At 52.4% G+C, this 54,221-nt stretch overlaps 1 long non-coding RNA gene across 1 annotated transcript; it reads right to left on the bottom strand.

Moving 5' to 3' along the window:
• Positions 1 to 33,636: 33,636 nt before the first annotated feature.
• Positions 33,637 to 42,566, bottom strand: LOC131276058 (uncharacterized). The gene is made up of 4 exons (XR_009183539.2): positions 42,351 to 42,566; positions 39,959 to 40,053; positions 38,833 to 39,035; positions 33,637 to 35,606 (listed from the first exon to the last, which is right to left on the bottom strand). It is a non-coding gene; the product is annotated as an uncharacterized lncRNA (long non-coding RNA).
• Positions 42,567 to 54,221: the final 11,655 nt, after the last annotated feature.

Raw genomic sequence — 54,221 nt, 5'->3', positions numbered from 1 at the left:
AGTTTGGTGAGGAAGTAACTCTGAGTTGGACTCTTTAGGATTTATAACTGTAAGCTTCCACCCCAAATAAATACCCTTTATAAAAGCAAATAGATTTCTGGTCCTTTGAACAGCACCCCTTTGGCTGACTAATACATCAAACTCTTCTCAGCGACTGCACCGTTTTACATTCCTACTGGCAATGCACAAAGGTTCCATTTTCTCTGTCTTCTCACCAATACTTCTTATTTTCCTTCTTAAAAATTACCACCATCCTAGTAGTCGTGAAGTGGTATCTCATTGAAGGTGTTGGTTTGTATTTCCTTAATGCCTAATAATGGTGAGCATTTTTTTCATACGCTTTTTGGGAATTTACAGATCTTCTTTGGAGAAATGTCTGTTCAAGTTCTTTGCCCATTTTAAAAATAGGCTGTTTGTCTTTTTATTGTTGAGTTGTAGGGGGTCTTTCTATATTCCGATAATAAATCCTTATCAGGTATATGATTTGCAAATATTTTCTCCCATTCTGTGGGTTATCTTTTCAACCCCTTGTTAGTGTTATGTGATGCATAAGGTTTAAATTTTAGTGAAGCCCTGTTTATCTACATTTTCTTTGGTTGCCTATTAAGCCATGAAGTTCTGAGGCTCTTGTTGCACATAGCCTAACTTAATCCTGATATAGTCCCTCACAGCTCTGTTTCCCCCCTGAATTCAACGTTTGCTTTCTCTAGAATGACTGGAGAGAAGCACAGGAGTCCTTGCTGACCTCCCTTGCTGGGGTGAGGACCTGCGGGCCCCTTCCCTTGTGTGGTCAGGTTTTTGAGCTGTCACGCTCTGCCCGCCTGCCTTCGTGGACACCTGCATTCTCTGAGCTCCTCCTGGGGCTGTGGCGTCACCTGCCAGCTTCACTGCCTGCAGTGATCATTAGCTTTGTGCCCCACCTGCTCTCGAGACCACCTTGCTCTCAGGGAGCTAAGTGTTCCTCACCTTGGCCCAGCTCTGGGTTGACTTGCTGCACTGGAGGGTCCCACATGCTGACCGTTGCCCCCTCCAGTGTGGCTCCATCACATCAGGACACTCTTAGAGAGGTGACATGAGTTGCTCAAGGTCCTAAGGCTTCTTTTTTTTCTCCCTGAGATGGCTGCCTCATCTGTTTGCTCGTTGTTTTTGCTTGTTGTTTTAGTTCACTGTCTGCTCGCTGTCTGTCTTTAGTTTAGGAGGCACAAAGAACCCAGCCCAAGACCTCCCGTGTGGGAGGTGGGTGCTCAACTGCTTGAGCCACATCCTCTCCCTGCTTGTATGTTTTTGCTTATTGTCTGCTTCTCTTTTTTTTTTTGACTTTATTTATTTTTTTAATGTTACATTAAAAAAATATGAGGTCCCCATATACCCCCCACCCCCCTCACACCATTCCTTCCCCCATAACAACAACCTCCTCCATCATCATGAGACATTCATTGCATTTGGTGAATACATCCCTGAGCACCGCTGCACCTCATGGTCAATGGTCCACACCACAGCCCACACTCTCCCCCAGACCACCCAGTGGGCCATGGGAGGACATACAGTGTCCGGTAACTGTCCCTCCAGCACCACCCAGGACAACTCCAAGTCCTGAAAACGCCCCCACATCTCATCTTTTCTTCCCATTCCCTACCCCAAGCAGCCACCATGGGCACTTTCTCCACACCAATGCCACATTTTCTTCGTTTACTAATCACAACAGTTCATGAATAGAATATCAGTAAGTCCACTCGAATCCATACTCTATTCCTCCATCCTGTGGACCTTGGAATGGTTGTGTCCCCTCCACATCTATATCAAGAGGGGCCTTAGATTCCACATGGATGCTGGATGCAATTCTCCTGCTTTCAGTTGTAGGCACTCTTGGCTCCCTGGTGTGGTGGTCGACCCTCCTCACCTGCATGTTAGCTGAGGGGGGTAAGTCCAATAAACCAGAGTGTAGGAGTTGCAAGTCTGTTGAGGCTCAGGGCCTGGCTATCACATGGTCAGGCCAGAGATTCAGGTCCCCTGGGTATATACTAAACCCCAGCACCAACTACAGTTCCGGTGAAAGTAACAGGAGAGGCTTGTGAACAAAGATCACATCTGAGTCCAGCTCCATCACACAGAAACACAAAGTAGAGCCAAGTGACATGGCACTGAACTCCATCTGCCATGACCATAGAACCTATGGGTCTCTGTAGCCCTCAGAAGAATCAATACCCAGGGTTGTATCTACTTTATCTGTCTCTGGGACTCTGCTGAGGTGTGCATAAGGGCAACCCCTCTGATAACCTCCCAGCTCTTTTTGGAGACTCAAATCCATGTAAACTCATCTGTCCTTTCCATTTCCCCCTTTTATTCAGGTCAAAACGCATTTTTAACTCCTGGTATTATATGTAGATTGAGATATTCTGCTGGTCCGAGTTGACCTTTTTATTCAAGGTCATTTTCTAGTTACATCATCAGCTGATACTTGGTAGTAATCCCTCGGCGCCGGGGAGGCTCATCCCCAGGAGTCATGTCCCATGCTGGGGAGAAGGCAACGCATTTACATGCTCAGTTTGGCTTCGAGACTGGCCACATTTGAGCAACACGGAGGCTCTCAGGAGGTAACTCTTAGGCACCCTGCAGTTCTAGGCCTTGTTCTTATTTCAGGTGCACAGGCTCACAAGCATAGTCATTAGTATCAAGAGGTCATTATTGGACCTTCATTCTTTTTTGGTCTTTGCCGTTGCACTTGAGTATTGTTTGCTTCTTGTTTGCTCATTGTCTTGCTTGCTGTTTTTGCTCTTTGCTTGTTGTTTTTGCTCATTGTTTTTGCTTGTTGTTTTGCTCATTGCTTGTTGTTTTTTCTTGTCTGCTCATTGTTTTTGCTGATGTCTGCTTGTTGTCTGCTCGTTGTTTGTTTGTCTTCTTTAGTAGGCACTGGGAACCTAACCTGGGACCTCCTATGTGGGAGGCGGCTATTCAACTGCTTGAGCCACATCTGTGTCCCCTAAGGCTTCTTAAGTGGACATAGCCGGTATATTGGGGCTGACCCACACTGAAAGCTGCTTATGGCACCCCCTGTATTTTCTACCTAAGGGCTTTTTACTTCCCTGGCTCCACAGGGCAAGGAGACGTGCCAGTGAGCCAATGCCTTCAATGGATAGGGGGGCCTCTGATGGGCACAGCCTAGCTCCTTTAACTCTGGCAGCGAGCACCTGGCAGCCTCGTTTCCCATAGCGGGGACTGCTGACCACTCACTTCTAGCAGCTGCCTCTCCTCCTTCCCCACCCCTGACTGGTATCATCTCCCATGTCAGCTACCTGCCCCATATACCTGTCCTTGTTTCACAGACTGTATCAGGGGACCTCAAAACAAGATAGTAGCAGAGCTGGGATTTGAACCCCTGTCTGCCTGGCTCCCAAATGATGCTCTCTCCACTATTCCATGTGTGGTCCTGTCGGGGGAGCGGGGGTGCCCATCAAGCAACTCTGCCCGTTGCCTGGTTGCCTCCACCTTCGGACACTCATGCTGCCATCCAGGCCCTGAGCCGCTGTTCCCCTTCTCCCAGGGCTCCCACCTTCTCCCCGCCTCTGGCCTCACTTGGGACCACGCTGAGCTGGAGGTTCTAGTCCCGAGACCGTGGGAAGGCCGTGTGGTCAAAACCCACCCACCCTGAGACACAGAGCCTAATGGCTCGTGGCTGTGCTGTGCCCGTGCCTGGAGTTTCTCGACCTGCCCGACTCTCGTGTGATGTGGTCGCAGGAAGTTGCCTGCTCGAGCCCCCTCCTCAATTCCTTTACAGTGGGCCACCCTGGCCTTGTTGACTTCCTTGTCTGCCTGTCGTTTCCCCGCTCCTCTCCCCAAGAGAAAAGCAAATCAATACTAGAACTCAGCAGTCATGGCGTTGGCAGGCCTGGGAGGAGTGTGAACCAGGCACTCGGACTCATGGGTGGAGACTCCATTGGGCTGTGCAGGGACCCTCCTGGGGCCTGTCTGCCGCAGGTACGACCTACCCCAGCTCTGTTCCTGAGTGGAGGCCTGAGGAGGTGAAGGTTGAGGGAGTGAAGGTCTGAGAAGGCTGAGGCCTGAGGGGGTGGAGGCTGAGGAGGTGGAGGCCTGAGGAGGCGGAGGCCTGAGGAGGTGGAGGCTGAGGAGGTGGAGGCTGAGGAGGTGAAGGCTGAGGAGGTGGAGGCCTGAGGAGGTGAAGGCTGAGGAGGTGAAGGCTGAGGAGGCGGAGGCCTGAGGAGGTGAAGGCTGAGGAGGTGGAGGCTGAGGAGGTGAAGGCCTGAGGAGGTGGAGGCCTGAGGAGGTGGAGGCTGAGGAGGTGAAGGCCTGAGGAGGTGAAGGCTGAGGAGGTGAAGGCTGAGGAGGTGAAGGCTGAGGAGGTGGAGGCCTGAGGAGGTGGAGGCTGAGGAGGTGGAGGCCTGAGGAGGTGAAGGCCTGAGGAGGTGGAGGCCTGAGGAGGTGAAGGCTGAGGAGGTGAAGGCTGAGGAGGTGGAGGCCTGAGGAGGTGGAGGCCTGAGGAGGTGAAGGCCTGAGGAGGTGAAGGCTGAGGAGGTGAAGGCTGAGGAGGTGGAGGCTGAAGAGGTGAAGGCTGAGGAGGTGAAGGCTGAGGAGGTGAAGGCCTGAGGAGGTGGAGGCTGAGGAGGTGAAGGCTGAGGGGTGAAGGCTGAGGGGGTACCAGGAGACAATGGAGAGAAGCAGAGGATTCTCTTTCCCTAGAGATGGGGCTTTGTTCTGGAAACCTGGGTGAAGCTCTACCACGAAGCTCCTCACACCCCTTCCACTTGTCACCGGTCCCACGGCCATGGGTCCCCGTCAAAGACATGGACCCTGTGGGCCGGGCCCGGGTCTCCTGGAGGACAAGGGTCAGTTGGCCCTTTCATGGGGCGCTAGGGGAGACCCAGGCTACTGTCTGTGTGAGGCAGGAGAAGCTTCCTGACTGGACACAAAAACTCCTCAGGTGCCCTGGCTGCACAACCAGGGGACGTTAACTGGGGCACGAGGACTAGATACACGACCCTGACAGTACCACAGTCTGGGGAAAATGGCCCTGCGTCCGGCAGGGAAGGGCTGCCTGGCCAGAGGCTACAGAGGAAGAGGGCTCTGGGCACCCGTGCAGTCATGATGCTGAGCATCTAATGGGTGCCTTATTTTCTCTATTCCTTTCTGAAGCATCAAAACCTATTTTCACTTCTAGGATTACCTCTTTACTGGAGGATGTGGCTGCCGTGGCCCCTTCTCCTGACCCCTGCGTTCTTGTTGGGTGGGTGACACTGGCCTTAATAAGCTCGGCCGCTAAGAACACCATTCAGTGAGAGTTTGTGCCGTCTATTTTCAGCACGTGTACAAAGTCCTCGTATACACGCGCGTCGGTTTCTCAGCACACGTTAACGCGGCGCATCGACAGTCCTCTGGTGTGTCCAGCAGGGCCGCTTTACAACAGGGCATTCACATGCCATGTGGTCTGAAGCGTTGCACTGATACGCAGCTTTCCTTGGGCAGCGGTGGGGGTCGAGGAAGCTGTGGGGTCCCAGTGCCTGTTCCTTTATTTGGCCAATGATTCTCCTTCTTGGGAGAAAAATAGGTGGAAAGATGCTGACGACGACTATCAAAATTGGGGGGGGGGGAAGGGGGACAGGATGTACTTCGATGAGTAAGGTGTACGTGAGTCAAAAGCACGAGAAAGAAATACACCCGGGATCTAGGCAGGTTTAAACATTTAAAATGTGCTTGGCAAAATTATTTGTGGTTTTTCAAACTCAGATCAAGGATGATAGAAAAATTGTTCCAGATGTTCAGGGAAAATTGGGACGGAGCCAGAGCCATGCAGCCGAGCACTGTTTGCGAGAGGGTGAGGGGAGGGGAAAGAAAAGAGAGAGAGAACAGGACATAAAAGAGGGTGGGGGGGAGGTTGCTTCTGGTGTGTATATTTAACTACAAAACTAAATACAAATGTTGAAATATGCCAAGGTCCCTGAGGCTGGTAAATGAAGAATGCCAGGACAACCTGAGTTTTTGAATTTAAAATTGCAGGATGGAGGTTTAAATTAGCTCCAATGTTGAATGCTTGGGAATCTTTCCTGCCAGGGGAATTCAGGGTAAAGCAGATTCCTGTAGGGCATATTGGATTCTTCCACTTTAATTGCGCTTGGGTTTCTCTATGCGGTCCTTTATATTTAGGCATTGTTTTCTGAATTGAAAATCTTGTCATGTTAATTTATTTATAAACTAACAGAGGCTGAAAATGCACAGATTTTTACTGACAATCCCTGGTAATTAATTTGTGGCTGAGTGCCGGAGTTCACATGAGAATGCTGTGCTGAGTTTCTGGTAGTGTTTTGGTAGCCAGCATGAGATGGGGTTAAAGCGGCGCCTGCTATCCTGTGGAACATAGCCGCATCTACAAGTAACATGGCTGTTATCTGTAAGCCATCCAGATAAGTGTAAATGGAGAAAAGAGAAGCTACCCCGCAAGATGTTTTAGTTTCCTTGGCTGCTAAAGCAATTACCAGGCAATGGGTCAGCGTAAACAAAGGGAATTATTTTTTTTAAGATTTACTTATTTCTATTTCTCTCCCCCTCCCCCCCGTCATCTGCTCTCTGTGTCCATTTGCTGTATGTTCTTCTGTGTCTGCTTGCATTCTTGTCAGGGGGCACCAGAAAACTGTGTCGCTTTTTTGGTTATGTCAACTTGCCGCATCAGCTCTCCTTGTGTGCGGCGCCACTCCTGGGTGGGCTGCACTTTTTTTGCATGGGGCGGCTCTCCTTGTGGGGTGCACTCCTTGCGCGTGGGGCCCCCCTACGTGGGGACACGCCTGCGTGGCACGGCACTCCTTGTGCACATCAGCACTGCACGTGGGCCAGCTCTACATGGGTCAAGGAGACCCTGGGTTTGAACCCTGGACCTCCCATGTGGTAGGCGGACGCTCTATCAGTTGAGCCACAACCTCTTCCCACAATGGGAATTTATTAGCTCACAGATTTTAGTCCAGGAAAAAGTCTAAATCAAGCAACGATTTCTCCCTGGAGACTGGTGTTCCGGGGCTGGCTGCCTGGGGCCCTGGGCCCTGGGCTCCTCTGTCACAGGGCGGGTGGCGGCCTCTCCTAGGCTCGCGCTTCTCTCCTGTTGACCTTCAGCTTCTGCTTCCTGTGGTGCGCTCTCTGTCTGAATTTCATTCTGCTTAGAAAGGACTCCTGTAGAGGACTAAGACCCCTCCTGATTGAGGTGGGCCACGCCTGAACTGCAGGCCTCCTCACAATGGGTTCACACCATGGGGTGGATTCAGTTTTATGTTTTTTTCTGGTGGACACAGCTCCAAACCACAGCACAAGGAGTACTAAAAACTCCATCACCCTCTGACACTAAGGTTGCCCATCAATGCCAAATCATCTGGGCAGTTCATTTAGCATCTGTGGTTCTCCCACTATGTGCCAGTCTTGTGCTAAGTTCTAGCCTTTGAGGAACTCATAATGCAGTGGGGCAGTGGGGACTGAAAGACCATAAAGAAGCAAACACAGGAAGCAGACGTGGCTGAACTGATAGAGCTCCTGTCTACCATATGGAGGGTCCAGGGTTTGATCCCCAGGGCCTCCTGACCTGTGTGGTGAGCTGGCCCATGTGCAGTGCTGCCGTGCGCAAGGAGTGCCGTGCCACGCAGTGGCACCGCCATGTAGGGGAGCCCCATGTGCAAGGAGTGCACCCCGCAAGGAGAGCTGCCCCACGTGAAAAAAGCACAGCCCACCCAGGAGTGGTGCCACACACAGGGAGAGCTGACACAACAAGATGACGCAACAAAAAAGAGACTCAGTTTCCTGGTGCAGCCTGATAATGCAAGCAGACGGAGAAGAACACACAGGGAAGGGACACGGAGAGCAGACCATGGGCGGGGAAAGGGGAGAGAAATAAATAAAATAAATCTTAAAAAAAAACAACCAAAACATAATATAATTTCATATGTGTTGTAACAAATGCTTATACAAAGTGCTGTTGGAGACCAGGAGAACTAGTAAACAGCTTTCTGTGTGTGTGCATGAGTCTGTGTGCATGTGTGTCTGTGGGTGAGAAAGAGAGAGATCAGAGATGACTCCATGGACACAGAAACCCTTGGCCTCTATATTGAGGCCTGAGTAGGATTTCAAAAGGCAAGGTCAGAGTCAAATCCAAACAGAGTGAGTACATTAATAAAATATGATTCAAATGAAAAATAGTTCTTGTGAAGGAAACAGGATTGATTAAAAAAAACAGCAAAGAGCTCATCCTCATTTACTTCTCCGTTCACTTCCCTTTCTTCTTCCTTTCCTGAACAATTTAGTCTTAAAAATCACTGGGTAGGCAGAATAATGTGGGCCACCCACTCCAGGGGAAGCCTGCACAGAGCAGTGTCACGGCCCAGGCTGGGTGAGGGAGATGTCTACTTAGGATCAGCCAGATCATGTGGCGTGGGGGACGCGAGCAGGGGCCAGCAGGCTGGGGGGGTCAGAGCTAGTGCAGAATGAAGAGGCTGTTTCCCACGGAGGGGCAGCCTGGAATGAGGTGTGAGACCCTAAGCGAGGGGAGAAGGGTGTCCACTGGAGGCAGAGGCTGCCCAGAGAACAAGCAGGATGAAGGAAACAAGGACTGATTAAATTGATCGATTAAATAAATAGCAAACTAATTCAGGATTGAATATATTGATCAAGTTCATTCATTCAACAAAAATGTATAGAGCACATAGGAAGTTCCAGATCCTGGGATGCAGGCTGCAGAGGTATGGTGACCCTCATGGAGCGTAGGGTCACTCCCATCCCACCCACCCCACCTCCACAAACTGAAGAAGAAACTGACATCTTTCGCAAAAAAAAATTAGGTCTCATGACATAGATGGGCCACAAATGAAACCAGTGAAAACATACCCAGACTTCTTACAGGTGTAAATGAAGTAGAGCCGTTTGTCACCCCAAAGGAAGCACAGGCAGGTGATTTAGAAACACTTGCCTAAATTAACAAACGTGTGAATGAATTTTCCTTTGCTCCTCAATAGTTCTTCGATTTTAGATTCAATTTTTTTTCTTGCTTTCATTGTTCTTTCAGCATGCATTTATAATTTTATTGGCACTCTTGAATGATAGTTTAGCTAGGTATAGAAATCTGGTTGGAGAGTTATTTTCCTTCAGCATTTTGAATGTATTCCTTTGTCTTTAAGCCTCTGTGGTAGCTCATAAGAAGTCTGCTTCCAAAAGAACAATCATAGCATTGATTGCAATCTTCCCTTTAACTCTAGTAAATTTTAAGGTATTTTATTTATATTTTACATACACTACTATTTTATCACATTGTATCAAGATGTGAATTTGTTTTAATTTAACCATTTGAGAGACAGTGTTCTCCTTCTTTCTGAGAACACATGCCCATTAATTTTTTTTTATCTCTTTGAATATGATTCTTCCCCATTCTTTCTATGTTCTCTTTCTGGAAGATATGTTGGCCTACTCATTGTTTTGTTCCTTTTTCTTAACGTTTCTTTTATATTTTCCATCTTTTCATCTTTCTGTGTTTCATTCTGGGTGATTTCCTCAGCTCTACCTATTAATTCTCTCCTCTCTTATATCAAATTGTCCACTGAGTTTTTTACACAAAGGTTTTTTTGACAAAATTCACATGCTATTTTAAAGTGTACAATTCAGTGGTTCTTATTGTATTTACAAAGTTATGCAACTATCACCACTATCTATTTTTTAAAAATTTTCATTTCCCCAGAAAGAAACCTCATTCCTGTTAGTGGTCCATCCACATTCCCCCACTCCCCCATCCCCTAGCAAGTGCATGCTATGGATTTGCCTATTCTGCATATTCCTATAAATGCAGCCTTACAATAGGTGACCTCTTGTGCCCAGCTTATTTCACTTAGCATAGTGTTTACAAGGTTCATCCATACTGTAGCATGGGTCAATACTTTATTCATTTTATGATTGAATAATATTCCATTTAGTGGATATACCACATTTTATTTATCCATTCTTCATTAATGGTTGATGGACATTTGGATTGTTTCCACTTTTTAGCTAGTTTGAGTAGTGCTGCTATAAACACATGTACCAGTTTTGGAGTGAAGATATGTTTTCAATTCTCTTGGGGATATACCTAGAAGTAGAATTCATGGGTCATATAGTAACTCTATGTTTACTTTTTTTAGTAACTGCCAAACTGTCTCCCACAATGGTGGCACCATTTTACACTCCCACCAGCAGTGCACAAGGGTCCGATTCTCCTCACCCTAACAACACCTGTAATTACCTGCCTGTTTTATTAAAGGTCACCTAGTGGGTGCGAAGTGGTGTTTCATTGCGGCTTTTGATTGGAGCTTTCCTAGTCAATGATGTTGAGCATTTTTTCATGTGCTTTTTGGCTATTTGTATATCAGTTTTGGAGATATATCTATTTAGATTTTTGCTCATTTTTAAAATATGGGTTATTTGTCTTTTTATTGTTGAGTTGCAAAATTTCTTTTTATATTCTGGATGCACATCCTTATTAGATATGTAATTTTCAACAATTTTCTCCCATTGTGTAGGTTGTCTTTTCACTTTTTTGATGATGTCCTTTGAAGCATGAAGATTTTTAAGTTTGATGACTGTATTAGTCAGCCAAAGGGGTGTTGATGCAAAATACCAGAAATTGTTTTTTGGTTTTTTTTTGTTTCTGTTTTTTTCTTTTTTTTTAAGATTTATTTTTATTTATTTCTCTCCCCTTCCCCCCACCTCAGTTGTCTGCTCTTTGTGTCCATTTGCTGTGTGTTATTCTGTGTCTGCTTCTATTCTTGTCAGCAGCACCTGGAATCTGTGTCTCTTTTTTGTTGCGTCATCTTGCTGCATCAGCTCTCCGTGGGTACAGCACCACTCCTGGGCAGGCTGCACTTTCTTTTGCGCTGGGCGGCTCTCCTTATGGGACATACTCCTTGCACTTGGGGCTCCCCTATGTGGGGGACACCCCTGCATGGCATGGCACTCCTTGTGCTCATCAGCACTGCACAGGGACCAGCTCCACATGGGTCAAGGGGGTCCTGGGATTGAACCCTGGACCTCCCATGTGGTAGTCAGATGCTCTAGCCATTGAGCCAAGACTGCTTCCCTGGTTGGTTTTTATAAAGGTTATTTATTTGGGGTAGGAGCTCACAGATACCAGGCCATAAAGCATAAGTTACTTCCCTCACCAAAGTCTGTTTTCATGTGTTAGAGCAAGATGGCTGCTGACATCTGCAAGGGTTCAGGCTTCCTGGGTTCCTCCCTTCCAGGGTCTTGCTTCTCCTTGGGTTCAAGGTTCCTTTCTTCCCAGGGCTTGCTTCTTTCTGGGTTCAGGGTTCCTCTCTTCCTGGGGCTGACTTCTCTTTCCTGTGTGAGCTTACTTCCCAGGGTTCCAGCTTAAGACTTTGGCACCAAACTCTAACACTAAGAACCCTTAACTCTGTCCTTTGCTGTGCCTTTCATCTGTGAGTACCCACTCACCAAGAGGTGGGTACTCAACACCCTACCAGCACAAGAGGTGTACTTGATTAAGTAACCTCTGAATCAATAAAATTTCAGAGGAAAAGACCAGTTTACAAACATAATCCAATATTTCTTTTTGGAATTCATTGATAATATCAAACTGCTACAATGACATTCAATTCATCTACTTTATTCTTTGGTTGCCTGTGCTTTGGTATCACATCTAAGAAACTAGTGCCTAATTAAAGGTCATGAAAATCTACACTTGTGTTTTCTTTTAAGAATTTTACAGTTTTAGGTCTTACATTTAGGTCTTTGATCCATTGGTGTTAATTTTTGTATATGATATGAAGTAGAGGTCTAAATACATTATTTTCCTTGTGGATATCCAGTCCTTGTTGAAAGGACTGTTCTTTCCCCACTAAATTGTTTTCGCATCTTTGTTGAAATTCAACTAACTAAAAATGTGAGGGTTTACTTCTAGACTCTCAAACCTATTGCATTGATTTATATGTCTATACTTTTGGAAGTACACACAGTCTTGATCACTGTAGCTTTTTAATAAGTTTTGAAATCAAGAAGTATTCTTGAATTTCCACATGAATTTTTTTAGGATCACCTTGTCAATTTCTATAAATAAGGCATCTGGAATTTTGAAAAGGATTGTATTTAATCTGTAGATCCATTTGGGCAGTATTTTCATCTGACCAATCCATGAACATCGGGTGTCTTTCCACTTATTCAGTTCATCTTTAATGTCTTTTGACAATGTTTTGTAGTTTTCAGTGTATAAGTCGTTCAGTGTACAAGTCCACATCTTTTGTTAAGTTTATTCCTAAGAATTTTGTTCTTTTTTATTCTATCATAAATGGAAATGTTTCATTTTATTAATTTCATTTTCATATTGTTCATTGCTAGTGTACGGAAATATATGTTATTTTTTTATATTGACCTTGAATCCTGCAACCTTGCTGAACTCATTTATTAGGTCTAATAGGTTTTTTTTTTTTTTTTGCAGGGGGAGAGGTGTTATAGTCTTAGAATTTTCCATATACAACATCATGCTATCTGCAAATAGAAATAGTTTTACTTCTTTCCCCATCTGGATACCTTTCTCTTTCCTCCCTCCCTGCCTTCCTTCCTTCCTTGCCTAATTACCCCGGGTAGCACCTCCAGTGCCATGTTCAAGAGGAGGAGAGATGTGGACAGCCTTGTCTTGTTCTGATGTTAGGGGAGAAGTCCTCAGCTGGTCACTTCTTAAGCGTGATGTCAGATGTGGGAACTTTGCAGATGCCCTTTATCGGGTTGGCCAAGTTCCTTTCTATTCCTAGTTTGTTGAGGGCGTTTTACATGAAAGTACGTTGGATTTTGCCAAATGTTTTTTCTGCATCCATTTCATGTTCACGTGGGTTTTGTCTTTATATTGTCCACATGGAGGATCACCTTGGTTGATTTTGTATGCCAAAGTCCAGTGACCACACACTAATCGTCTTGTGGCCTGGTGTGTTTGTCTAGAGACAGCTGGACCCTGCACGCAGGGCAGACAGCCCTCTGAGGTCAGCACCCGCTGGAGGCCTTACCTTGGAACACATGTTAACCTATTTCCCCGTTACGCCGCAATTATTCATTCATAGTTTCTCCACACATGGTTCTTCTACTCCTTTTATTTGAATCTATAATTAGCACTATACTCATTAAATATATGTCCCAGAGACTTACATCTTAGGTCTGTTCCTGTGCTGGTTGAGGCCTGAATCTCAGCAGAGTTGCAACACAGTCTCCAGTTCATCCGACTCACGGAGGACAACTAACAAAAGGCTGTTGGTGGACAATGCTCATCCTAAAAATCAGAGAGTCCCTACAACAGCAAGCCAGACAGTCCCATCTGCCCCATGGGATCTAAGCCCTCTCTCAATCTGAAGCAGAGTGGGCATCACCATCCCAAGGTCATCAAGACTGAAGAATGGGGAAGCAGGTTTGGCTCACCTGATAGAGCGTCCGCCTACCACACCGGAGGTCCAGGGTTCAAACCCAGGGCCTCCTGACCTGTGTGGTGAGCTGGCCCACACGCAGTGCTGATGTCCGCAAGGAGTGCCATGCCATACAGGGGTGTCGCCTGTATAGGGGAGCCCCACATGCAAGGAGTGCACCCCGCGAGGAGAGCTGCCTCACGCAGAAAAAGTGTAGCCTGCCCAGGAGTGGGGCCACACACCGAGAACTGATGCAGCAAGATGATGCAACAAAAAGAGACACAGATCCCCAGTGCCACTGACAAGAATGCAAGCGGACACAGAAGAACACACAATGAATGGATACAGAGAGCAGACAACGGGGGGAGGGGGAGAAAAATAAATAAAATAAATTTTTAAAAATTAAAAAAATTTAAAAATTAAAGAAAAGTGGAGGCATGAACAAACATAAGGAGGGAATGCAACAGTGGACCAAAGTAGACTTCTTAGTATTGTAATAACGGGAGACCTTGTAGCACTGATGTAAAGATAGTGGTTACCAGAAGTCCTGAGGCGAGAAGGAAAGAAGAACAGGTGAAGCACGGGGCATTTCAGGGCACTGGAATTGTCGGCATGGCATTGCAATGAGAGAGAGACCATTTTACATTTTGTCAAGACCTATAAAATTGTACAGTGCAAAGTATAAACCATTATATAAACTACAGACCATGGTGAGAGCAGTGCTGCAGTCGTTCATCAATGGTCACAAATGTACCGCACTAATGACAGACGTTGTTGGTAGGGGGACGTGTGAGGGGGGCGGGGATGGGGGTACAGGGGTACCCTGTAGGTCTTATGCAACTTTTCTGTAGTCTAAAAACTTCCTTAACAATAAAGTTAATAAATAAATAAATGCCATAAAAAGGGCAACCAACCACCTGCCCACTTGCTGTCTCCATTTAGAGGGGGGGCGGCACGGCCAGATGGGAGTGAGGCCCCGGCCTGGGGCGCAGGCGGGGAGCCCCTTGCGAGGGGGCTCGGCGGGCTGGGAAGGTGCCCTCTGCGGGAAGGCACGCGGGAAGGCGCCGCTGGCAGCGCCCGTTCCCAGAAGCGCGGGCCCCGGGGTCCCCGCCCCGCCGGGGAACAGCACGCCCGGGGGAGGGTGCGCCGCCTCGACCCCCGGGGAGCGTCCACGTCGCAGGCCAGGGGCTGCCGGCAGGTGAACCCGTTAGCGAGGCTTCCCAGACCTGCAGGCTCTGAGAACGTCACGTGCGTTCTTGAAATTATCTGGGCAGGGTCCGAGGATCTGCTCTACTGGAGGGGCCTGGAAGGGCTCGCTGCCCTTCACCCTCTCCTCTGTATGCCAGCGCGCCTGCGACGCCCAAGCGACACGTTCACTCCACCCTAGAACCTGTTCAAAACAAACCATTTTATTTTAGAAAACCTCAGACCTACTGAAAAGTTGTAAGAATAGTTCAACATGTATTTCGGTGAGGTTCACCCATGGTTAACATTTCTTTCAGTATCTAAGGTGGAGCCATATGAAATATATACATTATTATTCCTATTTTTATTCTTGCGGGACAGTTGAGATTAAGTTGCAGAAACCATGACCCCGAATCTCTAAATATGTCACAATTCTCTTAATAATTGGATCTTAAGAATCTTTCTGTCTCTCCTTTTTTTTCAGCTTTAATCTTTCCTTTTAATTATCCTTTCGTTCAGTTCTTGCAATAATTTGTGTCTATGAAAGAATTCAAGTTTATCAAATAGAAAGTATTGTTTATGGTTTATCGAGCAAGTTAAGCAAAATAAGTTGCTGAACAGGTAGCATTTAGTGAATGAAACAATACAGCTCTTCTATTCAATGTACATTTATACATAAAATGAACTGAAAAAGGAACTGCCCGTGTAAGGGAATCACAAAGCAGGTTTACACACACAATCTGTAAGTATAGAAACCTAGGACACTTCCATGTGACCTCATCGGAGGTGCCGTTTCCTTGATCGTAAGAAAACCAAATCTCTTTAGAAGGTAAAGCGATTAAGTTTACAGAAGCACAAGCCCTGAAACACTGTAAGTGGAAGCACTACTTTCAAAGAAAAATGTTTTCTGTTCTTGGCATCAATTTTAATTTTTTCCCAGTGGAACCCACACCTCCTGAACCCCTTTCCGTGGCTTCCAGAACTGGCGCCTCCTCCTTCCCAGGCAGCAGATCCCCTCGTGGGTCAGCTGCGTGGGCGCGTCACCCTCTGCCACGTCAGACTTTTCTGGCTAAAATTAAACAGCACAGGCCAGCGTCCCCTCCCTGGCCTCCTTGGGCGACATGGGCTGCTCCGTCTTCCACGTCCCCCACGGGAACGTGGTCCGCGGCGCCCGGCCTGCGGGTGGACACGCTCAGGCCCTGCCCAGGCCACAGCCCGCACTGGCCTCGGCCAGGGCCGCGGGCCCCGGGGCCGGCGGGTGGGTGCCCAGCGGGGCGCGGCGGTGCAGACCCGGCCCTCAGCGCTGGGTGACCTCCCTGAGCACGGTGCAAGCTCAGGCGTGGACTCGAACTCGCGCCGCGCTGTATGCAGAGAAGGGCCCTCGTCGGGGTCTGGAATGCGCCGCCCCCTTCCTGGCGGTGGCGTCTGTCCCCTCCGTCCAGGCTGCTCCCAGGGCTGCACCCTGCGCCGCGGGCACGTGGGGTCGTGTGGAGTCCGTGTGGCTGACCTCTTGGCTCTGGAGGGGGGAGCAGGCGGAGCCCACCAGGAGGGCAGCGCCGCGAGCCCGGGAGGAGGCACGTCCGCCCTCGGACCCCGCGAGACGCAGGGCGCTGGACCGCTGCGGGGAAGCCTAGACGGGCCTGGGAAGGGCCGGGCTGCTCGGGCGCGGCGTCCCCCGCACGGCTTACACGGGCCGCGGCCTGTGGCTGCGCAGCTCCCGGTGCGGCGGCCCAGCACAGTCGGGGCCCTTCGCGGGGTCCGCGGCCCCCCTGGGGAACCCTCTGGACTCCCCGCTCCCCTGGTTTTGAAATCACGGCGCTGTAAGGCCGGATCCAGCTCCACCGACTGAGCGGCGGGTCTCAACACCCCTCGTGACAAATGGGGACAGTCATGCCCACGGCGTCCGTGAGATCCTGGGACCCACGGGCTCTCAAGAACAGAGAAAAAGAAAACGTCCTTTCTCTTAAAAATAAAAATGGTCTTCTTAAGAAAATTTTCTTTAATGAAAAAGAAAAAGTGTAATTCTCAATTCACCTGACCTTATTATATATGTACCTATTTATGTGTGTATATGTGTGTAAATATAAATACATGTATATACAGACATATAACATTGTATCATATCTCTGTTTCTAAATCTATCTACCTACCACTATTTATTTATGGTCTGCTTTCCTGACTTTAAAAAAAATGTATTATAGCAACAGAAAGAAAGGGCAGTATCAGACACTGTTGCTTGGTTCACACCCCGATCCCAGTCTGCTTCTCCTGTGCCAATCTTCAGTGTAGAGGTGATAGAATCAAAATACTTCCCAGCCTCTCTTATAGCGACAGTGGCACATGACACAGTTCTGGCCAATGAAATATAAGCAGGAGATTCTTGGGGGCTCTTGGGAAATATTTGAATTTTCCTGATGAAAAGATGCTGCTCACCCTGCCCCCTGCTTCACCTATCTTGCCTTGGATGCAGATGTGAAGCCTGGTGCTGTGGCAGCCACATTATGCCCAAGAGGCAACAGCCTGTGGGGTAAAGGCCCACACAATAAAGATGACAGAGCAGAAAGACAGAACCTGGATCCACAATGGCCTTGGTGAGCAGCCAAATCAATTACTACAACCAACCACCTCTGATCTTATTCAAGAAAAATTAATCATAGCTCATAAGCTCCCTGTAAATTGGGCTTTCTATTACATGTACTGAAGACATTCCTGATAAGAGTATAACTTTGCAAGACGTTTCCAAGGGAGGTGAATTCTGAAATTACTGGAGTCTGTTAGCTCTATCAATGTCTGAGAGTGAGGACAGAGAACCAGTTTAGGGTAAAGGACGTTAAATTCATTGCCACTTTTTAAAAATTCATTTCCCTCCCTCCCCTCCCTCCCCCCCCACTGCCCGTTGTCTGCCCTCTGTGTCCATTTGCTGTGTGTTCTTCTGTGTCTGCTTGCATTCTTGTCAGCGGCACAGGAATCTGTGTTTCTTTTTGTTGCATCATCTTGCTGTGTCAGCTCTCCGTGTGTGCGGCGCCATTCCTGGGCAGGCTGCACTTTCTTTCGCGCTGGGCGGCTCTCCTCACGGGCGCACTTCTTGCACGTGGGGCTCCCCTACGCGGGGGACACCCCTGCGTGGCAGGGCACTCCTTGCACACATCAGCGCTGCACATGGGCCAGCTGCACACGGGTCAGGAGGCCCGGGGTTTGAACCGTGGACCCGCCATGTGGTAGGCTGACGCTCTGCCTGTTGAGCCACGCTCGCTTCCATCACTGCCTGAATGTGACCGCCTCCTTCAGCCCTCAGCCCAGCCCTGAGTCCAGGTGAGGAAACAAGGCCGTGGCCTGCAGAGAGGGTCCCTGGACCCGAGGAGTCGTGCTCTGCGCCCCCCCCCCCCCGCCGCCCGGGAGGTCCCTCGTGGCAGCAGGGAAGGGGCCGAGGCCAGAACCCCGGTTCTCAGCTGAAGACGAGGGCAAGTGCAACGCAGCGGAGCGCACAGACGGTGGGAGCGCCCGTCACGGACCCGTGGGCACTGGGTGGCCTGGAGGACGCGGGGGGCTGGGAGCGCAGTGCAGGAGGCAGCAGGGTGGCTGCCAGGGCGCCCGGGCAGGGCTCGCTTCCGCACCCTGGGTCCCCTCTGCCCTCGGGCCGAAGGGGTGGCCTCGGAGCGCCGCGCTGTGCGGTGGGCCCTGCAGGAGGGGCAGAGGCGGGGGTGGAAGGCAGGGGAGCGGCCCCAGCTCAGCGGGGAGACGGCGCTGGTGCCGCGAGAGGGGGCGGAGGAGGCGGGGCGGGGGCACTGGCGCCCTGGAGCTGGTGGGCGGCGAGGGCCGGCGTCCCCCCTCCCCGGAGAGCCGCACGGACACCGCCCCCCGAGCCCGGGGCCGCGGGCAGCGCCTCTCTCCTCGCACCCAGGCCCGCCGGGACCGGCCTCGCACTCGCGCCCCCTCCGCCGCGAGCCTCCCCGAGGCCCCTGCCCCAGCAGCGGGCACTCAGGCCTGGCGTCCAGTCCACGGCCAGATCCTACCACCGCTCGCCCCCGGAACGCCGCTTCCCTCCTTCTCCGCGGCCGGCCCATGCCCACCCACCGGCCTCTCACCTGGATGCCTCGAAAGGGCACGTCACAGCCAGGCTGGCCCCCTGCCGTCTCGTCTCCATTCGGAAGCCCAGGTGGTGTCCCGAACTGGAAAACGGGGTCACAGCTCTCCCCGGCTCAGCGCCACGCCGTGCCCTGCCGTGAGCCCTGAGATGAGCCCAGATCGCCGGCTGCGGCCTCGACGCCCTTCCGGCCTCGCCGTGCCCTCTGCGCCGCCTCCGGTGAGTTCCCGGAACATTCCGTGCGCGCGCTTCCCCCGCGGCCTCTGCTCCTGACCAGGTGCTCTCCTGCGCCCTCCAACTGCGCACCTCAGTCCCAAGGCACCTTCTCCAGGAAGCCTTCCCGGGCCTGCAGCCTCCTACGGTGCTTCCCACCACGTCACTCCTCAGAGCTGGGCTCTGATCTGTGCGCCTCTGACCCGACTCGTGTCCGTCTCCCCATCTCCACTGAAAGCTGCACGAGGACATGACTTTGCTCCCTACTGAATCCCCAGCTATATCAAAAACACAGTCCTTGGTAAACAGTAGGTGCTCAATAAACACCTTTGGAATGCATGAAGGGATGACAGGTGGTGGATCCACGGTCGGAGTGCGGATTCTTTTTTTTTGCTGGGAGAAAAGTCACTCAGGAGAAACTGAGGAAGAAAGAGGAAGACGTTCCGGAGACACATACGCAGAGAAAGGTTCATCTGTGCTCCGTAAGGAAGAGCTCGGGGGCGGGGGGTAAAAGGGCCCTTTTCACCAGCGGCCCCCCAGAAGGATGCCCGCCTGCTGCACCTGCTGTGCCTCCTGCGCACCGGCTCGCGCTGCACAGGCCGGCTGCGGGGCCCTCGGCGCGTGCAGGGCGCTCCCTGGGGGCGGGATGGTTCTGCCTCCCCAGGCTTGTCTGGGGCGGTGACGGGGGTGGTGGGGTGCTGACGCCACCGCTGCACCCTCGAGAAGTCACGTCTTCCACACCCCGAAGCGCAGCTCCCTGGGGGTCTCAGCAAAGCCCCCCCACACCGATGTCCCTGACAGGCTCCTCCGGGGACCTCAGTGGAAACAGTAGCTCTACCAGCCTCGCCGCATCGGGAGTGTTGGGAAAGGAGATACTGTCTGACTTGTCGACTCTGAAACCCTCGACTTCCTTCTAGGGAAGGAAAGGGCTGGGAGGAGTTGTCTGGCTCCAGGCGAGGCAGGGAGCTGGGCCCATAGCCTCCAAGCGATCGGGACACTGCCCAGTTTCCAGGGCTCTTCCAGCATTGGGATGAGACGTAACGGAAGGGTGACCGTTGGCCAGATGGTCAAAGTAGATGGACTTTGATTCCGAAGAACTAGAGGCACTGCAACTGCTCTTCTCCCTGTTCCAACCAGATCGTGTGGGAGTGTGATGACTGAGGCACAGCAGCCACTGTGCAGCCAGGAGAGAAGGCCAGGGGAATCAGGCATGAGGCAGTTAATCCAAAACTCTGGCTTGCTGGAGCTGATGGGTTACTCAACTCCAGAAACTGCCTGCCTCCACACCTCATCTACAAATAGCAGAATATCCAATGCTTTTTTTTTTGTACTAATTTGCTGGCTTGGAAAGGACACTTCTAACCATCCAGGTCCAGAGGAAAAGGTTGCCAGGACGTGGGCTGTAGCCTGGCAGGTTCCTGGGAGTGACTTCGGGGTCTCTGGTGGCTGCTAGCCCAGGAATCCACATGCCTCCAACCTTGTGCTCTCATTTGCCAGCGCTTCTCTGAGCCAGCCTCAGTTTCCTCATCTGTGACGTGGGGGAATGTTTACAGTGCAGGCGCGTGCTGCAAGAGAGCAGAGAGAAGGTGGACGTGAAGTCCTCGCCCGGTGCTTGGTACTTCGGTATTTCACATAAAATAACAGTAACCACGCCCCCTCCTCCCGCCACTGCTGTCCCTTTGTTTTACCTGCTCTGAGCCAGGGGAGCGGTCGGATCGGCACACAAACTTCTTCTCGGGAAATGTCCTGCCAGGGACGCTTCCATTCTTCCCCTCGTCTGTCTCTGGCTGAAGACTTCCCTGGGGTGTGGCGTCTGGTATGTCCTGCTCGCCGCCCGTAAGACTGGGGCCACGGGAGGGTCCTGGGGCAAGCCTGGATGTAATGTAGCCCGCACCCAGTCCAAGAACGAAGTCCAAGGTCGAGGAGCTCAGAAGGAGGGGCGCTGGGAAGCCAGCAGAAGTGATCGATCGTGGGATGTGCTTGGTTGCTTGGGAAGGCTGTTCACAGCCCCTTGGCAGATCCAGTGGAAAATGTAGAGACAGGCACATTCAAAATGAAGTAAGGGGGGAAATCACGGCAGTTATTAACTCCAGGAAAAACAAAAAACTTGTGAAGAAATAAGAAGAAAGTGCCTCCGCAGGATCGGTGTTTACATAGGCACGACAAGGTAAGCGCTGGCGAGTGGCTTAGTTCATGAGATCCCGTGCTGGGAGGATGGGGTGGAATGGAAAGCAGAGGCTGCTGAAGAGGGCAGATCCTCCTCTAGCCCAACGGCGAGGCAACAGATCATTTCTAACGCTGATAAATCCAGAAACCGCAGCGTGTTATTTGGAAATAGGAGGGTGAGTACCAAGACAAACAACTGAGAAAGAATGAATTGGTTGCCTCTGGGGAGCAGAATTAGGGATGGCAGTGGGTAGGGAAGGAACCAATGCTTTTATATTTTAAAAAATGATTGAACGATATCATTCATACATTAACATCCTTAAACAATAAGTGTATAGTAAAAACTGTGAACTTACAGCACAAACATACACATCATCCTACAGGTTCCCATACATCCCCCCATCACCAATATCTTGCATTGTTGTGAAACATTTGTTACAAACTATGAAAGAGCATTGTCAAAATCTTACTTCTAACTATAGCTCATATCTAACATTTGGTGTATTTTTTCCCCAACCCACCCCGTTATTAACACCCTGTAGTAGTATTATGTATTTGTTATTGTTCCTGAGAGAACATTCTCATATTTGTTCTGTTGACCACAGTCTTCCACCGCAGGATTCCGTGTTGTACAGTCCCTGCTTTGTACATTCCATTCAAAGTGTAACTCAGTGGCTCTTATTTTTTTAATACACATTTTAAATTTATTTTTAAAAGATACATAGATCACACTAAAATATAAGAGGTCCCCATATACCCCTCCCACCCCCCAACTCCTCCTACATCAACACCCTCTTTCATCATTGTGGCACATTCATTGCATTTGGTGAATACATTTTGGAGCACTGCTGCCCCACATGGATTATAGTTTACCCTGTAGTTTACACTCTCCCCCAGTCCATGCAGTGGGTTACGGCAGGACATACAGGGTCCTACATCTGTCCCTGCAGTGTCATTCAGGAGTGGCTCTCATTTTCATCACAGAGTTGTGCTGTCATCGCCTCTGTCAACCTAGAACGTTTTCATTCCTCCTTACCCGTAAAGGGAAAATCCCACACCCCTTTATTCCCACCTATTGTTGTCCCTTAGAGATCTTTGCTATTGCTGCAAAAATATTACAATATTACCATTAACCATTGTCCATAATTTATGTTAGTTGTAAGTTTTCCTGTGTATCACCATTTTCTTAACACTTTGTAAAATAACATTCTTATATTTATACTATTAACCACAATCTTCACCCACTACCAAAATCACTATGTTAAACAGTCCCTACATTATTCCCTAGTTTCCTTTCAAGTGACATTTACATCCACAGACCACACCTTTCAGTCACGAGTGCATTTACAAATCAGCAGTGTTATTCTCACTCTAACGTGTTACCATCAACTCTGTTCATTTCCACACATTCACAATAAACCTTATTAAAAACTCTACATACATCAAGCATCAGCTCCCATTCTCAACCCACATCCTATCTGCCAGGAACCTAAACTCTAGAGTTTACCTCCGTGAGTTTACTCATTGTATTGAGTCCTTATTAGTGTGACTCTACAATCTTTGTCCTTTTGTGTCTGGCTTATTTCACTCAACACCGCGTCCTCAAGGTTCAACCTTGTCACATGCTTAGAGCTGAACAGTATTCCATAGGGTGTATATACTACATTTTGGAACCAAGGCGTTTTATTGCCAGACCTGCAGCATTATTTCACTTAAAAAATTGAAAATCAATTACTAAAGGATACGGAGGTTCCTTTCTAAGTGCGTGCTGTGAAACCAAGAATGGCAAGCTCCACTCTCTGCACTGTGCATAAAGCAACAGTGCCGTTTGTGGTCCGGCAGGGTTTTACCAGCCGGGGCCTCGTGAGCTTCCTCCCCGCTCCTCCCACACCCCACCTGCACTTGCAAAAACCTCTGTGATTTAGAGGAAAAAGGAGAAGACGTGTGTGTGGAACTGCAAATACTTAGCTGGGGAAAAAAACACAGCCCAAAGCACATATTTATTTGTATCATAGACAAATCCTCAGGTTTGGTTGGGGAAACTTAAAACCATTAGTGTTTACATTAGTGTCAGATGTGCTATCCGCAGTGCTTTCCAGTGGAGCAGCACATGTTTCAGAAATAAGTGGCAGACCAAAAGGAGGGAGCCCGAAGCCGAGAAGTGTGACTCAGACGCTTGGTTTTCGCTTTACTTAGTCAGTCAACCCTGCCAGTTGACTTCTCAGAAGGGGATGCTCATCGCATGCTCTCTTTCTTCTAGAGAGATTTCAGGTTCGTCTCGCCCAGAAGTGGGCTGCTCCTGGCCATCCCCAGTCGGCTGAGCCCTGCTCCCTCGGTCCCGGCTGCTCCCCAGGCAGCGGGCATGTACTGATGATGGACTGGCTTTACCCTCCCCCCTTTCACAGGGCTCCCCGATGCCAGCGGATTTCTAAAAGCTAACCCAAATCCCAGGAGCCTTCTAAAAGCCGTGATGGGATGTCTATGGGCTCCGAGACAGGATGTGAAAGTGCTTCCCAGTGGGCAGGCTTGCAGAGGGCGGGTGGCACGGAGCGAGGTGCTGCTGACCCCGGCTCCTGGATGCTCCCTGAGTGTGGGATCGGGCCCTCCTGCTGGGATGCTGGAGAGAGTGGTGCCCGAGCTGGCCCAGGTAGCTCATGGCTCATGTGGGGCGACGACTGCCAGTGGATAAGGCTCGTCCTCGGGCCCCCTCTTCTGTCCCACAGGAGCAGGGAGCCCCACAGTGCCTTCTGAGGAGGAGGGAAAGGAAGACAACTGGCCAGTCTCTCCAGGCTACTGGTCTGTGAGAAGTGGGAGGAGTCCACCAGAAGACAGAGGTGTGTGTGTGTTGTGGGGAACAGTGACCCCTTGAAAATACTGCTTTGTAAGTTTTATGAATCCTACATAGAAAGTGACCTCTGATGGAATTTTAAACAACACATTTAAGGAAGAATTCCAGCTGGAGCCCCCAAATCACATCAACTAACTTGCCTTGTTGGGGCGTTGGACCTTCAGGGTGCCCCGTGGAGAAGCTCCCTCGTCGCTGCTCAGCCATCCTCGATGTCCACACCCTCCTCTCCATGCCTTCCCTTCTCCCCTCCCCCAGGACATGCCACCCCTGCCCCTACCCAGGAGAAGTTCCAGGGGCAGCCCCCGCTCTCCCTCGGGCATATTTCTTTGCATATCGACCGTGTTTCTTCTGCGCAGGTGTCTGCAGGGGTCTCAGGGAGCAGAAGGCGAGGGACCTGCTTGGATTGCTGCAGCTTGGACACAGCTCCTCAGACTCCCGCTGGCCGGTGACCCCTGTGTGCCCAGCAGATGCCACAGCATGGCTTAGCTCTCATCCACAGGCAAAGAGCACTCGAAGTGGGGGGAGGCGAGAGATCCTCCAGCTGGGGTTCCCAGCTTCTTGACGTGTGGTGGAGGTAAAGTGTCAGTTTCCAGAATGTTAAAATATAAATACCCTGATTGTGATCATCTAACCTATTATGGTATATTACTCAGGGTCTGTATTAGTCAGCCAAAGGGGTGCTGATGCAAAATACCAGAAACTGGTTGGTTTTTATAAAGGGTATTTATTTGGAGTAGAGGCTTACAGATACCAGGCCATAAAGCATAAGTTACTTCCCCCACCAAAGTCTATTTTCACATGTTGGAGCAAGATGGCAGCCGACGTCTGCGAGGGCTCAGGCTTCCTGGGTTCCTCTGGGCTCAGGCCTCTGTTTCCTCCACAAGGTCAGCTGTGGACTATGAGGCTCTCTAGGCTTTGCCTCTCTCCACAAGGTCAGCCATAGACTTATCAGGTGAACGGCTGCAGCTTAAGACTCCAGCATCAAACTCCAACACCAAAACTCCACATCAGAAAGCCTCCACTCTGCCCTTCGCCAGGCCTTTTATCTGTGAGTCCCCACCCACCAAGGCGTGGGGAATCAACATCCTAATGACGTGGCCCAATTAAAGCCCTAATCATAACTTAATCAGGCCCAGGTACTGACCAGATTACAAACATAATCAGTATCTATTTTTGGAATTCCTAACCATATCAAACTGCTACAGGGTCCAATCAGGAAAATAAAGCCTCTCTAGGTATTTCAAACAGAAGGAATTTAACACAGAAAACTGACTATAAAAGCATGAGAAAAGCTGGAAGAGCAATGGGGAGACGGAGTGACACCCAGAGATGAGAAACTACTGCTCGCACCGGACCGGACTCCAGAAACCCGCACCTGCTGCTGTGCAGAGGAGGTGCTCCTGTGAAGAATATTCCTCGACCAGGGCCGGGGGTGCTGAAAAGGGCAGACTCCGTAACCACCCCGCCTTCTGCCCAGGAGCACCACAGCTGCCCCGCGGCGTGGGGCTGGAGTCGCTGCTCTCCCCCTGCCTGCTGCTCGTCCCCCATCACCTCCGTGGCTGAAGACACCATTTCCAGGCAGCCTGGGAACAAGGCGCGCGCCTTCCAGCCCTGGACCTGGAGAGCAGCAATCAAGGTGGGGCCGCAAGGCGCGTGTGCGAGCGCGTCCTCCCCTGGGGCCTGCGCTCGGATCCGCGGGTGTGCAGCAGCCGCGTGCCCCAGGCGCGGGACCTGCCCGGGAGGCGCTCCCCAGCTGTGGCCACTGCCTGTGGGGCCCTGGACCCCAAGGCCTGCGGGGACGCGGCTTTTCTGCTGGAAGGAGACGCACGTTTTCTGCATATTTATTAAGGCCAATTTAGTACAGCTGCATAAGAAAGTCAACTAGCACAACCCATTCTTCCCTTTTCAAAAAAAAATTCTTTAGAAAGACAGTCTCAAGGTATGATCAAAATTGGGTCTTTGCCTGCCAAAAAGGAGGCATGTTTGACCAGAGAAGATGCGACTCTGTTACCCCAAACCAGCTCCTGATCGAGAGGAGAATGTGTTTCAAAACACCACTCTCTTCTGAGAGTCGGATGAAATACAGACACATGGAAACACTATGTAAGGGTTTGTTTTAAATTAAAAAGTACATGTTGGGCTTGGTTTTACTAACTGAAAGTTATTTGTGCTTATTACTGGGAAATAGCATAAAGAAGAAGACAAATTATAAAACTTTTTGGCGTATATATCCTTTGAGTGTTTTCTATCATCTAGGGAAAATGTCTATAGGTCTCAGTTCTAAAAATAAAAGTAAGGTACTATATATGAGCTATTTTCTAAGTTGCTTTCTGTTTAACAAAACATTATTGAATCATCTTTTATAGCATAAGTTTTGAGTAGTCCTAGTGTTCTATCAAAGGTTTACACCAACCTTGTTTGAATATTTAAATATTTTCCAGTTTGCCACCAGGGCTCTGATGGATGTCTTTATAAACGAATCCTTTTGCGCAGCTGTGGTTATTTCCATAGGAAATATTCCCGGAGGCAGAATCGCAGAGTCAAAGGGTGGAAATGAGGTTAGGGCCCTTGGTGCACAATTTCAAATACCGTCCAGACACACTGACCCAATTTCCACTCCTACAGGCAGGGCACAAAGCGGTGCTCGCCCCAGCCGGGCCCACTCTGGGTTCCACTGCTTCCGGGAAAGCTACCCCAGCACCGCCGACAGGACCCCACGCGGGCCCTGGGACAGTGTGTTTTCCACTTGCCCAAACAGAACCTGAAGAGTTAAATGCTGTATTCCACTGATTCCAGATGCACCCCCGTCTTATTTTAACATCTCTAATATAATCGTTAACGACGCCATCTTTCATCTCATGTCCGGTTTGGACGGTAAATCACACCATCACCCTGGAAACCCACCGCCAACACGGGGCGGCCGTTGGGACTGCGGACAGCGCCGGGCAGCGCGGGACCCTCCGGAGGGAGCCCGACGCCGTCCTGGAGGGCCCGGCAGCTGAGCCGAGCCTGGAAGGTGGGACTGTCGCGGCGAGGGGCAGAGGCCGCGGGGGGCGCGGGGCAGCGGCTGCGAGAGCAGGGTCCTTTGGGCCCTGAACCCCCTGTCCGTGCCGGCCACTGCAGATGTGTGTCTGGATTCCGTGATTCTTCTGACCAGAACTAGGATCCAGGGCTGTTTCCGTGCAGCACGGGGCGAAGGGGAGACGCTGTAACGGAAGGGGCGAGTGGGTAAGTGAAGACGGCCGAAGAGGCAGCGGAGGAGGGAGCCGTGGCGGGCGGGCTGCGAGCCGAGCGGCAGCAGCAGGCGCGGGGCCTGGGGGCTGGTGCCCACGTGCACGCCGCGGCCTCCTCAGCCGGCCAGCCGCGCCCGGGGCTGGGGACGGCGCCGAGGCCACCCGGCCACCTGCCCGTGCCTCCGCCGTGTGGCCAGCAGCCCGCAGGCGCCTCCCGTCCTGGGCCGACCCTGAGGACACGTGTGGAGATGTCCGCCCACCTGGGGCCCCCGCTGCTTTGTGATTTTCGGGGGGTCTCCTCCCCGCAGCGGGGCGGTGCCTCTGGCGGGGCGGGACGCGGTCCCCTTCGACCCGTCGCAGGTCTGGCCCTAAGAGGTGGATTAAGTCACCTGAACGCCTTTTTTAATCGTCAAAATGGGCAAAAGCACAAGAGGGCAGCCACGTCTGGTGAATAAGTGAGCGATTCCCTGGGGACACAGGGGCGAGAATCGGCCACTCGCCCCGAGGCCGCGTCTTCGTCTCCGAGGAGAGCCAGCGGCTCGCCTGCTCCTGGCGACAGGTGTGCAGGGCCGGGCATGAGGTCCTCCTCTGAGCGCCCCAGAGGCAGCGCCGTGGGCGGCCAGGACACCTCAGCTCTGCTGACAAAGGACGGTAGAACCCGACAGGCGCGGCCCTGCCCCCGTGCATCCCACTCCCCTTCGTCCTTCCACCAAAACCCTGGTCGTGCTTGGGGTGGCCGCCGTCCAGTTAAAGCGCTCCCCTCCCAGGCACCCGGGAGTCCCCTGGGGGCATCCCTCAGTCCCCCACTGGCAAAGAGGAGTGATCAGAAGCCTGCAGGGTGGCTTCCTCATAGAGACACACTTTTTATTCTCTGCACTTCGTTGCTTCCTGTCTGCTGCAGGCACAAATGCTGTTCTTGGAGCAGGGGCAGCCATGTTGCAACAATGAGGCTGGCTGAGCAGGGTCCTGGGTTCTGATGACCCCTCAAGCCCTGGACCAGCCTGGGCTGCTACGTCTCTGGACTTTTTGTCTCATGAAAAAACAAAATACCCCTTTTGCTTAAACCATTTGACTTGGGTTTCTCTTACTTGTAGGTGGCTGCAAGTGTAACGTATAAATATCTACCTCACAGAGTGGCTGTGAAGACAAAAGGAGACCAATACGGCGCTTGTCCACTCCGCTGTCAAGGTGGCTATTCACGGGGAGGAGCTCCAGGTGACCTCTGAGAAACTGGTGGATAAATGGCGCCAGTCGTCCTGGACCCCAAAGGGCGAATCGTTCCCAGCTCAGAGTGAAACCTGCTCCCGGAAACCCCGACCCCCTGCTCTCCGCCCCTCAGCCACAGCCCTGCTCCCCTGGCTCACACACTCATTGTGTTGGCCCCACATTGGACATCTTTGGGCCCTTGCAAAATAGATTTAAATAGAAATTTTGAAAAAGCTGTTCATAAAATGATAGGAATCGGGGCCATCCGGGTTAAGTTAAAGGGTGGTCCCGCAGGGCGGCTTCTTAGGAGTGCGCGCCTTAAGTGTTTAAGGAATACTTCCACGTCCCTCGGAAAGTGTGCTGTAAACTCAAGGTTCCAAGCGTGACTCTGTGTGCGACTGGCAAAACGTCAGTTAGGCTTCCTTCTGAAAAAACTAATAAAGACTGTCCTCAAAAGGAAACAAAATACCCTAGTGACTCCAGCCTCTCTCTGTTGAGGCTTGTGACAATTGACAAAAAGGCAGTAGGCTCCCTTCCGGCCAAGGCAGCCGGGGCCGGCGGCTCCGTGCGCGTCGGCTGTTCCCTTGGAGAGCTGAGACCACCGGCTGCAGGTCCAGCCCGCCGGCCACGCCGCACTCAGCAGCTCCTGTCACCACCACGCTGAAGCAGAAAAATTTGCAATGGAAGGGGTGATTTATTGGTAAAATATTTAAACCATTTACCATGCTGTCCAGTTCCTATGGTCCAGAAAATTGCATGTAATGAGTGTGCATAATTATCTTTATTTCAAACATGGGAAAAAACGATATTTTTATTAATACAAAATTAGTTTCTCAGAACTGCTACAAATTCAATGCTGAACAGAGATTTTAAAAAAATATTATTTGAAGGCATGCCCGAATGGTAGCCTAAGTGCCACGTGGGGACTTATTGGGACGAAAAATGATAAGAGCTGGCAAATAGCCAGCCCTCGTCCTGGGTGTGCTCTCCTCCGCTCTGTGCCATCCTAAGCGCTCTACATAGGTTAATTCATGTAAACCTCACAACAGTTTAGGAGGCATGCTTTTTTTACCACATTGTTCTGATGAGGCACATAGCTCTGAGAGTTTTGCGCTTTCATTTAAAAATATAATACTTAATGGGAAGTCCATAGCAACAAAGCTAAAAATGCCAACCTGTGGCCCAGTCAGTGAATGCTTTCTTTCTCTTTATTTTACTTCTATTTTCTTCCCTTTAATATATACTTTAATATAGTTCACAAGCAGCATTAGGGAACAAAAAATAACGATTGGGTCCTAGAAAAAATGAGGTAGGAGGCAGTGACAACTTTCCTTGACTCTCGGGGGATTAATTGTCATGGATATTTAATTTAGGATTAATAGTTGTTTTAAGCAAGCCATTTAAAAATGTGCCAAGCCAGCAAGGAAAAGGGAAAATGAATTCGTGATCTGAAATTTGGGGAATAAAGCTCTTCTCATTAGCAAACAGCTTTCTCTTTGTAATGTGAATAAATCTAATGAGGGTCAATTATATGTTTTATTAAATTTTACAAAACGCGTCTTACTGACTCCCCTCTGCTCCACACTGCCCCTGCCTTGCCTCCTGAATTTTCATTCTAATTACCTAGGATTGCTTCTGCCGGAATAGCAGTGCCATGTACTTCTAATCTTTCCCTCCCACAACCTTTCATTTTGGAGATCTCCGGGTTATGATTATCTGGGAAATCCAGGCCAAAACAAATCTCAGCCGTTAGCTAGTATGGCTGGAGAAACAAGCCCCCTGGCTCCTTGGTGGGTAGGGAGTGGGGCGAAGGGAAGATGGAGGAGAGGTTGCCCCTTTGACCGTTCCACCACGGACCCTGAGCGTACGTTCTATGCGGAGCGTGGCGCAGCTACGCAGAACAGAGGACAGTGCCGGCCGGGGCCTCTGGAGACCACAGTTTAACAGGAATTATGCGGATCAGGTGGAAATGCTAGCCTTTGACTAATCCCCTCAAAACCTCTCCCAGTGGGGTGACCTGGAGGACAGGTGAGAGGTCATCGGCAGGGACACGCCAACCCCCTCGTTTTGCTGTTTTCTCCCTGATAATGGGGATCATTTGGGGTGATGCTTCCCTTGGCCAGAGGGTAGGTGACTTGATCCTCCGCCATGCCGGCTTGGCCAGAAGCTTCCGCCCTCACTTGCTGTTGGGGAGTGGATGTGTACCCCACAAAAGTCATGCTCAGGCTCCGACCCCTGGCCCTGTGGGTGTGAACCCCTTTGTGAAAAGGACCTGGGAGATGTCAGGAGGCCAGGTGCCCCCGCTGTAGAAGGGGGGCCTTAATCCAACGTGCAGAGGAAACTGGACACAGAAAAAACCAAAAACCAAAACAAAAGCACGGGGCAGAGCCAGAAGCTGGGGGCTGACCGAACCCAGGGGAGCGGGTGAAGGTGCCACGTGGCAGGAAAGGCAAGGGCCACCCCGCCCCTGGACTCCGGGTCCCCCCTCCTGAGCTCATAACCCCCCCGTCGTGGGAGCGACCCGCTGCAGGTGCTTCTCGAGCAGCCGCGAGGCTGAAACGCCGAGCTTGCCGTGAGACGCTTCGACTCTCGCTTTGGCCGAGCCGGGCACCCCGAGGTCTGCAGAAACCCCCCTTCCTCGGCACGGCGGGCTTCATTTCCACCTGGAGGAGAGGCAGAGGTTGAAAACCCCGCCTTGCTCAACTCTCTGCCTGCCGAGCGGGCCGAAGACGCCCGGGGGTTCTGCGGTTCCCGCCACGTTATTTGCTCGCCGTCGTTGTCCTGCTAAGTGACTCTCGCCCCGGACATGACTTGGCGCGCCCCTGGGCTCGCGGACTCGGGACTCCCGGAACAGGCGCGGGGAGGAGCCGCTGCCCGCCACCCGGCCACTCGTCCTCCGGACCGTGCTCCAGGGCCTCCGGGCCAGGCGGCTTTCCCGCGCCCTCCCATTTGTTCTCCGTCAGGTAGAGGAGGGACAAGCCCTCTGGCCCCTATTCGTCTGCTGCTTTTCTTCCCTTCTGGCTTTCCCTCTCCTGCGGGGAGAGTTCCTGGAAACGAATCGCTGATTAGACATTCGTGTTGGAGAACACCAAACTAGAGGGACCTCCTGCCGGGACTGGGCGGCCCCCGGGCGCTGGCCTCGCCCCCGTCGCGCCGTCCTCCCCGCGGCCCGAGGCAGAGGGGCCTTTTCCTGTGGCAGCCTCGGCTCCTCTCGCGCTCGGGGGATGGAGGGCTGGAAGGCGGCCCCCTGGGTGACCGGGCGTTCTCGGCGCCGCGCGTGGAGGGCGGCGAGGGCCGAGGCGGCCGGGCTCCGGGCGGCGTCCCCGCAGGGGCAGAGCTGCGGGCCTGCAGGAGCTGGCCAGGGGGGGCCCCGGCGCCGGCCGTCACTCCCAAGGCCAGGGCCGTGCCCAGGCCAGGCCGCCTCGGCGTGGGTCTCTCGGGCTGTTCTTGGAAGCGCAAGGCCCGTTACCCCCCGTTTTCCACCTTCCCTTTCCTTCAGCGGCATTCACCTGGGCGCCTTGGGGTGCTCGGAAATAGCAGCGCTGTATTATTACTATTATTAAACTCCAGTGTGGCAAGACCCGGATTTGTTTAGGGGTTTTGGAGTCAGATGCCGCTGGGGGTTGAGTCGTGTTCCCCAAAAGACGCGGAACGCCCGGTCCCGTGACCGTGACCCTGTCTGGAGGCAGGAGCTTCGCAGGTGTCATTCGTTAGGATGAGCCCACGGGGGTCACGTGGCTCCACGGGCTGGGGCTGCAAGGCGGGGCCAGGAGGCCAACCCCGCGGGAGCTCTGGGGCTGCGGAGGGGCCCAGGCCTCACCCCCGCGTGGGTGGGTCCCGGTGGGGCCTCCCCTGCGGTGACGGCGGGCAGGAGAGGCCGCCGCCAGGGGCACTGCAGCTGGGGGTGAGTCTTCCCGGGGGTGTCCCCTCCTGGCACCCACCCAGGGTGCTCAGCCCAGACGTGAGGAAGGCGGGAGCTGGTGCACACCCTGCCTGGGGTGGACGGTTCTGACGCGTCCTCCATGGCCCCCCGGGCGGCCTCCCAGGGGAGTCTAATTCCAGGTGCTCAAGGTGATGACCTCAGTGGGACGATTTCTAGCGGGTTCTCCTTCCCTGCCTCCCCTCCCCAAGCCTGCTCCTAGGATTACATCCCATGACCCACTTGCACCCAAGTCTTTACCGCAAGGTCTGCTTTGGGGTTGGAGGGACCCAGGCTAGGCCAACTGTACAGGCTGATGCTCCAGGAAGGCTTGGTCAGGGGGGCAGTTATTTTTACGACCTTGTTGAAATGCCACCCCAGATTCACCATCAGGGAGATGGTTACCAATCACGCTGTTTCTTGAACTGAACTTTCACAAAACTGGAAAAGGGAATGGTGCCGAGAAGATGGCAGGAATGAAAATGAGAGCAAGGATTAAGAATGAGGAACCTGGGAAGTGGATGTGGCTCAACTGATAGAGCATCCATCTACCATACGGAGGGTCCAGGGTTCAAACCCAGGGGCTCCTGACCCGTGTGGAGCTGGCCCATGTGCAGTGCTGCCATGTGCAAGGAGTGCCATACCACGGAGGGGTGTCCCCCGTGTAGGGGAGCCCCACGTTCAAGGACTGCACCCTGTAAGGAGAGCTGTCCTGTGTGAAAAAAACGCAGTCTGCCCAGGAGTGGCGCCACACACACACAGAGCTGGCACAGCAAATAATGCAACAAAAAAGAGATACAGTTTTCCAGTGCTACCGAGGGTGCAAGCGGACACAGAAGAACGCACAGCAAATGGACACAGAGAGCAGACAATGGGGGAGGCAGGATAAATTTAAAAATTAAAAAACAAACAAACAAACAATTGTAGCACCAGAGAAGGGGGAGAGGGAAGAAACAGCTGGAAGTAAAAATCCAAAATCGATCTGATTTCAAACGCCATCCCAATAATCAGGACCCCGGGTGGGTGATCAGTCTCTGAGCCTCGACTGCACCAGCTCTGTAAAGTGGGACAGAACCTGTGGGCCACACGAGTCAGTGCACGGTTGTGGTCATGCAGTGACCGTCCCGTAAGAGAGCGTGTAAGCGCAGCACCATTTCTGGGGCTACCACGGACAGGGATTCAGCTCCTCCTCCATCGTGTCCCTTTGCAGCCTTCTCTAAGGCTGAAATGAACATGAGGATTTGCCCCAAGGAAGAGGTGCAACGTCCCTGCTCAGCATTGAGGCTCAAGGCCAGCAGGTGAGGAGACAGCGGATTCCAGGCTTTAGGGAAAAACATCTTTTAATCCCTAAACAGAAACAGATTTGGCTCAACTGATGGAGCGTCCGTCTACCACATGGGAGGTCCAGGGTTCAAACCCAGGGCCTCCTGACCCGTGTGGAGCTGGCCCATGCGCAGTGCTGATGCGTGCAAGGAGTGCCGTGCCACACAGGGGTGTCCCCCGCACAGGGGAGCCCTATGTGTAAGGAGTGCGCTCCACAAGGAGAGCTGCCCTGCATGGAAAAAAACCACAAAGCGCTGAAGAGGGAGTCCGGTAGACAAGTCTCCAGAGGTTCTGCCGTAAGCTGAGGTGCAAAGGCTCAGAGCGCGGCTAGAGGAAGGGGAAGCTGGACCTCAGGCTCCTGTGGATTCCAGGACGCGGCAGCCGAGAGGACGGGACAGGGACCTCTGCGTCCTGCTGTCCCTTCCGGGGGCTGGTGTGCTCAGCAGTTAGCAGGGGCCGGGTGGAGAGCCCCCTCCCTGCCCTGGACTGTGTGCCTCCTGCTCTCCGCTTGGCGGGCTCCGGTGCCAGCTGGGCACAGCGCGGGCTCAGGGGCAAGGCGGGGCTGGGGTGGGACAGAGCGGCCAGGCTGCTTCTCCCTTTAGGCCTCGGCTGGTCTCCAGCCACCACTGCATCTCCCGCGTGGCTTGAGGGCCCGCCGGCCAGGTCTCCTGTCGCCACCGCAGGCTGACCTCACCCCCTCCGTGGCCTCAGGGTGGTGGTGCCTCCTGCCACTGCTAATCTCTGGTTGCCTCGCCCTGCGCTGTTCAGCTTATGAGCGTTTCCACCATGTGTGACCACGGGCCTCAGTCCCACCATGTATGTGACCACTGCCCTCAATCCCACCGTGTGTGACCACTACTCTCAGTTCCACCATGTGTGTGACCACTGCTCTCAGCTCCACCGTGTGTGACCACTGCCCTCAGCTCCACCATGTGTGTGACCACTGGCCTCTGTGCTAAATACTTGAGGGGCTCCTGTGTCCTGGTTAAATGCTGAATGCTGCAGGGACCTACGAGGGGACTGGTTCTCGGCACCCATAAAGGACACACGGCCAAGAAAGGGCTCTCTGGGCCCTTGTGGAGTCGCAGGCCCTGCAGGGCTGAGGTTTGGGGACAGGAGGCCGGACCTGGGGGCCAGGAACTGAGCCCCAAGGTGCTTCTGTGCGGCCAGGGCAGCAGGTGGAGCACAGGCCCTGGAAGAAACCAGAGCACAGAGCACAGGCTCCGGCAGCCAGTGACCAGGGGGCGGGGACCCCAGGACCACAGAGGCCGCAGATGACCCAGAGGTGAGCTTGAGGGAGCTGGACACAGTCCCCATCTGCCTTGCCCTCGGCTACCTGGATGCAGCAAGCTCCCCCAGGCACCCAGCAGCCTTTTGGGGAAGGAGGAGGAGCTCAGAGGAGGCTGCTCAGACCCACAAGTACCTCTTAGTGGCACGTTCACATTTCCTTGTTGCCCAGAGGAAGCCTAGCTCCCTGTAAGACTAAGGAGCTCTATTTTCTTTATCAGAACGACTATTACGACAGATTGTTATTATTAATATTTGAGTGAGCAAAGAGCACACTTCCCTGCCACCCTCTCCCACCTTCCTCTGTGTCACTCGCTGTCCCCTGGCTCCACCCTGTCTCTTCTGGTCCCCTCCTGTGTGCTTTCTGTGCTTTGCCCATTTCAAGCCACGCAATTCTGGTGAGCTGTTTAACCTCTCTGAGCCTTGTTTTTCTTACCTGCAGAGTGGGGGTTGTAGAGAACATCTTTGCAATCTGAGCATTGTTTATTCGCGTCCCCAGGATTGCGCGGCGAGCAGAAGTGGTGGTACTGATCAAACAGTCACTTCTGAATAATGCAGATCCATTCCCAGAGAATCGGCCCTGCCCATGCCTGCAATGCAAATCCAAGGCAGGTCGAGCGTGGAGGCGAATCACCATGACTGCAGACACGCGGATGTCACGCAGATGACAAAAAGAAGATGGGGAATGGCCAAAGTCATGGGAAGGTCCGCAAAAATGAAAAACACAGCAGAGCTAAGAAAAGAAAATGATAGGAAGTTATGGGGGAAAAGTAATGATTCCTACTTTGTTCTAAGCGCACGTCATCACTCTTCATTCCTTCCTTCAGCAAGTATTTACTGTGCAGTTTCTGGCTCCAATACTAGAAACACAGCAGTGACCAGAGTTGCATTGGAAATGCAATTTTGTAAACTATGTAATAATGTATCTTCGTAATTTTTAGTTTCCGTTTTCAAGCTTTAAAAGATCCTGTTCAAATTGCTTCCACTCCTTGAAATGGCATTTTGGGCCCTATTTTATGTGGATTTCCTTTAAGAACTCTTTTCTAGACACAGGTTAGCTGTTTCTGGCCTTCCTTCCTAACTTGCAGGGTGTTTTTGAGAATCAGACTCCGTTCGGTGCCTGTCAACCCTTCAAAGTGCCAGAGAGAGTGTACCCCGGGGACCTGCAGCTGCAGCCCGGTGTGGCTCATGCGAAAAAGAACCCTGCCCTCTTTACACTCTTATTTCAGGTGCAGGGACAGCTCACTGCGCTGCAGCCTCACTCCTGTGCAATTTATTTCCATTTATTTATTTTCCATTTCACCCCTGAGCCTCACTTCCACTCCCATCTCCCTGCAGGCACCCTCTTCCATGTGTCTGATAAAAGCCCTTGGATAAATGTTTCCTCGTAAAATAGATCATATCATTTTGTACTTTGTGTGTATGACATTGGGTAAGGGAACTCACCCTGCTTCTCTGTTTCCCATTCAACACTGGGTTCTACGTGTTGGCACATGGCCGGGCACCCAGCCTGCTGCTGACCGCCGCAGAGCTAGCAAGGGTGGTGTACAGCTGGTCGACGCCCCTTTATCCACTCCCCAGTGATGGACACTTGACCGTCTCGAACTCTCTCCTGCCAAAACCACCAGGCGCCCTGATGCTCAGCCCGTATACACTTTGAGGCTCTCTGTCCAGGAGTGGGGTCATTGGTCCTAAGGCAGATGCCAGGTGGGTTTCCAGAACGACTCTCCCGGGTGACAATGCATTTCCCATCTCTCCACAGCCGCAGCAGCTCTTACTGTTAATGACGTTTCTGTTTCTCCCTCGTTCTGACGGGCATAATATGTTACGGCTAGTGTTTTAATTGCGTTTATCTGATTATTATTGAGTTTGAGACTGCTCTGTTAATTGCCTATACATTTGCCTAGTCTCTATTGGATTTCCTGTCTTTTTCTTGTTAATTTGCAAAAATTCTTTGTCTTTTTAAATCATTGCCAATATCTTTTCCCAGATTAGAACCTCTTACTTATTTGTCTATTGAACAGAAAACCTTTTGCTTAATAAAGTCAAATCCACTGATTTTTTTTGTTGTATGGTTCATGATTTGGGGGTCTCATTCGAGAAAGCTTTATCCATCTCTTGGTTAGAAAGATATTCTCATACATTCCTTTACTGACTTTACAGTCTTTCCTTTCACATTTAGGTCTCAATCAACCTGGAGTCTACCACTAGAGTGTGAGGGAGGAACCAGCTGTACTTTATTCCACATAGTGGTCCAGTTTTCCCATCACCATCAACTGAACAGTTCACCCCTTCCCACGGCTTTGTGGTACCACCTGCATCATATCAATTTACCACATGGAGATGAGCCAAATTCTACGCCCTCTATTCTGTCCCTTTGATCTAGTGTCTGCATATTTTTGACATCTCATATTTTCTCTTAAACAATCGTTCAGGTTTGACATTGTATCTCATCAGGTTATGGTTTTAACATAAAAGCCACATTTTGAAGTTACATTTGAATTACAAGGTCATTCAGCTTAGAAATGAAGAATACAGTACATGTAGTTGCAGGCAGCAGGTTCAAATCCTACCTCTACCTCTCACCAGTTATGTGGCCCCGGGCAAGTGACAACTTTTCTGTCAGTTTCCTTATCTATAAAATGGGGATGGAAAGTAAAGAAGAGGGAAATGGATTTGGCTCAACGCATAGAGCGTCCACCTACCACATGGGAGGTTCAAGGTTCAAACCCAGGGCCTCCTGACCCATGTGGTGAGCTGGCCCACGCGCAGTGCTGCCACACCCAAGGAGTACCATGCCACGCAGGGGTGTCCCTAGCATAGGGGAGCCCCACGAGCAAGAGTGTGCCCGTAAAGAGAGTCGCCCAGCACAAAAAAAGTGCAGTCTGCCCAGCAGTGGCGCTACACACACAGAGAGCTGACATAGCAAGATGACACAACAAAAAAAGAGACATAGATTCCTGGTGCCGCTGACAAGGAATATAAGCAGACACAGAAGCACACACAGCAAATGGACACAAAGAGCAGACAACTGGTGGTGGGGTGGGGAGAGAAATAAATAAAAAATAAATCTTAAAAAAAAGTAAAAAAGATGGTGTTTGTTTGGAGTAGTTCTGGGAACATAGCCCTTCATAAATAATAGATATTTTTATTATTATTAAATACAATTTATGGCCCAATGTACCCACAGATTGGAGAAATCCAGATAAAGCATTTATAAGTGTAGTGCTGAATTACTGGACAAAGTCATCACAAATAATTTCATTATTATCTCAATACTAGGCCAAGTGTTTTATTACCACTGAGGGCTCATCTAGTTGTTGTTTCCTTGTCATTGTTCTGGTGAGCAAAGTGCAGGTGATTTATTCTGCATTGGAAACATACGACCTCTGATGCTCCCTGAATTCATAGGAAACTGAGATGTTATCACTGTCTCTCTCTTGCTTGAGAGTTGGCACTGCATGATTTCAACAAAGGAAATAAAGGAAAACTGAGACTCTGGTGTTTCTAAATCAAGTTCAGCCTGCGAGAGCCTGCAGGGGACTTAATTTGGCAAAGGGAAGTTTCCAATTCAATGCATATTACCATGTGTGCCGAATCAGATTAAGCAGGTCAAGGAAGAGAGAGATCATGCCATCCTTTGCAAGACTGTGCCCTTGCAGAGCAGGAGCTGTCGGTGGGAGAAGGCTGGCTGCCAAGAGTGCAGAGGGAGCACAGTGAAAGCACGCGGAGTCCCTGAGCCCTGGCAGCTTGACACCAACCTGAGAGCACTGCAGTCGCTTAAAGAGTGCATTCTGGGGCAAATCTCAGCATTTCAGGACCCAGAGATTTCGTACCAGGCCCTGGGGTTCGACTGCCCGTGTCTGAATCTACTGTTTACTAACTGCGGCCTTGGGCAGTGTCTTTACCTTCTGTGCCTCAGTTTCTCTTGTTTTCAAAATGGCGGTACTATCACCTACCTCTGAGGTGACTGTCCAGATTCAATGAGGCAATCTGTTAAAAGGGCTGGCTTTTCCACTCCTCCACGGTTAGCTCTTATTATTGTTGCCATTATGACCCGTTTCTAGAATGGGCTAGACGATTTCCGAGGCTGGTTAAGTGATTCATGCATCATCCTGCCCATCGCTGAGCAACAGTCCAGGCTCCCCGTCTAGAGCCGCTTCTGCTGGAGAAACAGGAGAAATCAGGAGGCCATGAGACTTCAGGGAAGCTGACGGAACTCCTCCCTACTGTGGTGTAACTGCAGAGGAGCAGGTCCTCGAGAAGCGGGGCCCCACTGCTCTCCGCAGGCAAGTTTACCTCCGACTATGGCGACCAGCAAACTTAGCAGCCACGAGAGGTGATAGGAAGCATGTGTAGGGCAGGCTTGATGCTGTAACAAGCATGCCCCAGGCTTGATGCTGGAACAAGCACGCCCCATCATTTCCATCGCTTGATGCAGTAGAAGGTTACATCTCTGCTAAGTTAAATCCAGAATGCACGGGCAGCTTCCTCTGAGCACGCTCAGAGACCCTGGCTCTTTCCCCCTGAACTCTGGATGGGTGCCATCACTTCTGCTCCTGTCTCATTGGCTGTCACTGTCACATGGCCGTGGCTCCCTGCAAGGGAGCCTGGGAAATGTGGTCCTGCTGTGCTCCCAGGGAAAAGAAGACACAGATGTGGTGAGTAGCAAGGGTTTCTACTGCAGGAAGCACCATTTTCTCAGATCAGAGTTCATCTACCAGGAAGGGAACCCCCACCAGGACCCCTTGGATTCAGTGAGCTGCTCAACTAGGAACACCCCAGCCCTGCAACCGGCCCCGAGATCAGACGCATCCTAACAAACCACCAGGGATTTTTTTTTTTGTAGTAAAGAGCGTGGAGAAATGAAGGGCAAGAGCAGAGAACAGGCTGTTGGGGTAGCAGACATGGGAAAGGTAAGTGATACAATTGTTTTGAGATTTTAAAAATTAATATTTTAATGGAAAATTTCAGACATACATGAAAGTAAGGAAATGACATAAGAATTTAAATTGAAGACATAATCCTGTAGTGCTTTATGGAGAAGTTTGGAAAGAAATAAAAGAAAAATACCCCAGACCTTACCACCTTAGTATAGTCATTTGTTTGTATATTTCTTTCCAGTGTATTTCTTCCTAGTATTTTTTTTCTGCCCTCTGGCCATAACTTCTTACACAGAGCTGTAAAAAGAGAAAGGGTTATAATCAGGGACTTGATCGAGTCCCTGCAGAGGAGGCATTGTTCTGTCTTTTACCCAGAGTCCCTTGCTCTGTGTTCCTCGCTTTGGGGACATTTAACATGTTTCTGATTGTCCGAGAAGTAAGGAGGCAGGAAGCGCGAGAGGAACGAGGAGAAAGGAGCAAACCAAATCAGTTCTCTGTTCCCTTAGCTAGCAGTTCTGCGGAAAGAGGTCCAAGGAGGAGCAAGTGGAAATACTCTCTCAAAATGAAGTTTAAAAAGGTCTCTGGGCTTGAGGACACTCGCGCCTGGCACAGGACCCTGGGCTGCTCGGGGCACTACCTTGGCTGCTCCAGCAAAGGCCCCCAAATCAGGAGCTTCGGGGGGGTGGGAGTTTTCTTCCCACGGGCCCTCAGGTGGGGCGTGTTCTGTGGTCTCCCAAGGGTCCCCCGCAGGACGGAGCCTCCATCGCCCATAACTGTGACAGTGCCTCAGGAACGCACCTGGTTGCCCCACCTTCGAGGAAAGGCAGTGACGGTTGCCGAGGGCCCAGCCGCCCTGAGAAACCCACAGCCGCGCTGTGCCAAGGCCGTGCGTCCCCGGGCTGTGCCCTGCCAGGGCCCGGGCGCAGAGGGACGAAGGCAGGCTGTCCCAGGGGCTGTGTGGCTCCTCTGGGCTACCTCTGGCTCGAGGTTTCCCGGTGGCCCGGCCAGCTGTCCACAGATGGCCTGCGGTCTAAGGGTGCCTCTCCTCCCGCCCAGGCTCGCCCGTGTTTTACCCTGTCTTGGCATCTGCCTCTCCAAAGACCCAGGCTCCCAGGGTTTCCCACTCCCCCCGTGATGCTTCCTGCACTCTCCTCCCACCTAAGCAGCCTGCACTCAGGTCCCATCGGTGGCTGTTTCTGGGGACCCCTCTTAACACAGAGTGCGACCAAGCAGCTGCAGCCAGCACTTCCCTCACTCCCATTGACCGGGGTCCAGCCACATGGCCACACTCCCACCAGGGGACTGCCTACAGGGGGGACGGCTCTTAGGGGGCCCGCTGGCACTCACCCCTCCTTCCGCCAGCCACCACGAGTCGTGCAGACCCCGTCAATATTCAAGGGTCTGGGGCAGTGGCGGGGGGGAGCATCCTTTGATAAATCTAGGCTGGTATAAATCAAATAAAATCAAGCAACATTGAACTTCAGGCTGTCTCGATTGCTGAGCTTGCACCAAAGCAAGATCGTGAAGTGGTGAGGGCTGGCCCTGCATGCGGTCTGTCTCGCAGGCCCCAGCCCCTTCCTTCTTTTTCCATCCCCCCAGTGCTCTGGCTGCCCAGAGCCCCGACGCCACGCCCCTCCAGGCTCTGCCTGCGACCCACTTGGTAAGGTAATTTAACATAAAGACATGAAATATAATTATAGTGACTCTAGCAATGGAAGAATCTGTATCATTGATGTGGAGACAGTGGCCACAGGAGTTGCTGAGGGCAGGGAGAGGGAAGAAGAGAAGTGATGTAGGGGCATTCTGGGGACTTGAAGTTGTCTTGCGTGATTGCTGGGACAGATGCTGGACATTATATATCCTGCCATATCCCACTGAATGGACTGGGGGAGAGTGTAAACTACAATGTAAACCATAACCCATGCGGTACAGCAGTGCTCCAGAACGTATTCACCAAATGCAAGGAATGTGCCACACTGGTGAAAGAGGGTGTTGATGGGGAGGAGTGGGGGGATTGGGGAGTGGGATCCTCTAATATTTTTTAAGGTAACATTTTGTGTGATCCATGTATCTTTAAAAAAAAATAAAAAATAAAGACACGAATGCTGGGCGAGGCTGGGCCGTGCAGCGACGGGAGACAGTGAGACGTGCCCGGAGCCTGCCCGCGCCCGGCTCTGCGTGCCCAGCCACGTGGGCTCCTCTTCCCAGGCCTGGGGCGGGAGTCAAGGATGAGGAGGAGCAGGGGCCTCCGGGGGCGCTCCTGTAACCCAGCCAGCCGAGACCCTGCAAGCCCCGTGGTCTCGCTGTTACTTCCTCCTCGTTCCTTAGGGGGTTTTTTTTCCTGCCATGTTCAGGGAAGCAGCACCAGGCTCCTTCAGCTCCCCCTCAACTATTCACAGAGTCACCCCTTGGAAGTGAGCTTGCGGAGTGGGGGGCAGCGAGAGGGCGCCTCTCCTTTTCCTATTTCTCTAGGATTCGAGTTTTTCATGTCAAGCATGCACTGACCTGATAACTTTAGAAACTGAGACTGTGATTTAGTTGCCCCTGGTGTGGCCAACGACCTGCCCCGTGTCTTCCTGGGACGGTCTCCCCACCTTCAGGAGCGATGACAAATCCATCCTCGGCACACCCTCCTCTCTCTCGGGGAATGTGTTTGGAGGCGTTCGAGTCCTCTGCTATCAGCTTTCATTAAGGTGAAACGAAGCATCCGCATCCCTGGTTTCTGTCTGCCCCTTGAGTCAGCGGCCTGATTTGTTTAAAACCTGATTTTAAAAAAAATGCTTTTAGTGAATTGAGTCTTTTTTTTACTGCTTCTTATTTTTTTGAATTTTTTTTATTCGAGAAGTTGTGAATTAAGTGGACTCTAACAACCATGGTGTTGCTGACATCCTGATTTTAAATAAGATTAGGTTGGAGACCACGTTTATGGACGCGCAGTGCCTGGGTCCAGGGCTTGGTATGACGTGGGCACTTAATAAATGTGTGTGGAACGCTGTGATGACTTACGGCTAAGCCTCCTATTGGTCAAGGAAGTCCTCCTGACCAGCCAGCTGTTCCAACGCGGGGGTCACGGCAGGTCCTGGGGGCGGGTAGGGTGAGCCCTGAGCTCCTTAAGGGGCCTTCCCCTTAAGGGGAACACTGACCCCAGCCGGACACCAGTGGGGAAGGGCACTGGGGAGCTTGGACCACGTGTAATCGCAAAATAGGAAGTCACGTCTGCGAGGACAACGTACCTAGTCACTGGGCAAAGTGTGTTAGGCCTCAAGGGGAAATTAGGGCCAGAATCTAAAATTTTAATGAAAACTCGGGAAAGTAAACACAGAAGCATGATCAGGTATTTCCTTCCCTGAAAGTGATATGTTGGGCTGTGCCAGCCCAATCAACACTCTCAAGAGGCGGCTTTCCCCCCTTCATTTGGCTGCCACACGACCTGCTATTTAACTTTTTGGAGTGATTTCCAAATTTCACGCCTCTGCGCCTGGGGGCCCCCTCTTGCCAGCGCCGCTGTCCCTGTTAGAGGGGGGCCGCCTGTGGCGTGGCCTCCGCTGGCCTCGGCGACGCGGGGTGCTGCCCTGGTTCCTCTGCTTCTGGTCCCCTGGGCCTCCGTTTTCTCACCTGTTCAGTGCAACAAAGACGGTAGCTCCTGTAGGCTCGTTATCCCGATTAAATGAGGTAACTTAGAGAAAGCACGGGGGCTGGGGCGTCGTAAGCATCAGGCGGTGACCGCTGTTATCCTCACGGTCAGAAGTTTAACAAAGAAAGTCAGAGGGACGCGGGATGCAGGCCAAGGACACCGGGTGCCTCCAGGGCAAATCATCTTACTACCAGGAAGAGCGCTGCCCCGCCGCTCTCCTGGGACGCCGCGTTCTGCTCCGCGCAGAACTGGAAATGGGCAGACGGGAGCACGGGGCACGGGGCACGGGGCGGGCACGGGGGCAGGGAAAAGGGGGGAAAGAGAGCTGCTGATGGCGCAGGTAGCAGAGCCAGCGGCGAGGGCGCAGGCAGTACCCGGCGCGGAGGCGCCCCAGGGCCAGCGCCCCGCTGACTCAGCCAGCCAGGACGCAGGGCCCGCGAGCGCCCGCTGGGAGCGCAAGGGAAGCGCAAGGGAAGCTTCGCCAAAAGGCGCGTGGGGTCACATCCGCTCCAACAGCAGACACGTCATCTGTAACCCTTGAAAGTACTGCGTTAACACACACACACACACACACACACACGAGGAAAAGAAGGGATTGGTTTTGAACATTTCTAGGAACAATGGCTAGAAAATTCTCAGTGGGCTTTTAACATTCTCATCCAACGACTTGACTTTTTTTCCCCTCCAAAGTTTGTCCAGGTGGCCAAACGCATTTGATAATGAAAACTAAATTCCAAAGGAGTATTTGGCCTTTAACATACATCCCATAAGGCGCGTAGGAGAACCGGATCAAGGCGGTCTCGCTCTGCACTTCGAGGAGTTCCGGGTTGGTGCGAGAAAGCAGCCTCAGGCCTGCCTAACATTTTGTGTTTTGCACCTGATGTTTCCCTCCACAAAAATAGAAATGATTCTTGACTTTTCAGGTAAGTGTTCAGTTTCCTTCCAGAAAGGTCTCGAATCATCGGGTGAGACCCGGGGCAGGGAGACGGCGCCTGGGGCCGCTCTGCGGGCCAGGGCGCGACAGGAAAGGGGGTGCCGGGCTGCGAGGCCGGCCCCGCGGCTGTGGCTCCTTCCGCGCGGGCTCCTGAAGGTCGCCGAGCCCCGTCTCTCTCACCCACCTTCCCAAGACGAGCCCAGCGCCTCGGGCACGGTCGGGGGGCGCCGGGGTCCCCCGCAGGAACGAGGCCCGGAAGGGCGGCGAAGGCGGGAGCACGAGGAGTCTGGGCCGCGCCCCGCCGGGCCCCCTCCGCCCGCCTCGCCCCCTCTTCCTGCCTCCTGCCCCGCCCCCTGTTCTGGATTTTTCCAGGCGCCGCAGTGACTGAGGACGCGCTGCTCCCGCGCGCCGCTGACTCCGTTTCCCTCGGGTCGGCGGGGGCGGGGCGGGGCCAGGGCGGGGCCGTGCGCGCGTGTCGCCGTGGTCGTGCGCGCATGTGGGGGTGTGTGCGCGCGCCAGTGGGTGGCCGTGAGCGCGCACCAGAGTGTGCCGCGAGCGGGCATGTGGGGTGTGCACGCGCGCCAGTGTGTGTGCGCGGCCCTGCGCGCGCATTGCTCCCGCTGCACCGGGTCCCCCTGGGGCGTGCAGGGCGGAGCGCGGGCGCGCGTTGCGGGGTCTCCTGAGCCCCGCCCTGCAGGCCGAGCTGGACGCGGGGCTCGGCCCTGCCTGCGGGAGGCCTCTTTGGTGGCTGCTGCAGACGCTTCCCCGCGCGACCAGAGGGGTGTGGTCCCCAGCTCCAGGAGGCGTTGACTCAGCCTTCTGGCTCCAGAACCCACGTCTTAACCCGTTAGTCACCATTTCTCCACCTGGTTGGGGGGCCCTTTGCAGCGCCCACCTTCTAAAATGCCATCATTTCAGTTCCTCTAAAACCCAGAGGCTGGGCCGGGCCGCTGGGTGACTCAAAGTCAACTCCGAGCTTTATCCGAGGAAGGGCGCTGCCTTTTAAAGGGATTTGTAGCACCTTTTATTTACTTATTTTTAAAGATTTATTAATTTACTTCTCCCCCCCCCAGCTGTCTGTTCTCTGTGTCATTTGCTGCATCTTTTTTTGTCCGCTTCTGTTTGTCAGCAGCATGGGAAACTGTTTCTTTTTGTTGCATCATCTTGCTGTGTCACGTCTCCATGTGTGTGGCGCCTTTCCTGAGCAGGCTGCACTTTCTTTCGCACTGGGCGGCTCTCCTTACGGGGTGCACTCCTTGGGCGTGGGGCTCCCCTACGCGGGGACACCCCTGCGTGGCAGGGCACTCCTTGCGCACATCAGCACTGTGCATGGGCCAGCTCCACACAGGTCAAGGAGGCCCGGGGTTTGAACCGCGGACCCCCACCCATGTGGTAGACGGACGCCCTAACCACTGGGCCAAGTCCGTTTCCCTGTAGCATCTTTTAAATGTAACAATATGTATACCTTGCTAACTCATTTCTTTGTTTCTGAGTTATTATTCTCTTAACTCTTAAGTTATGAATTGTATTAGGAAAACACAGTAGAGGGCAAAGAGGAAACTAGAAGTCCCCTGTCATCTCAGCCCTCATATCCTGTATGTTGTTGAAAATCCTTCCATTTTCCCAATGAACACATATTATAATACATTAATGTATTAAAGGAAAGAAAATATTTCCCTTATCATCACATATTCTTCTATGACTCTTGTGGCAGTTTGATATTATTTATGAATTCAAACAGATATATATATATATATATATATATATATATATATATATATAGTTTATGTTTGTAAACTGGTCTGTTTCTCTGGGCATGATACCCTTTGACTGTTTTAGATTCAGCTGATATGCCTTTGATTAAATTGTGTTATGATTAGGGTTTTGATTGGACCATGTCCTTAGTCTGTGCAGGGTTGATTCCCTGCCCCCCCCCCCCCGGTGGGCTAGATAAAGGGATAATCAATCAAGAAGGTAGGAGAGGTAGATACACAGGAGAGGAACACAGAGAAAGAGAGACGGTGACTTAGACACGGCAGAGGCCCCAGGAAGAGAGTTGAGCCTGATAGTCTATAGCTGACCTTGTGAAGAGAACAGAGCAGCTGAATCCAGAAAGAAATGAGCCCTGGGGAGAGAGATGAGCCTTATGCCAGCCTACATAATCCTCGCAGACGTCGCCCGCCATCTTGCTTCAACACGTGGCAAATTACTTTGGGTGAGAAATTACCTCTTCTGGTACCTTGAGTTGGACTCTTTAGGGCCTTGTGACTGTAAGCTTCTACCCCAAATAAATACCCTTTATAAAAGCCAACAGAATGTTGGTACTTTGCATCAGCACCCCTTTGACTGACTAACACAACTCTTTTTAGCTACTGCATAGTATTTCATGATGTGAATTTCCCAAATTTTATTTAATCAATAGCCTTAATTTTGGAATTTAGATCCCTCCCCAAGGTTTGCTGTCATAAATGAAGAACCCCAGAATACAGCAATCTTTGATACACCATAATTAGTCCCTTAGGACAAAGTGCTAGCATTGGACTTTGCCAGGTCAAAGAACATCACCCTTTGAAAGGGGTCAAACTGCTCTCCAGCTGCGTGGGCCCAGTCCACGTGCTTCCAGGTAGAATGAACTTGCCCACATTCCTTCCCAATTCAGGCTGTCACTACTCATGAGAATCTTTATTAATAAACACCTTAAAGAAAAAAATACCTAAGTCATGTCCTTAGAAGATGCTGGTTCTCAGGAAAGAATATGTGACTGCAGATATTTGAACTGTTCACAATGTTGACAGTTTATTCCGATGCGTCTTGGACTGAATAAGACTCTGCAAAGGACACAGTAAAACAGGGACATCTTTGGAAAAAAGAAATCAGGAAAGTTAATTCTCAAGCCATTTTTCTAAAACAGGGAGACAGATGCTGTCTATAAAGTGAAAAAGGAGGTATTAATTCCTTCTTTCGCTGGGCCTTTGGTCCTGGCAACTTACCCATCGTCAGGTCTGGAAACATCGACCGTGCTGTCTGCCGCAGAGCTACTGCAAGAAATACTCAGGGCAGCCAGCCTGCGCAATTAGAGGTTTCTGCTAATTTTCTTCCCTCTCATTATACCGGCCTCCCCGCTCCCCATCGGCAAGCTGGAGTGACACTTATTTAAAGTTGGCCTGCCGTGCGTGAGCAGAGCAGCTGTGTGAGTGACTGGTTTTCTTGACATTCTAAATAGCTCTGTGTGTGTGTGTGTGTGTGTGTGTGTACCTCCAGCCTCAGACCTGCCGTCTTCTGACTCACAGCACGGCACTGGTTTAGTATACGAGGCAATGGTGGGGTCTGGTCATGTGGCATTTTATGACCAGGAAATGAACAGACAACGATCTGTAGCCAGTTTTGGAATCTGCACGCGTGTCGCAGTGACCTCTAGGTGGATTTCCGCAGCGACAGAGGAGTCTTGCAGGGGAGCTTACATTCCTTTTCCTTGCAAGGCTAAGGCTTGCTCCCAAACCTCTTCTGCCTAACAGGCTGGAGACCACGCTGTCCTTAGCGAATCTGAGATGTGCCCTTGGACTCGACAGGCCCTTTTCCTTTCCATTCAGCATTGCAGCAGGAGTAACAGATGCCTCTTTAGGGAAGGCATGTTCCCTTTTTATATGCAAACCTTGTTGCTAAAAATCCTCTTGGAGATGAATTATTAAACCTAATTTATGAAATAAAGACAATATAGGTTTCCTCTTGAACTGGTCTTTCTCTCTGATACGGGATGCCCCATCTGCTGGTGAGAAGCCCGGCGTGAAAGTGAGAGGCCCTGCGGGTGGAGGAAGGTGGGGTAGGTAAGTCAAGATCATTTCTAGCCCCAGAAGTTCCAGAGTGCTGGACTCCACGGAGAGCCTCTGGAATGCCATACCATCACACAGAAATGCACAAAAGCATGATTTTTGTAGACTTCTCAGGGCAGGAGTGTTGACTCATCAAAAGCCCTTTAAGAAGCAGCGCGGCCTCATCTGGGACGTTGCGGCGGGTGCTTTTGGGGGGGGGGGGAGGGCAGGCTGCGCTCTCATTCGAGGGAGGACGTTTGGCTGGTCAAGCCAGGAGGTGGCTGGTAAGGAGGGGCGGGAAGGAGGAGCCAGGGGCCAGCAGGAGTGACAGGCCGCAGGGGTTGATGGCTGCGAGGCCGCAGAGGGGAGCCGGGGTGTGCGGCTCCGGGATGTGCTGGTGCGTGGCTGGCGGTGAGTGTGGGTGACACCCCTGATTCTGCGGGGTGACTGCCACCCCGGGCTCCCTTAGGAGAACTTCAGTAACGTCCACCCTTGCCAAAAGCACAGAGCCCTCCCCAATGGATATCCGCCTTATGTGTTTTAGAACTCTGTTCAGAATTTACATCCCTTTTTGCAATAAATGGATTTTTAGAGCAATTGTGAACATTCGCTTGACATTTCCATCCTCAAGCCAACCTTGGGTGCTGCCTCCCGGGAAAGAACGCTGTGGAGCCACACCCCTTCTAGGCCGTCCACGCCTGGCCACAGAGCGTGGTCCCCGGGTCAGTGGCGTCACCTGCAGCCAGTCAGACCTGCAGCAGCAGAACCTGCATTCCAACAAGACTCCCCTGTGACTGCAGCACAAGTCTGTGAGTGGTTCACCCCACCCTGAACAGCCCAATCCCACCCAGCCTGCTTCAAAATTTAAATTGTGAAATCAATAGTCAGGGAAACAATAAAATAAAAATAATCTATTCACTGAATATTGATTTCATACGAAAAGGTGATATTATGTGGGGAGGATGCAGGGGAGGGGAAGTAGACAAGGTTAAGTTATAAACCCTCAGCACCCATGGCAGAAAGGCAGAAGATGGTGCCTAAAATGGAAAAATCAAGAATTGATAGTATAAGCCCTTTACTCAGAAAACCAGAGGTAAGTTTAAACACGATTTGCTAAAGAAGTAGAACTTGGGGTGCGGAGGAACGGAGAAGGGAAAGCAATTTTTTCTTCTTAAAACATGTGCATACATTACTCTGCTAAAAATTAAATTTAAATTTAAAACAGTGCTGGGCTCCATGCCTGGCCTGTGGCTGTGCTGGCCAGGGCAGGGAAGCCGCTCTGCCTGTGTGGTTCCAGCGCCCTTGGCATCAAGGCTGACCATTTGGATTCTTTGTAATTCACCTCTCCCTCCCTTGGCTCTCTTGCTTCTGTGCCCAGGAGAGACCCCATTAGAGCACCAGTCTTTGGGATGGCTGGTTGGTTTTGTTTCTTGGCTTTGGTTTCAGCTGTGTTTGGCCATCAGAGACTGGACTTCCCTGGGGAGGCGCACGGGGCTCAGGAAACTTTGCTCCAGAATGGGTTTGGGGGAAGTGGATTTGGCTCAACTGCTAGAGCACCCAGGGTTTAAACCCAGGGCCTCCTGACCCATGTGCTGAGCTGGCCCTCGCGCAGTGCTGATGCACGCAAGAAGTGCAGTACCACGCAGGGGTGTCCCCCGTGTAGGGGAGCCCAATGCACAAGGAGTGCGCCCCGGAAGGAAAGCTGCCCAGAGTGAAAAAAGTGCAGCTGCCCAGGAGTGGTGCTGCACACACAGAGAGCTGATGCAGCAAGATGATGCAACAAAACGAGATACAGATTCCCTGTGTCGCTGACAAGAATACAAGCAGACACGAAGAGCACACAGCAAATGGACACAGAGAGCAGACAACTGGGGGGTGGAAGGAAGGGGAGAGAAATAAATAAAAAATAAATCTTAAAAAACAAAAACAAAAAACAGAGTGGCTTTGGTGCTGCTGTAGTCACTTAACTACATGGTGTTTAATTAGGAAATCTATATATTTTTTACCATATAAAGATTTCACTAGCTACACACTAGAGGTTTCTCTTATAAGAATTTCATTTATATCTATTCAGTATATCTTTTGGAGGATTGGGATGGGTAAAGTTTTCCCATTGAAATACATGCAGAACTCCCCTTTGCTTTGCAGTAGGGCCTGCAGGGACCGGCGACGTGCAGGTGGGTGAAGGCACTGATGTTGGGGCTGCGCTGAGGGACCCTAGGGTGGGCCTGAGCGGGGGGGGGGGGGGGGGTGCAGGCCACGGGGGGGGGGTGAAGATACCCGCGGAGGCCGTGGCCTGGGCCTGGGGCCGCGCCCCGCCCTCCTGCTGCCCGGGCAGGAAGGGGTCCCGCGTCCCTCGGCTGCACCCTGCGCTATGTGGCCTCGAGGCGGGAGGCGCTGGGCTCGGAGCGAGGAGGCCCCGAATGCCCGAGGGCGCGCGCCCACCCCCTCCCACACCCAGGGACGTCGCTCCCCCTCCCCGACGACCACCCCCGGGCGCCTCGGTGGGCCTCACCGTCTGCTGCGACTCAAATAGCAAAAGGAATTTTTAAAAATAAGTTTTGTCGGCAGCCTTGCTTGATCCTTAGCAGGCTCCCGGGGCTGGAGGGCCCCGTGTGTGCCCGGGGGCGCGTGTGGGTGCGGGAGGGCGCGGGGGGATGGGAGTGGGCATGCATGCGTGCAGATGTGTGCGGGCATGTGGGGAACGCGTGGGTGCATATGAGTGTGTGCGCGTGGGTGTGGATGTTTGTGAGCGTATGGGCAGGAGCATGCAAGCAGATTGGGATGTGTGTGTGCATGGGTGAGAGTGTGAGTGTGCGAGTGTGCAATATGTGAATATTCGTGAGTGTATGGGCATGAACACACAAGCAGATTGGGGTGAGTGTGAGCATGTGCACGTGTGTGTAGGTGTGCATGAGAATGAGTGTGTGTGTGGTCCTTGCATGTGGCCAGAAAGCGCAGTGGCTGGAGCAGGAGAAAGGTGCTGGGAAGTTGAACTGCAGCGTCCGGGCACATTCTATTTTTTAATGAAGAGTAATATGTTCTGTCTTAATGACTCAGCCTCTCGGGAGGAGGAGCCCAGCAAGATCCCACCACATTTATTTTTAAAGCACTTGCAGTTTGACGATGGCCTTCGGAAGGACTTGCCGTTTGCACTGGAGGTGACTGCTGGTCATTTCCTTTCCGCGGTGAACCCCGCGCCCACTCTGCGGGGAGGGGGGCGCTCCCGTGGGGAAAGCCATCGCCCGGAGGCACTGGTCCTTCACCAGCCCCGGGAAAAAGTCCCATTTCACGTGGAGAGTGTGGACGACTCGAGGAGCAGCACGTCCCCCCCGGGGTGTGCATTTGCTGTGGACATTGGGAGTCCTCAGACCAAGGACAGGACCGAGACCCCGAGCGGGGCCCTGGCCAGCCTGGCACAGACCCCATCTTCCTACAGGGCCGAGAGCACTGGGAGCACGTGGCCAGGGGAGCGCTCGCTGCTTATCCCAGTGGGGGTTAGAACAGCTTCAGGTCTATGACACCCTGGAGCAGTAACATTCTTCACGAAACAATCATTTTTTTCCAGTGTGGCTGAGCTTTAAGAAAATCCCCAGTTTGACAGTAATCCGGGGCGCATCGGCCGGGACGAAGCAGGACAGGGTCCTCCTGAGGATTCAGAGGGACACCGGGCGATGGGACCCGCTCACCCCTGGGGCAGAGCGAGGGCACCCGAAAGGGCCTGGAGGGTCCAAGCCGAGCGGCGCACCGCGGAGGGGGCCGCGCCTGCCGGTCAGGGCCCGAGCGAGGGGGCGCGGGAGGAGGTGCCCCGGCCTCTCAGCAGCGCCCGCCACCCGCCAGCCCCAGCCAGAGGCCCCGGGCCGGGGGGCCTGGGGTTTTAAAAACGCCCTGTGCTGCGGGGCGCAGGTAGGAGGCGGGCGCGGCAGGAATTGGGATGGGGCGGTGACGGGCTCTCACGAGTGTCTGGGGAGGTGGGTGGTAGGTAGTACCGTTGCTTTCCCTTGAGAAAGTCAAGGCTACAAGCCCGCCCGAGCTGACCTTGTCGGTTAGGGGCAGGGCTGGGCCTGCAGGCCAGGTCTGTGACCGCGGGGCCGGCACTGTCCACAGTTACTACACACACACACACACACACACACACACACTCGGCCAGGAGTGCCCCGCGGGCCTCGGGCTTCGCAGGGTCTCCCTCTCGGCCGTGGCGCAGCCCCTGGGCGGGCCAGGCGCGCCCTCGTCGCTGCAGTCACAGCACCCTAAACCGCACTGTCCCCGTGCAGGAGCCTGGCTGGCTCTGCCGGCGGCTGCACTCAAGGACGGGGCGCCTGGCCAAATGAGAGTGGGGCCTGGGCGAGTCCAACTGCACTTAAATAATCATAATAATTGCCTGTACTTTCTGTAATGAGCTCTCATTCCCGCTTGGCAGCAGGGACCCGAAATTCAGTCAACTGCAACCCAGCAAAGGCCGGCCCAATCCAATAAAATATTCATCTAATCCAGGAATTCAGGCCCCGTCCAGGTCAAAGTTCTTTCTCCCTCAGGGCTGCGCCTGCCCCCAGCCAATGGGGAGGTCCAGGGGCTTCCCGCAAGCCCCCCCTCCTGCAGCCAGCACCCCCGGGGGGCCGGGCTGCGGGGTGGTCACAGGGCCGTCAGGCCATCGGTGGCTGCTGCTCGCGCCCGGCTCGGCCTTGTCCAGCTGCCGGCTCCGTGCGTCTGGACGCCTGGGGCTCCCAGCTGGACAGCCCACCCCCGGCTCCGAGGGCCAGGGTGACTGAGGCGTGGCGGCTGCTCCTGCGCCTCGCCCCAAGCAGGCGGCCCACCGCGCGGCCTCTGCCGGCGGGTCACTGCTCCTCTGCACCGTCTTTCGAGGGGGATGCAGTGGCCCACTGAACTTTGGAAATGGCCTTTTGAAATTGCTGTGGATGAGACCTGGGGGACCCCACCTCAGCTTCCCTTTTCCCCCTTTTGTCTCCCTACGTGTCCTTAATTGTGAGAATGAGCCCGTCTCATACGATGGGGTGCGTTCATTACACCCAAACATCGAGGCCACCAATGGCCAGCTCATCACCATCAAATGGGGGGGCCTCACCAGCCATCAGCCTCCTAGGAAGAAAACACAGCTTAAAACTTTCAAGTGGACAAACACCAGTTTACTTTTTAAAAAAAATAGATGTCAACCAATGCTTCTGGTCACCAACGTTCGTGGTCTCAAGTTACAAGATCACAAAATTCAGGTGTGGTCAGAAGCTCTTTCCAGAAGGGACTTAGCGCGAGTACTAGGGCTGGTACTTTATGGGAAGGTATGAACCCAGGGCAGGGAGAGAGCGGGTGGAGGAAGTGACCCGGGGAAGGATGGGGAGAAGAGCCCACGCAGACCCTGCTTCTGGAGGGGCGCAGCTGGCCGCGTTGCCACGTGGGATGACGAGAAACAGACTTCACGGGAACACCGTGGACGGGGGCAGCCCTGCGTGGGGAGCGGGCTCCAGCGCCTGCCGCCCTGGTCGAGGATCTCCCTGCAGGGAGTTAAGGCTCCCGAGCTGCTGGGCTGTGACCCCTGGCTCCTTCCGGAGCCCCTGGAGAGCCAGGGGTCACGCCCCTCACCTGGCAGCGTGGCACTTCCGCTGCTTCTGGAAGGAGCGAGAGCAGCCGAGTCTTCTGCAAGAGGCGGCTGGTGCCCGAGCCCGGCAGGGCAGCGGCTGGGTGTGCTGCGGGGAGAGTTTGGGGCAGCACAGCAGAGCCGTCTGATACCGGCAGATTGATTTCTTCTTTACATTTTCCAGAAGAAATCGGGCTGAACTGACAGCTACAATACTTCCAGGTAAAAGGTACCCAGGAGTGACTGGCAACAGGAGCCTTTAGAATCCCCAGGAGGTATTCTGCTCCGCTTGCCAGCTTTGAAGACACCTGTGCCCACCCAGTAAGGGTGGGACCCGCGGCAGAAGGAGCACGGCCAACGTCTTCCCTAGCATGGCCTGCGGCTGCAGGAGATCGTGGTGGCTGGGCAAGTGGGAGTGCCCCAGCCACACTTCTTCATGGCTGTTAAAAACCTCACTTGACCACTTCAAGCCGTACCGTCCTGACGTACAGATGGGAC

The sequence above is a fragment of the Dasypus novemcinctus genome, chromosome 26 (genome assembly GCF_030445035.2).
Source record: "Dasypus novemcinctus isolate mDasNov1 chromosome 26, mDasNov1.1.hap2, whole genome shotgun sequence".
Lineage (NCBI taxonomy): Eukaryota > Metazoa > Chordata > Mammalia > Cingulata > Dasypodidae > Dasypus > Dasypus novemcinctus.
This window is presented reverse-complemented; position numbering and strand designations above follow the sequence as displayed.